The sequence below is a fragment of the Argopecten irradians genome, chromosome 8 (assembly GCF_041381155.1).
Source record: "Argopecten irradians isolate NY chromosome 8, Ai_NY, whole genome shotgun sequence".
Taxonomy (NCBI): Eukaryota; Metazoa; Mollusca; class Bivalvia; order Pectinida; family Pectinidae; genus Argopecten; species Argopecten irradians.
In genome coordinates, this window is record NC_091141.1 from 216842 (window position 1) to 288930 (window position 72089).

At 34.9% G+C, this 72089-nt stretch overlaps 2 protein-coding genes and 1 long non-coding RNA gene across 11 annotated transcripts in view; 2 read left to right on the plus strand and 1 right to left on the minus strand.

The window, feature by feature from the left end:
* LOC138329037 (gamma-aminobutyric acid type B receptor subunit 1-like) overlaps window positions 1-8955 on the minus strand; it is a 13006-nt gene extending 4051 nt beyond the window's left edge. The window contains exons 1-4 of one of the 9 annotated variants that reach the window (XM_069275736.1): window positions 8846-8955; window positions 3789-3921; window positions 3263-3370; window positions 182-309 (exon numbers count right to left, since the gene is read on the minus strand). In XM_069275736.1, the coding sequence (XP_069131837.1) occupies window positions 182-309; window positions 3263-3362 (228 nt within the window). In that variant the 5' untranslated portion in view covers window positions 3363-3370; window positions 3789-3921; window positions 8846-8955. Of the gene's footprint in view, window positions 1-181; window positions 310-3262; window positions 3371-3788; window positions 3922-7777; window positions 8151-8845 lie in introns of those variants that run through there. The other 8 variants (XM_069275735.1, XM_069275737.1, XM_069275742.1 and 5 more) reach the window with 8 other exon arrangements.
* A 3383-nt stretch (window positions 8956-12338) lies between these two features.
* LOC138329038 (uncharacterized) lies at window positions 12339-28138 on the plus strand. Its single transcript, XR_011209396.1, has 5 exons — window positions 12339-12939; window positions 16666-16777; window positions 18893-19021; window positions 23704-23833; window positions 26527-28138. It is a non-coding gene; the product is annotated as an uncharacterized lncRNA (long non-coding RNA).
* A 17343-nt stretch (window positions 28139-45481) lies between these two features.
* Window positions 45482-52159, plus strand: LOC138329039 (uncharacterized). The gene is made up of 7 exons (XM_069275744.1): window positions 45482-45612; window positions 45775-45831; window positions 46369-46465; window positions 47503-47714; window positions 47995-48177; window positions 48370-48468; window positions 48994-52159. Exons 5-7 carry the CDS (start codon window positions 47998-48000, stop codon window positions 49468-49470), a joined length of 756 nt encoding a protein of 251 aa, XP_069131845.1. The 5' UTR covers window positions 45482-45612; window positions 45775-45831; window positions 46369-46465; window positions 47503-47714; window positions 47995-47997; the 3' UTR covers window positions 49471-52159.
* The last annotated feature ends 19930 nt before the right edge of the window (window positions 52160-72089 follow it).

The window sequence follows — 72089 nt, forward strand, 5'->3', positions numbered from 1 at the left end:
CACAATGTAATTACATATGATAGGAGAACTTACCACCACATTATAATCAATGTATTTAGTCAGAGAAGATCAACCACAATATAATTACATATGATAGGAGAATTTACCACCTCATTACAATCAATGTATTTAGTCAGAAAAGATCAACCACAATGTAATTACATATGATAGAAGAACTTACCACCACATTATAAATACTCATTCCTACAAATCTAGAGTCATTCACTTGTTTCAGCTTGACGCTCCTCGTCTCATAGGCCAGGAATATACCAAACAGTAGCAGAATTCCTTTGTAGCCATATATCACACCTGTTAACAAACACATGTACAGGTATCAATTCTCATGTCACAACATTATACAATATCTACAATGATGTCCAGTGTATTAATGGAACATTTGCATTAACTCTGCTGGACACCACAGCTATCGGGGAACAGCCTAGTTGACTTTTGTTGATATTAGAACATTAATTGAAGAAGGGCTTGGACTTGTGGGGGGGGGGGGGGGGGGGGGGGTTAGTTCCATAATTTGTACATAAGGATGCTACCATTGCATTATGAGTGCTCTCCCATGCTTAGAGAAGTCGTTTCTATGGAAAAAGAGAAATAAATTTACCCCTTTGACCCCGCCCCCACAGGCCCCTGATGGGTCTGTCCCATCATTTGCACAATTTTGAATCCCCACCCTATAAGGATGCTACCATTGCAATATGAGCGTAATCCCATGTTTAGTTGCAAACAAGAAGTCGTTTATATTGAAATAGCAAAATTGACCCCTTTTCACCCCACCCCTCAGGCCCCCGGAGGGTCAGCCCCATCATTTGTACAATTTTGAATCCCCACTCTATAAGGAAGCTACCAATGCATTATGAGTGCTAGCTACCATTGCATTATGAGTGCTATCCCATGCTTAGTTTCAGAGAAGAAGTCGTTTATATGGAAATAGCCAAATTAATCCCTTTTGACCCCACCCCTCAGGCCCCCGGAGAGTCAGCCACATCATTTTTACAATTTTGAATCCCCACTCTATAAGGATATAGATATCTTAGCCCAATGAGATATTGTCTCCTCTAAGCCCAATGGGATATTGTCTCCCCTTAGCCCAATGAGATATTGTCTCCCCTTAGCCCAATGAGATATTGTCTCCCCTTAGCCCAATGGGATATTGTCTCCCCTTAGCCCAATGGGATATTGTCTCCCCTTAGCCCAATGGGATATTGTCTCCCCTTAGCCCAATGGGATATTGTCTCCCCTTAGCCCAATGGGATATTGTCTCCCCTTAAGCCCAATGGGATATTGTCTCCCCTTAGCCCAATGGGATATTGTCTCCCCTTAGCCCAATGGGATATTGTCTCCCCTTAGCCCAATGGGATATTGTCTCCCCTTAGCCCAATGAGATTGTTTTTGTACACAGTATTGAAAGTTCAAGAAATTGAACAGGACCTAAAGTAGAGTGGAAATGTCGTACCTACCTAGCCAGATTGAGATATTTTTTGAGGTACAGTGTTCTAACTCTGTTGTAGTTTGATGGTCATCAAGTTTTTTTTCTTCAAATATTTATTCTTGTACAGTGGTCCAGACCTGCCAGTGGCAATATCTTACATCTATGGTCATAAACACTGAGGACAGTAAACAGTTCACACCACCTCACCACCTGTTTACAGAGACAAGAGGCATATAGGGCCTGTAAATACAGCTACATCTATGGTCAGTATAACACTGAGGACAGTAAACAGTTCACACCACCTCACCACCTGTTAACAGAGACAAGAGGCATAAAGGGCCTGTATACAGCTATATCTATGGTCAGTATAACACTGAGGACAGTAAACAGTTTCACACCGCCTCACCACCTGTTAACAGAGACAAGAGGCATAAAGGGCCTGTAATACAGCTATATCTATGGTCAGTATAACACTGAGGACAGTAAACAGTTCACACCACCTCACCATCTGTTAACAGAGACAAGAGGCATAAAGGGCCTGTAATACAGCTACATCTATGGTCAGTATAACACTGAGGACAGTAAACAGTTCACACCACCTCACCACCTGTTAACAGAGACAAGAGGCACAAAGGGCCTGTAATACAGCTATCTATCTATGGTCAGTATAACACTGAGGACAGTAAACAGTTCACACACCACCTCACCACCTGTTAACAGAGACAAGAGGCACAAAGGGCCTGTAATACAGCTATATCTATGGTCAGTATAACACTGAGGACAGTAAACAGTTCACACCACCTCACCACCTGTTAACAGAGACAAGAGGCACAAAGGGCCTGTAATACAGCTATATCTATGGTCAGTATAACACTGAGGACAGTAAACAGTTCACACCGCCTCACCACCTGCACCACCTGTTAACAGAGACAAGAGGCACAAAGGGCCTGTAATACAGCTACATCTATGGTCAGTATAACACTGAGGACAGTAAACAGTTCACACCACCTCACCACCTGTTAACAGAGACAAGAGGCACAAAGGGCCTTTAATACAGCTATATCTATGGTCAGTATAACACTGAGGACAGTAAACAGTTCACACCGCCTCACCACCTGTTAACAGAGACAAGAGGCATAAAGGGCCTGTAATACAGCTACATCTATGGTCAGTATAACACTGAGGACAGTAAACAGTTCACACCGCCTCACCACCTGTTAACAGAGACAAGAGGCATAAAGGGCCTGTAATACAGCTACATCTATGGTCAGTATAACACTGAGGACAGTAAACAGTTCACACCGCCTCACCACCTTTTAACAGAGACAAGAGGCATAAAGGGGTAATACCATGGTAAGACCTGCATTGCTCACCACCTTTAAAGCAAAGGCTCATAAAGTGTAAGATGCATGCTACAATGCAACTCAGAAGTGGATATGAATATGATAATACCTCTTTTTTCTAAATAACTGGTTAATAATTTAAATAGGTCTTGAAACAGTAAATACCATCATACCAATTTTGGTGATTACAAATTGGACTGGCATCTCCACACAAGTGATCCAAGTGACTTTGAAACTAGATTTTATGCATCAATCCAAACATTCCAATTGCTCATATCCCTCATTAACGTGGACAGTTTATGATTTTGATTTTAAGGAAAAGTGTATGGATACACAATGAGCACTTCTCAGATTGAATTTTCATCAGTTCTTTCCCCTTGTAATAAATGGTCATTATTTTAAGTGATTACGTAAGATAACACACATTTTAATTAGCCCATCTCTTGCTTTAACTCCATGGTTACCCCTTAGTTACCTTTCTGTCTTTTTCGTTGGCTGTGGTGAGTCTGTGAACCGTCCAAATCTTGGAAAACATGCCTCCGTATGCAAATGTAAATCCAAAAGACAGCATCCATGCTCTCAACTGTCAAAAGAAATCAAACGTTAGTGTAAAGTTCTAAATATATGGTAAGGTTACAATAAATTGTTGCTTATGATATTCATGCAGTTTACATTTTCTTGCATTTAATTAAATGCAATTTCATTAATTTGTTGCGTTTGCCTGCTCTTCTGTAATCTAAAGAATACAATCTTCAATAGATGTCAACCAAAATAATGGAAAATGATCTCTTTGCTTATCAAATTTTAAAGAACCCTACCGATGCATATCCTTGATCTAATTATTCTGTATGCTAGTGTTTACAACCTATGAACTTCTATGACCCTCTGCTGTTGGAAAAAAAGGTTAGTACTTTTCTCAACAGGACTTTACTCTCACAATCATAAGATGTACAAGTCTACTAATGGGTAGTTTTAGTAAGTTAGTGCTGAATATCTCTGACCTGACAGATGAGGGGGTAGAGTTCTGGGGAAATGAACTGGTTGTCAAGGCCAAACTGTAGGATACACATGAGACAGAGGATACACACAAACACTGTCGAATTGTTTACACTTGGCTGGGAGTATGCAATACACCTGTACAAACATATCAAAGTGAAAGAAAATGATCAAATATGGTGGTTAATTTATAGTCATTATACACAGGCAAAAGTGCCACGCATGTAAATCATGCGTGGCAATTTTCATGTGATTTTCACATGAATCTCATGCGTAAATCATATGATTTTTTGACACGCATGATTTTCGCATGAAAATTTCATGTCATTCTCATATGATTATCATGCGATTTACATGTCATTTATTTCACACATGAGAATCGCATGATTTATATTTACATGTGAAAAAACATGCGTATGATACATATGAATATCACATGAAATATATTACATGTAAGAATCATTACTGAATTTCCATCCGATTTTTCTTTTCCTAAATTTTGATATTTTTACTCTGTTGCAATATCTCATGTCATTTTTCGGTATGTTCTATAGAATCTGTTTTCTCGTTAACTGTGGATTGAGTGTTAGAGACTATATTGTATGGGCGATATTAGCCCGAGATACTCTGGCCCTGACACCAGACTTAGACATTATGACAGATAGACGTCTGGTTTAGGGCCAGAGCGCAGTAGTACTCGAAAACCTGGAATAAGCCGACTCTGTTTGGTATCGGGCAAGGTACTCTCCTGAGATATAGCGGTAACAAACTTTAAGGATGTATTCTTCTGAGGTTTCAGTCCTGTTGAAGTCTCGTTTCAACAAAGATCAAAGAAGTTATGAGATTTTCAAATACAATTAATCAATATCTGTAGCAAGTTGCCAGGTGCAAATTTTGTAAAAAAATTACAGTTCTAACTTTAGCAGATTTTTTTATTCGGGGATTTTAAGAAATGGCCCATTTGGCGGCCATTTTGAAATTGTGTCTTTTTTTCGCTTTGAGTAAAGCCAAAGTTTTACCATTTTTTACTGAAATTGTTTTTACTTAAATCATCACTGCACCAGCATTTTTAGCTGTATCGAGCTAATTTTTGCTGTAAATCTTTACTTGGCTCGTGATAATTAAAATATTGAGCATTAATGTGTGAAATGATTCACTTTTTTCACTTTATTTTTACATTTAATGGTAATTTGAACACCTTTATTTTTTACTCTAAAATACTGAAAAATAACAAATATTTAAGTGGGGCAAACAATTCAGTCTAAGAGAACGTTAAAATTTGTACATGTATCGGAAAAAAACCAGTTCTAATGGTAATTAGATCAGTCGGTTTTACTGTGATATGCCTGAAAAGCCCACGGTGGCGACTTGTGTGTGAAATGTTCAAAGTCGCTCGCTGTCCGCCATTACACACTGTGGTCAAACTTCTTGTATGCCGAACCCTGTCCCTTGCTCGTAGAGTAATGCAACTTTTGTCTAGAACTGCTCAAATTGCTCTGACAGTAGTGTGTTTACCTTATTAGGTGCATTGTCTTGCCTACAAATCATTTTATCACCTTCTCAATGGTTATGTAGTTCATATGTTAAACAGGCGTGACTTTGGCTCGGTAAAGGTACAGCGTTCATATTGTACCTGCTTAATCGTATTGATCAACGATTTGATATTTCAACGATATAAATTAAAATACTTAACAATGTCGAGATATTTATAAATGTTTTACGTTATATGTTTCATAAGAAATGTAGAACAATACATTTATGCTATATTTTGCTTCTTGGTTATGCAAAAGAATTAGCCTGAGTGAATTGTCTCTTTAAGTGGGGCAAAAAAGTCAGCACATGGACCCCCCATTTTTCTGCCTGATTTTGAAAGAACAACCCTTTCCCTATTGATATGCAAAATATAAACAAAAGTTTAATACCAGAACTTTTTCTATTAAGGGTTAGATTTTGCAAAAATGGCTGAAAATGGTGCATTTTGTAGCTCAAAATTAAGGGGTAGGGGTAGCATATGTTGTTATTCTGAGAAAAAATATTAGTCTTATTAATCAAAACTGGTATATTTTAAAAGAAGACTACTGGAAAATAAATTCTACAAACATTAATACATATGAAACACCTCATTAGGAAATTATGGTTTTAATCTCTTGTGTATATGGTCAAAACGGCAAAATTCCCATAAAATCCAATATTTTGTCAACTAGGTATATTTGAGTGACAGTAGCTCAAAAACGAACACACGGACATATGTTTTTTCTTTCATTTTCTTTCATGGTATGAACTCCTCTTTCCAAAAATCTATATGAGAAAAAAAAGTTTAATACAAGAAAATTTCGACATTTTTAACTATCAAAATCCAAGATGGCCGCCGGTCAGCAATCTTGTTGACCGATCAGTCGCAAAATGCAATATGCACAACTATAGTCCTAGGAGAACTTACATATGAAATTTGAGAAAGATTCCTTCAGTACTTCCTGAGAAATAACGGTAACAAACATTGACTATCAAAATCCAAGATGGCCGAAGGTCGGCCATCTTGTTGACCGATCGGTCCCAAAATGCAATATGCACAACTAGGGTCCTAGGGGAACCTACATATGAAATTTGAGAAAGATTTCTTCAGTACTTTCCGCGGAAAAGCGGTAACAATCTTTAACTATCAAAATCCAAGATGGCTGCCTAGCGGCCATCTTGTTAAGTGATTGGTCCCAATATGCAATATGCATAACTAGACCTCTAGGGGAACCTACATATGGAATTTGAGAAAGATTTCTTCAGTAGTTTCCGCAGAAAAGCGGTAACAATCTTGAACTATCAAAATCCAAGATGGCTGCCTAGCGGCCATCTTGTTGACCGAAATGACCAAAATGCAATATGCACAACTAGGGTTCTAGGGGAATCTACAAATGAAATTTGAGAAAGATTCCTTCAGTACTTTCCGCAGAATAGTGGTAACAATCTTTAACTATCAAAATCCCGAATGGCTGCCTGGCGGCCATCTTGTTGACCGATTCACAGGGACCTGGCACGATTTTTTTAAACTAACAGTATACATATATATATATACTATAGTATCAAGGGGGGAAGTTTCTAGTATAGCGGACCCCGGAAGTTTAGAAACATAATAATCAGTGCGCATGTCAGAGGTTGCTACGGATCATGTAAATATGTCGCCATTTTGAATCACCGCTTCGAAGAGCCGACGGGGGTTCGGGGGTGAAACCCCCGAGAAAAGAAAAAAAACCAACTCAATTTTACATCTTGAACTCATCTTAACTGTTTTTGTAGCATTTTAAATATTTAAAAAACAATTCTAGGACGTTTGAAAGGAACTTTGGCCTCAATGTGATCTTCGATAATGTTTGGACCATGGCCAGCACATGTGAACACCGATTCGCTGTCTTTTCCATGCCAAATTTTCCTCTGTTGAGCAATATTTACCTGACAAACTGAATAATGATCCAATTTCAATAAGCCAGTGGATGGATATTGCCACGTTTTCATTATTTCTGTCATATATCCTTCATTCGAATCGTCACCATCGTAAACTACACGTGTACTTGTGTTTACAAATAAAATCAAAGTCCGTAAAATCACTCATTGCGCATGTTCAGCGCGTGCTCGGCTGACAACCAAAACGAAATCCCGAATTTTTTTCTCGTACAGTCTACAATGTTTTCCGCATGATCCTTAGTTAAAAACTTTGTTGAAAACTTCAGTTTTTAACCAAAAAAGGACACGGTAAGCTCAAATTTTAACATTTTTTTGCATAAAAACCCATATTTTTAATTTTTGACCGCCCGCTCACGCGGTCTCTATATATACAGGTCGCCGTCAATAAACTCGTGATATTTCGCGGAAAAAATGGGGTCCGCTATACTAGATGTGTTCCATCAAGGGTATGAACTCGGCAGTAGAGAAAAACGGACCTATTTTTTTAAAACCGTGATTATTTTAATAAATCGGTAATATACAACATTGACTGATATCTTACCTTAAAGAGAAATAATTTATCTTTCCATTGAGGGCTTGATGAACAAAATTGGCCAAGTATTGACGAAGTTATGGCTTGATGAATCGGGAAATTTAAGAAAAATATGCCAGGTAGACATTTTCCTGTCCGGTCTAAATGTCGTCTCGGCTCTATGGGCACCTCAAAAACCAAGCCAAAATCACAAAATTTACGCCTGTGGTGGTAAAAAGTACCCATACACAATCTCCTTTGGAGGTGTCATGACCCGTACTTTGTAGAAACTCCATTTAAACATCGTGTAGCTCACTTACTTTAACCGTCACCGCCATGTTCTTTTTTCTCTCGGGACGCTTCTCGACTTTACATATCGTGACTACATTATGCAAAATTATGTAATGTTGTGCTAATGGGTAAACTCGAGAAGCGTTCCGAAGAACAAATGAACATGGTGGTGACGGTTAAAGTAAGTGTGCTACACGATGTTTAAATGGAGTTTCTACAAAGTACGGGTCATGACACTCCAACTTCCAACGTTAGCATACAGGCGGTCACGTGGGGATATGATGGAAATGTACAAAATACTTTCTGGAAAATACGATAGAGAAGTCGCAGATTTGTTTTCAATCAACCAGGGATCAAGTACCCGCGGACATGATTTGAAAGTGTACAAAGAGCATTCAAGGCTTTGCGTGAGAAAACACTCGTTTACCCAGAGAGTCGTGAATACTTGGAACAGTCTCCCATCAAATGTTGTTCAGTCTAGGACAGTTAAGCAATTTGAATATGAACTTGATTCACATTGGAAAAATCAGCCACTAAAGTATTTATACACTGAAAAAATAAATCCGTGAATTTCTAAGAGCTGACTATTATAGGATTACAAAAAATCCTGTACATGTTAACATGTATGTTGTCAGAATAAATCTATGTATCTATGTATGACACCTCCAAAGGAGATTGTGGATGAACACAGTTATGGGTACTGTTTACCACCACAAGCGTAGATTTTGTGATTTTGACTTGGTTTTTTAGCATGTCAACATTTCAGCTTCATACCGGTAGGAATTAAAGTTTGGTAAAAAAACTAACCTGTATGTTAGTGTTTATCTATATACCATCCATTTGCTCAATACAGCCTTTTGAAATTTCCGATTGAAAAAACTGTGTCTCTCTAGCCGCCATGTTGATATGTGTGTAGGCCTAGTAGCCTACATTTGTTTTCTCGGCGTTGATTGGTCAATTAATTTTCGAGAGCCAATCAACGCCGAGAAAACAAATCTACTGCTCACATACTTACATGGCGGCTAGAGACATAAATTTTTCAATCGGAAATTTCAAAGGGCTACGTCATGCAAATGGATGGTATTTAGACATGGACTTACTAACCGGTAAGTTTTTTTTCTACCAAACTTTCATTCGTATGACGTTGAAGTGTTGACATGCATTGGTTTATCGGAGGACATCAGTGTCCGACCAGTTGAAATCTGGCTGTTTTCCGATGTTTCTGGATACCTAGTGACATTTATACCGCATGATTTGTATTGTATCATATACCAAATTAAAGATAAATTATCTGACTGTCGATTGAGAGTATTCCTATTGTAATATTCTATACGGTTGGTTAATAACCATACTTTTCTTTCTGAAATTGGGTAGTGTTATAGGCCTATATGACCGGCCGAGTTATAGAACTTGACCCAGTATGATACTTATAACACCTGTGGTTGACATACCACTTGCTGGGAATGGAATCATCCAAATGTTTGTTGGTCAGATTAAGTATGAATTTCATGAAGGGGAAGGAAGAGTCATTTTTAGATCAGGTGTTTCTTCAATTTACAAAAGCAGCGATTGACAATGAGGTTTCAATGTTTCAAAAAATCAAGAATCTTATAGTATTTTTCATATTTTGAAGGGAAATGGTGATTTTTTTTTTATCATAGTCTAAAGTATAAAATAGTCCAAACTGTTATTTAACCTTAAGGTAAAAAGATTTATTTACCTTAAGGGCAAAAGATTTATTTACCTTAAGGATAAACAAGTTTTTGACCTTAACGGCAAAATCATTTTTTGACCTTAAGGTCAAAAGAGTTACTTACCTTATGATTAGAAGTTTTTTGACCTTAAGCTTAAAAAAGTTTTTTAACCTTAAGGGCAAAAGATTTATTTACCTTAAGGGCAAAAGATTGATTTACCTTATAAAAAGGTTTTTGAATAAGGTTAAAAAAGTTTTTTGACCTTAAGGGCAAAGGATTTATTTACCTTAAGGGCAAAAGATTGATTTACCTTATAGTTAAAAGGTTTTTGACCATAAGGTTAAAAAAAGTTTTTGACCTTAAGGGCAAAGGATTGATTTACCTTAACAGCAAAAACCGTTTGTTTACCTTAAAGGGACAATTCAGTCTAAGAGAACATTAAAATTTGTACATATATCAGAAAACCCCCAGTTCTAATGGAAATTAGATCAGTCAGTTTTACTGTGATATGCCAGAAAAGTCCATGGTGGTGAAATGCGTGTGAAATGTTTAAACTCGCTCGCTGTCCGCCATTCTAATTGTGGTCAAACATCTTGTATGCCGAACCCTGTCCCTTGCTCGTAAAGTAATGCTACTTTTGTCTAGAACTGCTCAAATCGCTCTGACAGTAGTTGTGTTTACCTTATTAGATGCATTGTCTTGCATAAAAGATCATTTTATCACCTCAACAGTGGCTATGTAGTTCATTTGTTTAACGTGCATGACTTTGGCTCGGATATGGGCACAGCGTACATATTGTACCTGCTTAATCGTATTGATCAATGAATTGTAATTACAATGGTATCAATTAAAATACTAAACATTGACGTGGAATTTGTCAATAATTTATGTCATATGTTTCATAAGAAATGTAGAACAATACATTTATGCCATACTTTGCTTCTTGGTTATGTAAAATGATTAGCCTGAGTGAATTGTCACTTTAAGGGCAAAAGATTTAGTTACCTTAAGGTTAAAAAAGTTTTTTTTACCTTAACGACAAAAAAGTTATTTTGACCTTAAGGGCAAAAGATTTATTTACCTTTAAGGCAAAAGATTTACTTACCATATGGTTGAAAGTTTTTTTACCTTTAGGGCAAAAAAGTTTTTTGACCTTAACAGCTTAAAAGTTTTTTTACCTTAAGGGCAAAAGATTTATTTACCTTAATGGCAAAAGATTTATTTACCTTAACGGCAAAAGATTTATTTACCTTAATGGCAAAAGATTTATTTACCTTAACGGCAAAAGATTGATTTACCTTAACGGCAAAAGATTGATTTACCTTAAGGGCAAAAGATTTATTTCCCTTAACGGCAAAAGATTTATTTACCTTAACGGCAAAAGATTGATTTACCTTAAGGACAAAAGATTTATTTACCTTAAGGTTAAAAAAGTTTTTTGATCTTAAGGTTAAAAAAGCTTTTTGACCTTAAAGATGCTCCACCGCAGACAGAGCATAAATGGGACCTATCATTTGAACAATAATTGGTGTTTAATCGTGTATATATATGTCTAATTAACTCAAGAAATAATATAAAATATTTGATTTTACTTTCGGTGCATGCGCAATCGGTACTGCATTCCATATAGGACATTATAGTGCCACGGATTTTTTTCGGGATGCAATTAATTATTTTTAATATCTTTATCTTGAAGTAAAATAAGAAACTCAGACTTTTCAATGGTGGTAACGGTGTAAAGTAAGTAACTTTTGTAACTGAAGAAAAATACTTAATCGTCTGGTCCTGTTTTTGATAGAGAAAAATTATCATTTGTCATCGTTGGAGCATCTTTAAAGGAAAAAAGAATTATTTACCTTAAGGACAAAAGATTTATTTACCTTAAGGTTAAAAAAGTTTTTGATCTTAAGGTTAAAAAAGCTTTTTGACCTTAAAGGAAAAAAGAATTATTTACCTTAAGGGCAAAAGATTTATTTACCTTAAGGTTAAAAAGTTTTTCGATCTTAAGGTTAAAAAAGCTTTTTGACCTTAAAGGAAAAAAGAATTATTTACCTTAAGGACAAAAGATTTACTTACCATATGGTTTAAAGTTTTCTGAACTTAAGGGCAAAAAATTTATTTACCTTATGGGCAAAAGATTTATTTACCTGAACGGCAAAAGATTTATTTACCTTAAGGGCAAAATATTTATTTACCTTAAGGGCAAAAGATTTAGTTACCTTAAGGGCAAAAGATTTATTTACCTTAAGGGCAAAAGATTTATTTACCTTAAGGGCAAAAACGTTTTTTGATCTCAAGGTGAAAAAAGCTTTTTGACCTTAAAGGAAAAAAGAATTATTTACCTTAAGGACAAAAGATTTACTTACCATATGGTTTAAAGTTTTCTGACCTTAAGGGCAAAATATTTATTTACCTTAAGGGCAAAAGATTTATTTACCTTAAGGGCAAAAGATTGATTTACCTTATGGTTAAAAGGTTTTTTGACCTTAAGGTTAAAAAGTTTTTTAACCTTAAGGACAAAAGATTTATTTACCTTAAAGGCAAAAGATTTATTTACCGTAAGGGCAAAAGATTTACTAAACTTATGGTTAAAAGTTTTTTGACCTTAACTGCAAAAAAGTTTTTTGACCTTAAAGGCGGCCATCTTAGATTTTGATAGTTAAAGTTTGTTACCGCTATTTCTCAAAAAGTACTGAAGGGATCTTTCTCAAATTTCATATGTCGGTTCCCCTAGGACCCTAGTTGTGCATATTGCATTTTGGGACCGACTGGTCAACAAGATGGCGGCCATCTTGGATTTTAATGGTTAAAGTTTGTTACCACTATTTCTCAAAAAGTGCTAAAGGGACTTTAATATATCTTAATCTTAACTTCATCTACATATACTAACAATATCGGAGTCAAATTTAACTTGAAATTTTGTTGATAGTTACGTATAGCACTTGATAGTATGGAGAAAGTGTGCTTAGCCATATATAGATAATTCACGTTGAATTGTATCAACCAATCAGGCGTCGTGTCTTAATACAGTATTCTCGGCCAGGAATTCCCCGCGTGAAACTAAAACAAAGCTTCTTAGTGATAACGATTGACACTGACCGGCGATTTATTTATCATGGCTGCTCTGGAGATGGTCTTAGCAGTAAAACAAAATCGGCTGGTTTGCAGCAACTTTGCACATTTGAACATGAAAACAACTTATAAAAGGTAGGCATAGAGTTTGTTTTATGATCAGGACTAACAGTGTGCATAAGGAGGGGTACTCCTACACGTGTATGTGGTCTTATTCTACCCTGATTACATTGTCACGATTGTGTGGATCATAGCGTATCTCGCCTGTCGTCGTGTTAACTTCTAACATTGTTTTAGTAAAGGAGGGATGCTGCCACGATTCATCAGCGTTTCAGATTAATTTCAAAATCTTTAGAATATTTTTTGGATTTTACGATTTTTATGAGGACATTGTGTATTGGAATGATTATAAGGATTTTCAAAAAAGCCTAAATTTAGCCCCACTCTGAATCACTGATTCATGTTATGCATGAGATATGTGTGTTGGTTGGTTGTGGGAGGAGTAGGGGGGGGGGGGTGTTCTCCAACAACAATGTTAGAGGTATAGCTTGAGGATACACTTGGGAACAGTCAGCAAAATAACATCATTAAAAAAAAAGCTGACCAGTAACCTCTCATGTTATTGTAGTGGAGGTAGGGAATGTTGTTTGCCTGATCTATTGCATCCTCGATACTCCAGGGGTTAGGATTACTTACAATCCACACCCCTGGACTATCTCATTGCAAAATTGGAGGCAGCTCAATGGAAAACAGCTGAACCAATCACAGACCTAGGCCTGCATAGATTTTCTTTGAAGACAACAGAGAGAGCAACACCCAACAGCGAAGCCACTCAGCCAACCAAAATGTACGATTAAATGGCTCTTTTGACGTATACAAACAATCAAATTACCTGTTCTGTTGCCTAAAATTTTACTATGAGATAGTCCAGGGGTGTACTGATGGTAAGTGATCGCAACTCCTGGAGTATCGAGGATGGATCTATCATAGAGCAGGGGTTTTATTATCAGGACGTACCTGGTACTTTTTGCTGGTTAGGGTAAATTGCATTAGATAGCATACAGAGAGTATAGAAAGGTACCCTTTGAAATTGCAATTGTACCGTCTCTCCTGAAAGATAATAAAAACCCTGATATATAGAGGAAGGACAAACTCGTTACAACAGTTTATTACAAATAACAGATATTAACAGATATTTCAATATTTACAAGGTACATCAACAACAGAGAACAACCACATATACAATGTATCTGTTAGCTGACAACCCAGCCCTTAGAATATTCTTTGCCTGTTTCTATGTAACCTACCCTAAAATATTATACAAATATCGACCTGTTTTCAGGTGGATACGGGGATTTATCAACTCGAGGAAGTGATATTATCCGAGGCCGAAGGCCGAGGGTTATATCACTTTCGAGGGTTGATAAATCGATATTTGTTTGTTATTAATGTTACTTACATGATGTTAACCATTTGACTACATGTATATACATACACTCATTTCCTCTTCATGATATTGAGTAGCCCTTCTGCACGATACTCAAGAGTCCTGTTGAATAATTTCGGGGCTGCGGTGGCCGAGTGGTTAAGACGTACCGACATATAACCACATCCTATGTGGGGCTGTTGTCAGGTACTGACCGCTGGTCGGTGGTTTTTCTCCAGGTACTCCTCCACCAACAAATCTGACACGTCCTTAAATGACCCTGGCTGTTAATAGGACGTTAAACTAATCAAACCAAACCAAATGTTGAATAATTTCGAAGAGAAAATGAAGGCTGATAATCAGATCAATAAAATAGAGAAAACATCACATTATAGACTTTACTTAATATTTGAAAAATCTGACAAAAATGCACACACAAATATTGGCAGAGTCACATTGATTCCAGTAAAACTGCTGCTCTCCGTTGACATCACAATATATTTTTGACGTCACGGAAATTCCCTTTACGCTATATTTGGGTACGACCTGGAGCCATTGGAATCTTATATCAACCTGTGAAGTGATTGTGACGTCATTTTACATGGTTCACCATCTGTGTTGATTAATTTCTGTCAAATTATATTCTTAGATATGAAAAAACATTTCGAATCCATCTAGGTGACACAGATGCTTTAAAAACTTCCTTTTGATTGAAATGTTTTTACTTGAATGATGTTTAAGAATAAATTTTATTTGGAATTTCTCTTTCTATAATAAAAAGAGTAGGATGAGGTGTTAAAACGATACAGCGATATACAGCATGTTTGCGTATCGATATACGATATGTTTGCGTATTCGATACGCTTATGAAAACCCATACGTATCGGTATATTGATATATTGATCGAGCCCTAGGTATTACATAGTCAGTTTATAAATGAAAACATCCAGCATAAACAGATCACTAGGTTTCCTCAAACAGAATTTTAAAGTAAAATTATCTCGAGGGATATTGGTGCTTACCAAAGAATGATCTATGTCTTGACAATTTGAAAAGTTATCTTTTCTATGCTTTTCAAACCTAATCTACCAAAATTAAATCCAAGATGGCGGGTCAGTTGGCCGTCTTTTTAACTGATCCTTTCCAAAATATATGCACGACTAGGGCCCTAGGGCAAACTAGATGTGTTTGTTAAAGTTCCCTTCAGTACTTTCTTAGAAATAGTGATAACAAACTTTTACTGTAACTATCAAAATCCAAGATGGCCGCCTGCTCAGTCTCAAAATGCATTATACACAACTAGGACCCTAGGAAAACCTATAGTATATATGAAATTTGACAAAAGACCCCTTCAGCACTTTATGAGTAATAGGGGTAACAAGAATTATCAAAGGATGGATGGAAGTACCACGGACAAAAGGCGATTTGAATAGTCCACCTTCTGATGATGTTCAGCTATAAAAACCTGTGGTTGTTCCACATAATTAAAATAGTTCTGAAGCTACAAATAGTCTTCGATGTACGTAATTATATAAATTGGTTAAAAAAGTCTAATAAATGTATAATGTCAAAAGTACAAGGTAATGTATCGGAAGTGGAGAAGATTAATAATAAATGGCTAGACAAGGATTCTATACGGTTACCGGACCAGGACCTCCATCAATATCCTTATTACATGGCCAGTTTCGCTGCATTACTTTGTCCTTTCTCCAAGCTCCCAGAGACACAGGGATTGGCAATTTGCAAGCTTGCCAATTTTGTTCCACAATAAATTTATATGTAGTTACAGACCAGGGTTCAAACCCAGGACCTTTGAATACTATATCCAGATGCTGTACTAATTTACAAATGACCTCATGAGTCACAAAGATTGACATATAGTCCAGTGCTGCCACCTTCCTCCATCCATTCTCCAAATCTTGGCCCCTTTTTTAACTATGACACACAACTACATGTATGTATAAACACAAATTTACATATACATGTATATGTAAGTATTGGTCGTTTCTAAAACTCTACCAATTGCAAAAGTATTCGCTTTTATCATTTTTACCATATACTGTATATATATATTGCACGAATTTTGATTTGATAATATTATATATATATATATATATATAGGTCACTCAATATAGGTTGAAATTTGAAAAGTTGTCAGATTCTGATACAGTGTTAAAATCCAGTCTGTCTGTGCATTTTTCTTTTCAAAACATCAATATGATATGGCACATTTGATTTATTCTGAGATTAATTTTAAAAATTATACCCGATGTAGTGATATCTTTAAAATTGTGTAACAAGAAGATTATAAGAAAGTTAAGTTCAGAGGATTGTTGATTGGAACTTTTTAAATAAAATTTCAAATTGAAAAATGGTGAATACAATGTATACTTTATGTTAATTGTGTATGGACACCCACTTTTTCTCCTTTTCAGAACTGTGAACAGATACAAAAAGAAAACATGTCAAAGGTATTGGCAATTTCGTATTAAAATGATCATGATTGGTGGTACACTGATCTGGATTGATGCTTTGGAGCCATTGAAGGTAATTATCATACTATTGTGATAAAATATATAGGAGTACAATTAATTAGTCATGTATAGCCATAGTAAAAATTACTATATTTTAGAATATTGAATCATCAAGTTTTTTTTACTACCGGTAGTCCCTTGCTGGTGAAACCAGAGGGGACTATAGTTTTTGTCTCTGTATTTCCATCAGTCTGTCTTTTCGGATTTATTTTCAAGATGATAACTTGGTAACAAATTACCTTTTGTAATAGGAAATTAGTCATATGTTGTCAGAGTTATCCTTATGAGATGAGCATTGAATCCTATTAACAAATTTTTCATGACTGACCCCCGGGGGCCTTAGGGGCAGGGCCAAAACGGGTCAAATAGGCTAAAACTTCAAAAAATGTCTTCTGAAATTCTGGAACTGGTAGAATCAAATACTTTTCATTGAAAGAAAGGTCTTACAGTGTAAGGTCCTTCACAAAAATTGTGAATTATATGACCCTGATGTCTCAAGTTTCCCACGGGGGAAGGGGTCAAATTGACTAAAGATTGTATAGGAAACATTTATTTACATTTTATGAACATTGCTTGCTTAGTTTTCATATGAAGTTAGGTGAACTACGTTATAATTAGTAGCCTGAAATAGCATTTTATCATTATATTCATATTGGTCAAGGGCCAGAGGGACGGGGCCAAAAGGAATCAAATTACAGGCTTAGACACTAACTTTATTTGCTTAGGAGACCTCCGGGCTCCTTTGATGATAAAAGTGGGGGCCCTGATGGAAATCAGGGGGCCCTGGATTTTGATCAAATTAAATATTGATATTTTTAATTCTTCTAGAATAATCATATATTGATGAATGAAGTAATTTCTTCCTTTTCGGAGATGTTTTTCCTTTGAACCAATTTAGATTCAGTAGGTTTAATAAAAGAAAATCACACAAAAATTGATCGTTGATTGTTCATATTTATTTTCAATTTTCCATTAAAAGCTTAAACGCTTTCCTTTGTAACTGCAACAAGTCTTGTTTGCATATATTATCGAATTCATCATCATCATCAGATTCTTCATTTTTTCATATATTTGATTACTTTGTTGTATTTCCTGAGAGGTTTTTGTTTTTTTCGCTGGTGGAGGAGTTAATTCCCAACCATCTACTCAAAAACGACATCTTGGAATGTAATCAAAGTCTTTCCGACGCTTATGATAGGAAGGGATTGGATTGTATTTATAACAAGCGTTTCGGTGATGCCGCTAACATCAAAGATTCACGTACCTTATTCGTTCGTTACACGTTTGCGAGAGTGCGACTGAATTATTAGTGCTCGTAGTTAGATCGGTAGACACTCGACATAATGCAAATTCAGTGGATTACCTGTTCTTAATATTATTTTTCTTGTAAAATAGTCAGGGGCCCGCCGGGCCACAAACGGCAGACAATCAGGGGGCCCGTAGCAAATTTAAGGGGCCTCGGGCCCCCGGTCTTACGTTAGTGTCGATGGCTGAATTGGCTAAAATTTCAAAACTCTTGTCTGAATTTACAGATTTGATGGAACCATGCAGATGCTCTTCATAGATTGAAATGTATATTCAGACCCTTTACAAAAATTGTAAATTTCATGGCCCTGTGGATCTCAGCTTTTCCCCTGCAGTTTGTTAATTGGAATCATTAAACTGTAACTTTATTGATATTGCTATTGGATCTTGAGAACAGTAAAATCTCTGACGACTTCGGAAATTGGATATTTTGAACTGTATCTTACAGAGTAATTGGCCGTTGCAATTACTATTTGACCTTTCGAACATGATAACATGAGAAAATATTCACAGAACATAATGAGACTTTAAAATTAGTTTTATATCAGTGTAATCTCACAGGAGTTTTTGAAATTAGTATTATTTGGCCTTAACATACAGAGTTATTGCCATTTGTAATAATATGGTTTTTAGACAGGTGACGGCCGGCTATCGACTCTATATATATATATAGAAGTTAAAGAAGTTTAAATTTAATTGGTATTTGAAATTTGTAGTACATTTACAGTTTATTCGAAGGGAAAAAAACCTACCCATGTTTATTTATTCATTTTGTTTTTACAAAAATATATGTAACATTGTTTTAATTATTGTATTTTGGTAGAGGATATTGCTGTTGTCTTTTGACAAGTGGATCTCAACTTGACATGTGGTTCATATAACAACAAGCAAGACTCTGTCCTAGGTTTTCGATGGTTCATCAATTTCTGATTGCATTGGCTGCTGTATAAAGGTAAGGACATGAAGAGTGTCTCATCAAACCTTAGTTTGAGATATAACGATACACCAGAGTAGCTACCCTAAGGTGGACAAAAATAAAACTGAAGTCAAATTAAGTGTGATGAACATTTAAGAATTCAACTTCCCATATTTCCCATATGTACTTAATCAACCAGCAACATTTACCATTAATTCACTATTATTTGCCATGATCAGAAATCACCAAGAAATGTGCTACTGTCCAATACAACATTTAATTCCATTTTCTTTTGGAGAATTAATGTACATAGCTATTTTTTTTCAGGGGAAATCAGGAAAAATAAGCATTGCTAATTCATGATAACCTAAGGTATAGGATACCACCCAAATTAAATATAAATGAATAAAAAACAAATGGTATAAATATTTGCCTAAGGGTACCCTCTGAATATGCAAGCAATAAAAAACATATCTTACCTTGCTATTTTGAAAGTTATGATTATTTTGAAAAATTTAAAAACTGAAATTTGAAAAAATTATAAAAATCTCAAAAAAAATTGTTGGATTTCTGAAATATCTATGCAAGTAAATAATTCTTGATGACCAAAGAGCATTTTACAATGGGCGTCTTGTCGTCCGGTGTCCGGCGTCCATCAACAATCCTCTCCATAACTGCTGGTCAGATTTCAACAAAATTTGACTGGTAGCATCCTTATAGGCTACTAACTGAAAATAGTATAAATGATGGGGCTGACCTGGGTGCCTTAGGGGCAGGGTCAAAAGTGGTCAATTTGACTGTTTCCATATAAACAACTTCTTCTCTGCAGCTAAACATGGGATTACGCCATAATGCAATGTTAACATCCATATAGGGTTGGGATTCAAAATTGTGCAAATGATGGGGCTGACCCACCAGGGCCTGAAGGGTGGGGTCAAAAGGGGTCAATTTAGCTATTTCCATTTATACGACTTCTTCTCTGCAACTAAGCATAGAAGAGCACTCATAATACAATGGTAGCATCCTTATTTGGGATTTGAAATTGTACAAATGATAGGGCTGACCCCTCAGGGCTTTAGACGACCAATAGACACGGGTTCAAAAAGGTCAATTAGGCTACTATTTTCATATAAATTACTTCCTCTCTGAACCTATGTATTGGATAGCATATTTGTATGGTATCAATAACATCATGATATGGTCGTGATTCAAAATTAAACTTTTGGAGTCAATTTTGCTAATTTTTCTAATTGTAAGAGTCTTTGTGATAATTACTAAAAAAAAAAAACAGGTGAGCGATACGGGCCCACTGGGCCTCTTGTATTTTTTGAGATATTGGCAGCCATACGTGTATGTACACATAAGATCTGTATGTACGTGTAACACAGTGGTTTATAGCATTCATTTAAAGATGCTCCACCGCCGACAGAGCATAAATGATATTCATCACTCGAACAATAACTTGTGTTTAATCATGTATATATATGCCTAATTAACACAAAAAATAACATAAAATAATCTATTTCGCCTTTGGTGCATGCGCAATCAGTACTTCATTTCATATAGAATATAGTGCCACGGAATTTTTTCGGGATGCAATTAATTCTATTTCATGTTTTTAACTTGAAGTAAAATTAGAAGCTCAAACTTTTCAATGGTGGTAATGGTGTAAGTAAGTAACTTTTGTAACAGAAGAAAAATACTAAATCGTCTGCTCCTGTTTTTGATAGTGAAAAAATAGCATTCGTCAGCGGTGGAGCATCTTTAAAACAAGATATACATTGTAAAGAACAAAATATACATCTAATAAAAGTATTTATTGAGATGTTGGTAATCACGTATCAGTATTATTAATTATCCCCCGCCCAATGAAGTTGGCGGGGGATATACAAATGGGTTCCGTCCGTCTGTCCGTCCGTACGAATGGTTTCCAGAGCATAACTCAGAAACCAGTAGAGAAACTTCATACACACATTGTTCTTATGATCTAGTAGTGCCTTTTGCTATTTTTAGGTTTTCATTTTTTGCATTTTTTCCATAACCATGGAAACATTGCTGAAAATAACATATTTTTGTACCAGGTTCGTTTCCGGAGCTTAACTCTAAAACCAGAAGAGATATTTCCACGAAACTTCATAGACATATTGGTCTTATGGTCTAGTAGTGCCTTTTGCTATTTTAAGGTTTTCACTTTTTGTACTTTTTTCTGTAACCATGGAAACATTGCTGAAAATGGCCGATTGTTGTGTAAGAATTGTTTCCGGAGCACAACTCTAAAACCAGCAGAGATATTTCCATGAAACTTCATAGACACATTGTTCTTATGGTCTAGTAGTGCCTTTTGCTATTTTTAGGTTTTCATTTTTTGTGCTTTTTTCTTTAACCATAGAAACATTGCTGAAAATATCATGGTAAATGGTAAATGTTACTTTGCAAAACTCCACCCATCTTTGTGTATATAGTCTAATATAAATGTCAAGGCTGTATACCTGATTCAACAATTGCTGAGCCCCGCTCTACTTGAATTATACTCCATCTTTCTTTAGCTCAACTTCCTTTTTCCTGTTGTTTTTTTCATACACATAAGTCTCCAAAATCAAACTTACTTCAGCTTTGATATCTCCATTGGCGGGGGATCTGAATGACTATGTTACCCTAACTATGGGCTGTGGCCTGAGGTGATCTACCAGCGAAGCCATGCACGAGCGGCCGTGGTCTGGCCAGGTGGTTCACATTTCGTTATATTTAATAGTGTTGTGAACAGCTTTTTTATGTATAACAGAAACATGACACAATACAATCATCTATTCATAACTTTTTCACTTTATGGATTTCTAGGTGTTAACAAAAAACAGATACGTGTGACGGCCCGGCACCCCTTCGCAAGCTGGCTGCATAATCAACACTAAATCTACACAAATGTATTCAGCAATAATTAAACAATTGTAAAAATAAAATATTAATGTCTATAACCTCTGAAATGTTTAGAAACCATTTTGAAATCAGAATTTGCAAGTATGAAACTGTATTCTTTTGCTCAAATATCGATTGTGTAACAGAGATGTGCGTATCAGTTATTGGTTTAATTAGTCGCCATGCATACTGTGTTTGTACCTTATGTAAAGTTTCTGTGACATCACGCCATCTTTTCTGAAATCTCCTATTCTTTAATTACATAGTTTGTTAAATATTATCATCATTTACCTTAAGATTACAATATACTGAAGGAAGTTGGTTTTTATCCTAGACCTTTAGGATACAGTCAAGTTACTTTTGTGGCTACATGTGCACTCTTTTCAATTAAACTTCATGTATACTGAGAATATGTAGTAGTGGTGGTCCGATTAATCGAGTTCGTCGAGTATCGTTGGTTTGAGGTGTTTCATCATTTAATCAAGTAAGAAATCTGTATTCGAGTTTGTCGGAATTTTCCCACACCATGATAAACCAAAGTATAAAGCTAGCTGATGAGAAAAAAACATACAAAAAATCATAGCCAACTTTTTAAAATCATTCCCTTGTGTGTGGTTGTCACTCACATCATTTCAAATTTAAACGTATAGACGAATAAGAGAGCACATACATAGTAATGTAAACGTTCAGGTGAGCATGATTTGTGAAGAAAATAAGTGACATGAAAACATGACAGCACAGAGAGGCCTTGCGATCGTAATTAAGCCTTTGAAGGGAATTTTTATATGAGACTTGTTTATACTTCAAGGAAAAAAATAATCGATTTTAATCTATCATTGATTGGTTAAATAAAACTGATGATTCCCAGCACTAATATGTAGACACTTACGCATACCTTACATCTTCAGCAAATTATAAAGTATGTTTTCACATTTGCACTTAAGATATTGATATGTTTAGGATGGTTACCATAGCTACTATAGCTGCAATGATACAAAACTAAAATGGTTCATGGCGCTCATATACTTTCACTAGAACCGCCATGTTCATTTTTGCGTTAAAATGCGTTTTGATTTTACTGACAGTGCAACACTACATAATTTTCATAATGCACTCACATGATATGTAAACTCAAGAAGCGTTTCGGAGAGAAAAAAAATGAACATTGTGGTGGTGAGCTAAACAACGTTTAATATATGAAGGATCTTACATGAGTGGCTATGTGATACGGAATTTATCAAACGAGTTCAATAATTTGATATGCCACGAGCCTTTAGGCACATAACTTTTAATAATAGACAAATAAGTAAAACTTCAGATTTCGTCTCTATATAAAACTGAAATATCCGGCTTGGATGTGAGGTCAGTCAATGATGACATCAAAACTACCTGTGACGTCACAATAGTGTTATTACATATGTATCTTACGATATTTATGATATGGCCGTATGACATGGCTGGACTGGCCAGTTATGTGATAAATATATGTATATTGTTGATTAGAAATTTGTGCTAAGTCCTTGTGTTTTAAATGATTTTTTCGCAGAAAACTTTTTTAGCCAAAGGTCAATAAAAATTGCAAATTGTATGGTCCTTAACTGAGCAGGTCCAAAAGTGGTCAAAATGTCTAAAACTTCATAATTTTTCATTTTTTACTCCCTGAAATGGAAGAATCAATTATTTATTCAACACATGGAAATGTTATATTCCCTTAGCAGATCAGTAGAGTAAAAGCAATAGTATTTATTTTGTATAGCTTTGTCTTCCTTTTTAACATGTTGATATGAAGATTTTATGCTTTTTAGGTGCCGTAGACTGCAGTAAAGCTAGAGAGGTTTCAGATAAAGGTTAACAGTCACACAAGTATGGAGGCCTTGAAGCCTACAGAGAAGTGGAGTGATAAGTTGGGGTTTCCAGTGATTGACTTTGGGCGAAGTACGTATCAATACAGGGGTTAGGTCTAAACAACCTTACAGAATTAAATTAATAAGAAAATTGGCTCTGACTGATGTATGACCCTTTGGTGTCTTAGGGGCAGAGGGGTGATAGCGGAGTGGTTACTAAGGTGTTCAAACCTATTGCTACTATCCCAGTGGCAGTTGGATCTTGAAATGCATTTTTAAGGCCTTACAGACTTCAATACATCAGATCTACAAGGATCAAATAATCTAAACCCATATACTTATAAGAATGATCTATAGAGTAAGTCTATATAGATGTTAAATAGATACTGTTCATGTCTCAGGTTTCTTGGCTCGCTACAGTAAAGTAAATGTCAAGTTTCTAATGTTTTGTTCATTTCAGAAGATTGCAGTGTCAAAATATGACGGTGATATTGTAACTCACAGGACAAAGGGATCATACGATTTCAAACCAACATGTTTTTGACATGTACATATTTTTAGGTTACCCGACCATATACAATGTATAGTCTTTTGTCGTGTGTTGTCCCTGGTCTGTTGTCTGTTAATATTTCCTTGTAAACACGATAACTTGAGTAAAAAAGAACCGAGCTGAATGAAACTTTGTATATAAACTAATATTGGAAAGATCTCGCAGGAGTTTGAAAATCAGAATGATTCTACTGTAATTTACAGAGTAATTGCCCTTTGCACTAATAATTATTATTGAACTTTGTGAACGCGATAACATGAGAAAGTATACACCAATCTTAATGAAACTTTGTATGTAGCTATATAGACTAACATTGGAAAGATATTGGACGTGTGTGAAAATCAGCACGATTTGGCAGTAATTTACAGAGTTATTGCCCTTTGCACTGATATTTATTTTTGGATATTGTGAATGCGATAACTTTAGTAAATATAAACTGATTTTAATGAAACATTGTATGTAGACTAACATTGGAAAGATTTCAGACGAGTTTGAAACTGAGCTTGATTCTACAGTAATTTATGGAGTTATTGCCCATTGCACTAATAATTAATATTGGACCTTATGAAGGCGATAACATTTGAAAATGTAAACTGATCTTAATGAAATTTTGTATGTAGACTATCATTGAAAAGATATCGCATGAGTTGGAATAACAGCTTGATTTTTCACGGAGTAATTGCTCTTTGTACTATTAATTATTATTGGACCTTGTGAACGCAATTACTTGAGTAAATATAAACTGAGCTTACTGAAACTTTGTATGTAGACTAACATTGAAAAGTTCTTAGACGAGTTTGACCGCGATAACTCGAGCAAATATAACCCGATCTTCATGAAACTTTGTATTTAGGCTAAAATTGGAATGATCTCGGACAAGTTAGGAAATTAACCTGAATAGATAATAACTTACAGAGTTATTGCCCTTTGCAATTATAATTATTGAATTTTGTGAACATCATTACTTGAGTAAATATGCACCGAGCTTAATGAAACTTGGCCTTTTGTAATAAATATAAACTGTACTACTGTTATGAATATAGGGTTTTGTCACAAAATTTGTCAGTCATTGCTTGTTGACGAAAAAAAATTGTCATTCTACTTTTTTCTGTAGTAAAAGCTTCTACTTTATAATAAAACAAAAAAAAAACAATACCAAGTGAAAATGGTCAGGTTTAAGAATTGGATCAGTATTGTCCGGAAAACTTCTTTAAAGAAGGATCCACATTTACCTTAAATTTCAAATGTAGGTATCCCTAGGGCCCTTGTTGTGCATATTGCAACAAATGGCCGACAGACAACTATCTTGAATTTTGATATTTTAAGTTTGTTACATTATTTTTGGGGAAGTATTCGCAGATCTGTATCAAATTGCATATATAGGTTTCCCTTTGGCCCTAGTTGTGTATATTGCTTTTTAAGAACGATCAACCAATAATATGGCTGACAGGCTGCCATCTTGCATTTTGATAGATGAAGTTTGAAAATCAGAGAAAAGATTCCTCATTCATTTGTCAGACATAGATCATTCTTTGGTAGGTGCCCAGATCCATCAAGGATCTCTTGATTTTTATAGACTTAGTTAATGAATGCCAGATAAGTACCCGAAACATCTCATTTTCTTATATAAATAGTATATGGATGGATTTAAGTCCTGATCTATATGATAGTGTCTATTGATGTATTTCTTGACTGAACTTAGAAATACAAGAGTTCACATTTTCATGCCTATCTTTGTCTATCTGGGTACAGAGAGAATTTGAGTTATAGTCATGAATAACATGTGATTTCCAATTACTTTTGAAAAACAGTACTTATTTATTATAACCAATATATAGATTATTAAGAGCCCTTTCATAGGCAGTTTCTACTTTGTTGGACTAATCATCTACAAATTTGACAATTTACCATGGATAAAATTCCGCAAATTTTATTCATTTGTGGTAAAAGTTCAGAAAGAATAAAAATGATATCGGTATACATGTATAGCTTCAGTACCAATTTACCTATGTTGTGACACTATCTATAGATAACACAACTATTCTCAAAAAATACTTTGATACAAGTCAACTGTTTAGCAGTAGGGTTGTTAATTTACATCATTGTCAATTGGGGTTGCACAGCAGTAATATCAACTTCAGTAAAATATAATGCACCATAGTGTGAGACAATTTTGTTAAATTCTGTTTAAATCTTTTTATGTTCTGTATTTTCTAACATTTTGTTTGTTTCAGGGAATATGAAGTAGAAGATTTCACTGTTCCTACAGCAAGACCTCTCTTAAGTGACATTTTGTAATACAGAAAAAGCGACATGACATGTAGGAGAGAAGTGAAATTCATGATGCCATTCATTGGATATTGCAGTGCCTCATGTTTCAACCAGTGAACACATGCATTTTAATTACGTCAAATTATGTTACTTACATTCTTAGATCATATGATATTTAATATTTCACCAGTGCAAATACTAAATTTGCACAATTTATAATATTTTTCTCTTTATTCAAATTGTCTATATATTTTATTGAAAATTAGTATAAAATCATTATCTAGACCATTTCTGTCATATGTAAGTCATTTTTATTTTTACCTGTAAATAATTATCCATTGTCAAGTATATCCTAGCTAAAGGTGTCAGAGTTAATCCCTTACTTCCTGGGACAAACAGGAAAGGATTAAGCCTTCAATTATCTCAAACCTTTCATTTATTTTTATAGACATGTTAATTGTTTCTCACCTATTTTTGCCTTGAGAAACACATGTCACTCTATTTTGAGAACTTTGAGTAAAAAGGCAATTGCCACCTGTCACTAGATTTTAGAGTAGGGATATGATTCTTATAAAAAGGAGATACAACAGTTAGTTAGTTAGTTAGTTGAAGAGTTCAGTTAGGAGTATAGAGTCAAAGATTCTTATATTTGGATTTTACCTTTACCTACCGGAAATTATATGAAGTTTATTACGGATACATAGCATTAATTGACTAACTCATCATGGTGACTTGACTTTCCCCTACGACTTCAACTGTATATATATATTTGTGTCTATTGTGTATTATCATTGGATTATGTGTAATTTTACCTCTCACTTGCAAATAAACAATCGTATCATATACTATGTGTTAATTGTGCCCCGCTAATTCCCCCATCATGACGAACTACTTCAACATCAATTCTAACGTGACCTGCCCAATCCGACCAGGGCTCCGGTCACAGTGTGGTGGAGTAATCCGTGTTTCGGTTACCATGTAATGAGTTGAATTTCTGATGGATGTCTAAAAATACCAAGTGTTTTCGGAGGATCAGACTACAATCATCAGTATAAAGGAAAGTTCTGGAGAAACGGCCATAAAGACCAAGAAGAGAGAACGATACTTCCAAATACTGCATATTGGGTGAGTACAGCCACTTTATATCACATGTGACACATAATTTTTCATTATTTATATTCACAAATATAAAGATATTGGCTAAACCCTAGATCAACCTATCAAAATGGAGTCTTCGAATCCTCTAAATGCATATGTAGCATCCATAGAAACTGCTCTCAATAATGGCAATAAAATTAAAGTAAATTTAGGAAATTTACATGTTAATGCCTTAGTAGACACAGGTGCAAATGTATCGGTAATTAATTCCCAATTATTACGCAAGGTTATTCACAAACCTGGCCTTTTGCCTTCGCACATTACACATATCATGGGAGTTTGTGGAACATCACATAAGGTCCTAGGTCAAATCGACCTTGACATAGATGTAAATGGATTAAAAATGAACAATACTTTTCACATCCTACAAACATTACCACAACAACTAATTCTTGGACAAGATTTCTTGGAAACACACAGAGCAAATATCAATTACTCTGAAAAAGTTGTATCATTTCAAAACAACATCACACTATCACTTCATTGTATACAAATAGGGACAGTATTGAGAAACATAGCGCACTCGCTCGTACTGAATCTATGATCGAATTAGAACCTCTCAAAGAATGCATCATTCCACTTAGAGTTTCTAAAGTAGGCAAAGGCTCTAATGTTATTCTTGAACCAGTCAGTGCACTTACTAACAAACAGATCTTAGGTGGTAGATGCATTGACAAAATTCACAACAATAGAGTTTTCTACAGAGCTTTAAACCCAACCAATGAGTCTGTCATTATCAAGCCTAACACAGTCATGGCAAAAGTTTTTCACATTGACAAACATTCTATAACATCAATAGAGGACACCAATGACACAGACAAACATGCAAATGATACAGATCCAATCTCTGTCGCTGAAGACCTTGGAGTCAAAGTAGATAACTCTTCATTATCGACAGTTCAGAGACAGCAGTTATTATCACTCATAGGTCATAACAGAGATGTTTTTGCTAAAGACCCATCAGAGTTAGGTAAAACAAATATACATCATCACACAATCCATACCACAACAGACAAGCCTGTCAAAACGTGCAGATATACCCAAACACCACAAATGAGGCTGGAAACAGAAAAGCATCTGAAAACTATGCTGCAACATGACATCATTGAGGAATCAGTTTCACCGTACCAAAGTCCAATCGTGCTTGTTAAGAAATCAAATGGACAATACAGATTTGCTGTGGACTATAGAGCACTAAACCGTGTCACTGAGTTAATGTCATTTCCCATTCCAAAACTTGACGAAGTCTTCGATACTGTGGCAGATTCCAAATCCAGCATCTTCAGTGTATTAGATTTAGCAAGTGGATTCTGGCAAGTTCCCCTTGATGAAGATACCAAGCACAAGACGGCATTCATTACACACCAAGGACTTTTTCAATTCAAGCGGTTACCATTTGGCCTCACCAATGCACCAGCCACATTCCAGATGCTCATGACAAAGGTTTTACGGGAACTCAACTGGAAGATTGCCCTTATCTACATCGATGACATTTTAGTATTTTCAAAGTCATTCAAAGAACACTTACATCATTTGGATTTGGTATTTCAAAAACTTAGACAAGCCAATTTGACATTACAACCCACCAAGTGCCATTTTGCTGCCAAGGCTGTAAAATATCTTGGACACATTATTTCAGAGGATGGAGTTCAAGTTGACCAGAGCAAAACAGCAGCCGTTGCAAATTATTCCAGACCGAAAACCACAAAACAGCTGAGATCTTTCCTAGGGATGTGCAACTACTACAGGAGATTTATAAAAGACTACTCTAAGATTTGCGCACCCTTGACATCATTGCTGAAGAAAGATGAAAAATATACATGGTCTCAGGAACAAGAATCCGCGTTCAAGGAATTAAAACACAGACTGACATCGGCACCCATACTGGCATTTCCAGATTTCAATAGGCCATTCATTCTATCAACAGATGCATCAGACCTTTCCATTGGATATGTCCTGTCTCAACGCAACTCAAACGGATTAGAGAATGTTATCGCCTATGGTGGACGTGCTCTTAGAGATCCAGAGAAGCGCTGGCACATTAATCATAAGGAAGGTTTAGCCCTTATAGAAGCTATCAAAAACTTCAAGGCCTACCTCACCAACTCCGAATTTACAGTTTTCACGGACAACATCACCGTACGGTTTTTGGACTATAACAAAGATGCCAATGGTCGATTAGGACGCTGGGCAATGTTTCTGCAGCAATACAAATTCAGGATTGTACACAAGCCAGGCAAGAATAACCAAGTTGCAGATGCTTTGTCCAGACAGCAGTATCCAGTCACAGAAACTGACACCTTCTCGGAGTCAGAAGATCTTCCTACCATTGGAACCTTACAACCTGACACCAAACAACACACTGCTGTAACATTTGAATACTCATCAGACACTAGGCCCATTCCTCCAGCCATATTAGTTATAGACGGCAACAACAGCAACACAGACAACGATATCATTAACAACCCAACGCTTCGACAACTGCAACAAGTGTGTCCAAACTTTCATTCCATTATCGACTATATAGAAACAGGAAATGTTCCAGAAAACAACAAACTTGCAAGATCACTTGTTGCTCAAGCCTACCATTACGAACTTGTTGATGGATTACTATACCACTTTTACAAAGAACGTGCACGAGGTTTACCTGCAGACCAAAGCCTCATTAAACAACTTTGTGTTCCTGAACCACTGCGACTTGATCTTCTGGTATCATACCACGATTGCATTGCTGGAGGAGGACACCAAGGACAGGAACGCACTTACGCAGCCCTTCGAGCAAAGTACTACTGGCCAAACATGTATGCTGATGTTGAAAAGTATGTTAGGACCTGTGAAACTTGCCAACAGTCCAAACGTTCAACTCACCAAAAGCCAGTTCCATTACGACCACTTCCTATAGAAGATGTATTTTCCAGATGGCATATGGACTTCTTGGAATTACCCATTACACCTGACAAACATAGATACCTACTTCTAGTTGTGGACAGCTACTCCAAGTGGTGTGAGGCATTTCCCTTAAAATCAATGGAAGCAGCAGAAGTAGCCAAGGTACTGTTTGAGGAAATATTTGCCAGATATGGAGCCCCAAGGACATTAGTAAGTGACCGAGGCCAAAACTTCATGTCCAAACTTGTACAAGCACTCTGTAGCTTATTTGAAGTGACAAGACATCATACAAGTTCATACCATCCACAGACTAATGCTGCATGTGAGAGAATGAATTCCTACATCTTACAAACTCTAAGACCATACTGCAAAGAACAAACTGACTGGGTAAAATTCATTCCGGCTGTTATGATGTCCTATCGATCAACACCAGCTACACAATCAACGCAATTCTCACCATATTACCTCCTGTTTGGACAAGAAATGAGACTTCCGATAGATGTTGCCCTGACACCTAAACCAACTTTGCCACCTGAACCCAGACTGCATTTAGCAAGGACAATTGAGCAACTTCAAATATGCAGGGACATTGCAGCAGAGAACATAAGGAAACAGCAACAAAAGTATACATATCAACATGACAAGAAAGCTCAACAACCAGAATTTATGGTCGGATCAAGAGTCTGGCTTTACTGCAGTCATGTTCCAAAAGGAACATCACCAAAACTTCAACAGAAATGGATTGGACCTTACACAATCATCCAAGAAGGACCAAACAACACATACAAGCTTCGGAAAGACCTGGAACGCAAAACAATGAAGTCACTTGTCCATGCCAAAAGACTGAAACCATACCACAGTCCAACAGAAAGACCAAACTACCTGTTGCCAGAATATCAAGACATCCTTCTGAATCCTGAAGAAATAGATGACCAGTCTCAGAATGATGACAAACTCGTTGATGGACAGCAACTAGACAACACACAACCCAGGCAAAATCAACCAAATCATCCGTCTGACAACAGGGATAGGCAAATTCACTCTAGCCAAAACAATAATCATCAAACTCACAACAATCACAATTCAAATTCTAAACATGATAATTCCTTGGATAATGCTGACGATGATTCTATGTACAACATGCCTACACAATACGACAATTCTACACAGGATCAGAACACAAATCAGCACATCAATCCAACACCTGTAGTTGATCAACCTCCTGCCAGACAGTCTCAAAATCCTGCACAGAACAAACCTCAGCAGAAGACAAGGACAGAACAGTTCAAGCCAGAGTCCATTGAGAAACTACTAGAGTATAGTCTGTATCGAGGTACTCCCATATACAAAGTCAAATTCTCAGGAATACCAAAGACTTTATGGGAAGATGGAAGTAAAATTCCAAAAGAATTAAAAGATGACTTTCACAGACTTTTATACAGCCAAAGGACGACGCAAGAAACGGACCAAACAGCAGAAATTTTTTGACACTAAGAAACAACCAGATGTGAACCTTATACAGAGGACACCAAAAACTACAGTATATGTTGCGTCTCTTGACAGGAACAAGAAAACCACTAGGTATCACCTCATGCATCCAAATGGGGAATTATTTTCAAGTATGTCACTTTCTCAAGATATACCAGCAGATGTATTGCTCTCCTATTTACAAACACTCAAAACAGAAGTTCACAAATGTATGAAATCACCACAATGTCCACATGTCAGACAGCAAAACAATCCAGTTTCTGCAGCAAGATTTGACACTATCTCCGGACAATATCTATACAAACATCACATACAATGGCAAAAACCTGTGCATCTGCCTGCATCAGAAGCATCCCTGCAAGGCTTAAATGCATTCCGACTTAAGCTCGTTGAACATTTCAACCAAGTACATGGTTTCAATCCAGACCTAATTCCACTCTAAAGAACTTCAACAACATATATTACAGCTTCATCTTTTGCATACACGTGTATTTTATTTCCAATTTTATCATTTCACCAGTGCAAATACTAAATTTGCACAATTTATCATATTTTTCTCTTTATTCAAATTGTCTATATATTTTATTGAAAATTAGTATAAAATCATTATCTAGACCATTTCTGTCATATGTAAGTCATTTTTATTTTTACCTGTAAATAATTATCCATTGTCAAGTATATCCTAGCTAAAGGTGCCAGAGTTAATCCCTTACTTCCTGGGACAAACAGGAAAGGATTAAGCCTTCAATTATCTAAAACCTTTTCCTTTTTTTTATATGTAGACATGTTAATTGTTTTCTCACCCATTTTTGCCATGAGAAATACATGTCACTCTATTTTGAGAACTTTGAGTAAAAAGGGCAATTGCCACCTGTCACTATAATTTAGAGTAGATTTAGGATTCTTATTTAAGGAGATACATCAGTTAGTTAGTTAGTTAGTTAGTTGGAGAGTTCAGTTAGGAGTATAGAGTCAGAGATTCTTATATTTGGATTTTACCTCTACTTACTGGATTTTATATGAAGTTTATTACGGATACATAGCATTAATTGACTAATTCATCATGGTGACTTGACTTTCCCCTACGACTTCAACTGTATATATATATTTGTGTCTATTGTGTATTATCATTGGATTATGTGTAATTTTACCTCTCACTTGCAAATAAACAATCGTATCATATACTGTGTGTTAATTGTGCCCAGCTAATTTCCCCCCATCATGACGAACTACTACAACATCAATTCTAACGTGACCTGCCCAATCCAACCTGGGCTCCGGTCACAAATATATGAAAATTTGATTATTGCATTAATGATTAGGCAACTATTTATATACACTGATCAAAATGTTCATACAATCTTGATTTAATTTCGGATGCTCAATATTTTTACTACAGTGACATATTTATTTTTGCTTTTGTAAATTTAAAGTAAAACGGGCCAAACATGTACCAAGTACAGTATAAACCCTCTAACTCATAACTGGCATTTCTTGAACACATCCCATTTGTCAAACTGATCGCATGGTCCCAACCATGCCTCTGTTTATTTGTATTTTGTATGTAACAAAAACCTGGTCTGTTTTTTTGTATTTTGTATGTAACAAAAACCTGGATAGCTCAAATCACTCTTCGTCGAATACTTGTTGTTCCTTGAACAGAAATAATTCCCCTTTCCTGCAAATATATAGTACATGTATTTAAACTATTTATTTGTCAAACAGGTGTTTGTGTCTAATATGATATTTTATCTACAAAATTTTATATATTTGCATTTTATTCCATTTCTATCCAACATTATTACTCTATTCATGAAATGTTTTGAGCTGCACTATAACGAATTATCCATGTTGTTAGATGCTTTAGAGTCATAAGTGTGACAGACCTCCTGAGTAATGAGTAATGATTTTTATTGCAATTCATAGAAAAGTTTCTTACACTTACTTCATTAAAAAAAAAAATAATAATAATAATTTTTTTGGTACAGTGTTTAATCTGGAAAAGTTTTACTTGATTAATGCATTTTTATATACCAAGGTTATCCTCTTCATACTTAAATATTATTTGATTTTTGTATTTTTTCTTCTAATGAATAGTAAATAGTTATTAATTAAATGACTGGACAATGAATTTAATGAACTTAAAGTGAATGAAAATGCATAGCTGTATTTAGAGTATTTTTTTTCTTTTTTTGCCTTAAAGGCCCTCTATGTTTCCAAAACAAAATTTAAAAGCTTATCAGTAATACTTATAATATCAGACCATTGATATTCATGACCTAAGATGAAGTTACAGCACCAAATAAATGCAATATTTTCTGTGTAAACCTATGTAAAAATGAGGGTTTATTTTTCTAGTTTGCTGTGTGGAGTAGTGATAGTCAACAACTGTGATGTAATTAGGGACAACGGCGGGAAAATTAAATAAGGTGTTTAATTTTTCATATGCCAGGTTGTCATGTTTTCCGCCGTCTTTCCTAATTATCGCAGACACATTAGTTGAATATCACTGCGCCTGATGTCAAAAAACAGCGAAACTCATTGCTAACATGGATTTTGATATGCAGTTAATTTGAAATGGTTTGGTGTTTTTAACCTATCAGCTTAGTTCTTCATTATTCTTATGTAATTATTGTTTTTAATACTTTATTCTTTTTGTTTCAGAAAGATAGGTTTCCTTTGGTTTCTATAGATAGTTTGGATAGCCTCCACCTGTCTAATCTATGAATTACAGGTAGAAATGTAAATGTATGATTATTGCAAAATATTCTACCGCAAAATTTATTGAGTTGGTTCCATTTTTTTCTTGCTTTTGATAAAGTAATTAATTCAATAAGTATGTAAATGTACTCACACACTATGCCCTATATGTTCTTGCTTTAGTACATTCTTACCAAACATTACCAAAAGTATCCAAGTGAATACAAAGAAGTGTTAGTTATGTTGGGTTCGAACCTGAAATCCAAGGATGACTGCCACAGTGGCCAACAGAAAACAACATGTTTTGTAACTTCCGGCATCAATTTCTACTCTTTATGAATTTTGTCTGTAAACATTCCTGAAACGACCCGTGTATTATTGATCTTTGAAAAAGCTTCGTTAACAATCTCAAGTTGATACCACAATCGAATATGTGTCGACTATGACACCACATTTAAATAATTATTCCTCTACTGACTAGTTGGCCAATGAAGTATCAGATGAACCGTCCATGTCCCTTGGGGGTGCCTCTTTGTTTAATTTTTTTTCCAATAATGGTATCCCGCACTAGAATAATCTGTAGTTTATGCAATAAATTAAGGGTTTATTTTTAAATAGGTTTAAGTGATATAATCCTTAAAATAAAGAATTCTACAGGTAATATCACGATATTTTATAACAACATATATGATTTAGTCATAACAAAATGTTCTAACTAAGTTATTAATATGTCCTAGTAGTATGATAAAATGTTCAAACATAATATCGAAAGATATTTTAAATACCAATATGAGTTATAATTTTACCTAAGAGTTTTATATATCGATATTTTTAACCAGTAAGAAGTAAAAAGCATTTATGTTTAACTGCGCTTTTCTAATCAATGGCGACTTTTCTTCTCATATGCAGATTTTGAATAAAAATGCTTAAAAACAACATTTTGGTGGTTTTTATGTGATGTTATAACAATTGAATGATCTAATTATAAATCATCTATAAATTAAAAATTAAAATCAAATGATTTAATTTCCCCTAATTAAAGTTTGGTTAACTTTTTAATAAAGTAATGGAACATAAGAATTGTGGAAAAAAACTTAAGGACCATGTAAGGCTGTGTTCTACCGCATGCGAAGTATTGCAATGTGGTATGGCCCGATAGTACTGATAATTGGCCATAGCCAGTTTGAATGAAGAGCTACCAAGTTTGTTCAAAATAAATAGATCATGACCTACATTCAAGGGTCAAAAAGTCTAAAATCTATGACTACTTCATGTCAAAAACTCGATGGCCCCCTATAGACCTGATATTGGGACTGCAGCATGCTGAAATGAAACCGCAACCTAGTTTGTTAAAATGAATGACCTTGACCTTCATTCAAGGTAACAGGAGAAAACAAGCTAAACAGAAAACACCTATCAATGATTGAATCGTCACTATGTGAGATCTCTATCAATTGATTTACACACATGGGACACACAATCAGTAAAGGTCTACTCGATTTACACACACATTACATCTGTTCCTATTCCGTCATCTATGTGTTTATATCTATCAATGATTTACACACATTTCACACTAAGAGTACATACCTATTCCGACCTTATTCATGTGATATCTATCAATGATTTACACACATTTCACGGGTAGTACATACCTATTCCGCCATCTATGTGATATCTATCAATGATTTACACACATTTCACGGGGTAAATACACCTATTCCACACATTTTACGGGTGACCTATTCGTCATCTATGGATATCTATCAATGATTTACACACATTTTTCACGGGTAGTACATACCTATTCCGTCATCTATGTGATATCTATCAATGATTTACACACATTTCACGGGTAGTACATACCTAATCTGCCATCTATGTGATATCTATCAATGATTTACACACATTTCACGGGTAGTACATACTCTATTCCGCCATCTATGTGAATATCTAATCATTGATTTACACACATTTCACGGGTAGTACATACCTATTCCGCCATCTATGTGATATCTATCAATGATTTACACACATTTCACGGGTAGTACATACCTATTCCGTCATCTATGTGAGGTCTATCAATGATTTACACACATTTCACGGGTAGTACATACCTATTCCGCCATCTATGTGATATCTATCAATGATTTACACACATTTCACGGGTAGTACATACCTATTCCGTCATCTATGTGAGATCTATCAATGATTTACACACATTTCACGGGTAGTACATACCTATTCCGCCATCTATGTGATATTCCGTCATCTATGTGATATCTATCAATGATTTACACACATTTCACGGGTAGTACATACCTATTCCGCCATCTATGTGATATCTATCAATGATTTACACACATTTCACGGGTAGTACATACCTATTCCGTCATCTATGTGATATCTATCAATGATTTACACACATTTCACGGGTAGTACATACCTATTCCGCCATCTATGTGATATCTATCAATGATTTACACACATTTCACGGGTAGTACATACCTATTCCGTCATCTATGTGATATCTATCAATGATTTACACACATTTCACGGGTAGTACATACCTATTTCACGGATAGTATCCCATCTACATCTATGTGATATCTATCAATGATTTACACACATTTCACGGGTAGTACATACCTATTCCGCCATCTATGTGATATCTATCAATGATTTACACACATTTCACGGGTACATGTAGTACATACCTATTCCGCCATCTATGTGATCTATCTATCAATGATTTACACACATTTCACGGGTAGTACATACCTATTTCATCTATGTGATATCTATCAATGTACGGGTAGTACATACCTATTCCGCCATCTATGTGATCTATCAATATCATTTCACGGGATTTCATCTATGTGATATCTATCAATGATTTACACACATTTCACGGGTAGTACATACCTATTCCGCCATCTCTATGTGATATCTATCAATGATTTACACACATTTCACGGGTAGTACATACCTATTCCCCATCTATGTGATGATATCTATCAATGATTTACACACATTTCACGGGTAGTACATACCTATTCCGTCATCTATGTGATATCTATCAATGATTTACACACATGGGTTTACACACATTTCACTATGTGGGTGAGTACACACATTTCACGGGTAGTACATATACCTATTCCGTCATCTATGTGATATCTATCAATGATTTACACACATTTCACGGGTAGTACATACCTATTCCGTCATCTATGTGATATCTATCAATGATTTACACACATTTCACGGGTAGTACATGTACTATATGATTTACACACATTTCACGGGTAGTACATACCTATTCCGCCATCTATGTGATATCTATCAATGATTTACACACATTTCACGGGTAGTACATACCTATTCCGCCATCTATGTGATATCTATCAATGATTTACACACATTTCACGGGTAGTACATACCTATTCCGCCATCTATGTGATATCTATCAATGATTTACACACATTTCACGGGTAGTACATACCTATTCCGCCATCTATGTGATATCTATCAATGATTTACACACATTTCACGGGTAGTACATACCTATTCCGCCATCTATGTGATATCTATCATCTATGTGATATCTATCAATGATTTACACACATTTCACGGGTAGTACATACCTATTCCGTCATCTATGTGATATCTATCAATGATTTACACACATTTCACGGGTACATGTAGTACATACCTATTCCGTCATCTATGTGATATCTATCAATGATTTACACACATTTCTATCAATGATATTATATCACACATTTTCACGGGTAGTACATACCTATTCCGTCATCTATGTGATATCTATCAATGATTTTTACACACATTTCACGGGTAGTACATACCTATTCCGTCATCTATGTGTGATATCTATCAATGATTTACACACATTTCACGGGTACATACCTATTCCGTATCTATGTGATTCTATCGATTTACACACATTCTATGTATCATCTATGTGATATCTATCAATGATTTACACACATTTCACGGGTAGTACATACTACATCTATGTGATATCTATCAATGATTTACACACATTTCACGGGTAGTACATACCTATTCCGTCATCTATGTGATATCTATCAATGATTTACACACATTTCACGGGTAGTACATACCTATTCCGTCATCTATGTGATATCTATCAATGATTTACACACATTTCACGGGTAGTACATACCTATTCCGTCATCTATGTGATATCTATCAATGATTTACACACATTTCACGGGTAGTACATACCTATTCCGTCATCTATGTGATATCTATCAATGATTTACACACATTTCACGGGTAGTACATACCTATTCCGTCATCTATGTGATCTATCAATGATTTTACACACATTTCACGGGTAGTACATACCTATTCCGCATCATCTATGTGATATCTATCAATGATTTACACACATTTCACGGGTAGTACATACCTATTCCGTCATCTATGTGAGATCTAGATCTATCAATGATTTACACACATTTCACGGGTAGTACATACCTATTCCGTCATCTATGTGAGATCTATCAATGATTTACACACATTTCACGGGTAGTACATACCTATTCCGTCATCTATGTGATATCTATCAATGATTTACACACATTTCACGGGTAGTACATACCTATTCCGTCATCTATGTGATATCTATCAATGATTTACACACATTTCACGGGTAGTACATACCTATTCCGTCATCTATGTGATATCTATCAATGATTTACACACATTTCACGGGTAGTACATACCTATTCCGCCATCTATGTGATATCTATCAATGATTTACACACATTTCACGGGTAGTACATACCTATTCCGTCATCTCTATGTGATTTATCTATCAATGATTTACACACATTTCACGGGTAGTACACACCTATTTCGTCATCTATGTGATATCTATCAATGATTTACACACATTTCACGGGTAGTACATACCTATTCCGCCATCTATGTGATATCTATCAATGATTTACACACATTTCACGGGTAGTACATACCTATTCCGTCATCTATGTGATATCTATCAATGATTTACACACATTTCACGGGTAGTACATACCTATTCCGTCATCTATGTGATATCTATCAATGATTTACACACATTTCACGGGTAGTACATACCTATTCCGTCATCTATGTGATATCTATCAATGATTTACACACATTTCACGGGTAGTACATACCTATTCCGTCATCTATGTGATATCTATCAATGATTTACACACATTTCACGGGTACATGTAGTACATACCTATTCCGTCATCTATGTGATATCTATCAATGATTTACACACATTTCACGGGGTATACTATTCCCATCTGATATCTATCAATGACATTTCACGGGTAGTACATACCTATTCCGCCATCTATGTGATATCTATCAATGATTTACACACATTTCACGGGTAGTACATACATATTCCGCCATCTACATGTATGTGATATCTATCAATGATTTACACACATTTCACGGGTAGTACATACCTATTCCGCCATCTATGTGAGGTCTATCAATGATTTACACACATTTCACGGGTAGTACATACCTATTCCGCCATCTATGTGATATCTATCAATGATTTACACACATTTCACGGGTAGTACATACCTATTCCGTCATCTATGTGATCTATCAATATTTCAACATTTACACACATTTCACGGGTAGTACATACATACCTTCCGTCATCTATGTGATATCTATCAATGATTTACACACATTTCACGGGTAGTACATACCTACATCACATTTACACACACATTTCACGGGTAGTACATACCTATTCCGTCATCTATGTGATATCTATCAATGATTTACACACATTTCACGGGGTAGTACATACCTATTTCCGTCATCTATGTGATATCTATCAATAACAATGATTTACACACATTTTCACGGGTAGTACATACCTATTCCGTTATCTATGTGAGATCTATCAACGATTTACACACATTTCACGGGTAGTACATACCTATTCCGTCATCTATGTGAGATCTATCAATGATTTACACTATTTCCGGGGTAGTACATCATCTATCTATGTGATATCTATCAATGATTTACACACATTTCGGGTAGGTATTCCGTATCTATAGTGATATCTATCTGATTTACACATTTCACGGGTAGTACATCTATTCCGTCATCTATGTGATATCTATCAATGATTTACACACATTTCACGGGTAGTACATACCTATTCCGTCATCTATGTGAGATCTATCAATGATTTACACACATTTCACGGGTAGTACATACCTATTCCGTCATCTATGTGATATCTAGGTCTATCAATGATTTACACACATTTCACGGGGTATACCTATTCCGTCATCTATGTGATATCTATCAATGATTTACACACACATTTCACGGGTACATCTATCCGTCATCTATGTGAGGTCTATCAATGATTTACACACATTTCATAGTTACCTATTCATCTATGTGATATCTATCAATGATTTACACACATTTGTAGTACATACCTACACATCTATGATTATCTATCAATGATTTACACACATTTCACGGGTAGTACATACCTATTCCGTCATCTATGTGAGATCTAACATTTAACACATTTCACGGGTAGTACTTTTCTATGTGATCTATCAATGATTTACACACAAAAATGTGAGGTCTATATAATGGTCTCTTATATTTACAATCAAAAAATATATGTTCTCCCTCTACAATTACTGATTTTTTTATATTGTCAGTGAAACTTTGTTAACTTGTTTTTTTGTCACCAAGTACTTTTGAATAGTCATCTTTGTTATTTAAATTATAATCTGACTAAATGCAATATACAATAACACATTTCACGGGGATTTTATATACAGTATTACAACTACAATAACAGTTAGATATTTTTTTTGCAAATATTATTCTCATAATATTTATATAAACAGTATTTTAATGTGATGTTGTAATCTTCTGTTTGGAGAAAAATAAAGACAATTATTACTTAAGGCATCATAGTACATAGTACATTTTTTATGAGAACCTTTTCCTTAATATTCGAAATAAAAGTCAAAGCAATGATAGTATATTTGGGTAAAATTTAACTGAGTGTTTATTAATGCGAGATATAGATCATTACACACAAGTACAACTTTATTAATATTCGAAAAATAGTTGAAAATAGTTGACCATACTATTTGCCTATGGGACTAACATTTATTAAAGACATACATTCATAATCTAAAATAGCTTTACCACATTTAGAATTCTCAATAATAGTACATGAATACATAATTCATGCAACACATATTCAGCTATAAACATAGTGTTATGCATGTAATCAAGTAGAACCTTTGAATTATAACCATTTAATGATGTTACTTTGCTGAACTAAACCACAATATTTAACATTCCATGTTTATGTGAGATAACATATCTATTCCATGGATGGATACAATAACCCAATCATATAAAAGGCCTATATTCAACAGGAAAATTATAAAAAGGCTACATCAAAAGTAATACTTATATCATGTAGTAATCACTAACAAAAAAGTGAGACATCAATTTACTTTACTTGACCTAAAGCAAACAAAATAAAGATACTATTTGTTATATGATCAATGACAAAAGTAGTAAGGAAACACAATGTTTCATGAAATATATCATTAAAGATGCATACAATGGTACATAAAATTATATTAAAACAAGACCCATATGTTTAATTTAAAGATACTCGATCACCAACAGAGTGTAAATAATGCTTATCATGTTGGACAATAACTGATGTTTTAATTGTGTGTATACATGGCTAATTAACACAAAAATACACATAAAACAATTTGTTTTGCTTTTGTTATAAGTGCAATTGGTACATAATTCAAACATCGGGAATAGTGTCATGGGATTTTTTCGGGATGAAATTACTTATCTTAAATACTTTTGAATTGAAGTAAAAGGAGAGGCTCAAACTTTTTAATCATGGTAACATTGTTAAAGTAAGAAACCATTTAATTTGTAACTGAAGAAAAATACTAAATTCATCTGCTCTTGCGTTTGATATATGATTTACCCATTTGTCTAAACCCGTTTAGCATTTTTAAGTTACAATATATACATAACTATTCAGTGTGCTACAATGGGTACCAAAAATATAACTATAAAATAAAAGATACAGTATTTAACCTTGCATTGAAAATGTAACAAGAGTGGAAGGAAAGTACCAGTTAGACCAAATTTCACATCCAGAACCTCCAGTCAATAACCAGTTGTTCTATGAAGTGAAAGATGGATGTTGGTAGATTTCAAAAAACATCTTTTTCCATTCCATATGAAGAACTATTATAAAAATCAAAACAATGATAACCTATTCATGCAAACAGAGAACTTTTTAACAGCGGCGTAGCTAGGTCTGGATAGGCCTGCAATGTCTGGGGGTGCAGGGGGGCGACAGCCCCCTGCTCAGGGTCCCAGGGGCAAAGCCCCGGCAGGGAGTATGGGGGGGGAAGCCCCCCCAGAAGCTGACGGTAACCATTTCACTTCTTTGGTAACTTTTAACGTATTTACCAATGGTAATAAATGGAGATCACGATATTTAGGTGATAAAACCATTGCAAAACTATATTACATTGTATTGTTACATACTAGACTCCTGTGACAAGTGCTCGAAACGAAAAAACACGGATTTTGGCTGTACAATATATAAATTAGTAAGTAATGGGAGAATTTTGTGTTATTTTAACTGATGAAAAACTTATGGAGAATATTTTAAACAAAATTAAAATTAAGTTTACGTTAGAATGTATGAATGATTAGCTGTAATAATACTTTCAGTGTTACCCGTCCTTATCATTAGAGGAAATATGTTTGATTTATGTGCTTTGAGTGACCTCTGCTGCATCTGATTTTCCCTTCTTTTGTTTCAAAGAGCAGACATTTCACAAATTTTTCTTTTGAAGTTCAAAAATAGTGCTGTATTTGTTTTAATTAATTCTATGTGTAATATCTTTAAACCCTAGCTGTTTAAAGTTGAATATAGAGATTTAGTCTATATTGGAAGTCATGTAATGCTTTTGCTTTTAATGTTATATATGCTTGTTACTGATTTGAATATGCTTTGTTGTGTGTTTGATATGTTAAATGTGGAAGTTTATTTACTTTTTCACTGCAGTCCTCACTTAAAAATGATGAACATGTTTATCAACGGTATACATTTGAAAATCCTTACGTTGATTAATATTGTTGATACTAAATACTGTTAAGCATAAGAATGAATTAGTCTTGCATATTAATATTGTTTTAACTAACATGATACTGCTTTGTGTTTACGTAGAAAAATCCATATTATTGTAATTAGGCCCTAATAGTAATCAGTTTGTCCGTCCATCTGCCTTTTAATTCCAGATAAATATGACCTGTTTGATGTCTTAACTACTTTTCAGGACAAAATGTACCAGCAGTAGAATGTTCACTTTAAAGTCTTTCTTTCTTAAGTTTTGGAAGCATTAATATATTATGTTCTGTTTTTATTTGTTATAACATGTGCATACACATAATGTACATCACAGTCACATACATGTCTGATCTTAATAGTTTACATCTTAAGATATATATATAAGAATTGGATGAAATCTGATCCTACTGTTTATGAAGAGATATAGGAAAAGCATGAAAGACTAATCTTAATATTTTACATCAAGATATAGAAAAAGCATGAAAGTCTTATAGTTAGGAATTGGATGCATCTTATTGATGACTTGCATTGCTTGCAGTTGACCTGTTTCAAGGATCATTTTGGATGAACAATTTGATGCATAATTTTCAATATGTGTATTTTGATATATAGCAGTGAAATTTTATATCACATTTTTGAGAAACTTGTTTTTCACATAAACTTTAATTTTAAGCTCACCAAAACGATCCTCATACTTATTAGTATTTGTTTTATGAATGCCAAAAATGATACAAATTATTACTTGATAAGAATGAATTTACGATTGCAATTGACGCATATCAACTTTATCTGCTGTAAATGGTTCAAGGATTGTTTATGTTAAAGTTATTCATGTTTACAATAATTTTCAGATTTAATCAAACCTTTTCCAAGAGAGTTAAAATAAAAATATTTGATTAAATACATGTACATGTGTACATACAATTTGTATGTACATACATATGTATATCAAAGATACAATTTGTACATACATACATATGTATATCAAAGATACAATTTGTACATACATACATATGTATATCAAAGATAGAAATGTTATGATGTTAACACCTGTTAAATTTGTCAGTTGAATTTGGGTGGGGTTATCATTTTAACAACAGATAAGAATTAAATAGGGCAGTCATAACATTGACGGTACATGCACTCTTGCTTTTTCCACTGTATAATTATGTATTGAGTGTGTTGTCAATATAATGAAGTACTGTAGCTTGTGTGTGCTCATTTGAATGTTATATTGTGATATCTTTTGCTATGTTCTTCATAACCACCTCAATATATCCCTTTGTTGTCTTCTTAATTTTTTTCTGGTTTTGTTTTTATCTATTTTAAATTTTCTTTGTACTAAATCAGTTATATTTATAAGTAGATATATTTAGGTATTTATAAGATATGTATTGCATAATTACATTTCATAATTTTTTTTACTTTTATACACATGTAATTTATAAATATATGTATTGATCCAAAATCAGTGAACTTCCGGTATATTTATAGGGTATGCATTGAGATCACGGAAGACTTGACCATCATCCTAAAAGCAAAGTCAATAAGATCAATTTTTCGAAGGAACGGTGTAAAGGTAAGCTCCATGCTTTTATTTGAATTTCTATAGAAACATAAATAACTTTATTATTTGTTCTCTTGTCTGTCAACGAGAAAATTGTTACAGTAACTTTTAAGTTCTTAACACTTTTGACTCTTTAAAAGCCATTTAAATTTGAATATTGTTTGTCAATTGCAGCAGGGTCAACCAAACAAAAAATGTGTACGTTCAAGTTTTACAAGAAAACGGAAAGAAGTAAGTATGACACCATGCGACCATGCAAGCCAAAAAATATCTTTAAACAACTTCTTCTCAATAACCAAGAGGCCGAAAGAGGTTTTATTGTTATTGGGCCCCTGGCATGTTGGGGTGAAGGGCTACCAAATTTGTTCAAATGAATGACCTTGACCTTCATTCAAGGTTACAGGGGTCAGATTGACAAAAATCTTTAAACAACTTCTTATCAACAACAAACAGACCTAGACACCTGATATTACCTGTTTCATGCATAGAAATTCTTATTGACTCTCTTATGTGTTGAGTATATGCACTATGAATACCAAATAGCAGGTGAGCAATTCAGGCCCATTGGGAACTTGTTTTGCCAATGGTATGTTGTGAAATAACTCTTCAGATATCTGTCAAATTTGGTATGATACTTTTTATAGGTAATAAATTATCAGCACTTTCAAGACATTTTATAAGCGCTCACTTCTGAAAAAAACATTGCAATACAATTGATTTCTGTATTAGAGTAGATGAATTATATTGGTAATTATTTTATTATTATAGGTAATCAACCTTCCAACTGGAGTTCATTGTTGTGGTATTTACCACAACAATGACTTCAAATACCTCGATCACTTCAAGAAACATCACTTGGAAACAGGTATGTATTTCCTAGATTTCCAACTAACATGCTACATAGAATATGTCTATCCAATTGCATTCATACCACATTGAAACACTGTTCAATCTCTATATATTGTAAACCAACTGATTTTTGTGTGCAATTAAGTGTCCTGAATGATCAGAAATGGCAAAAAATAATTGCCTCCAAAATCCTCTGAGCACAGATACATTATTAAATCACTCTGATACATTATTATATAAGTATGTGACTTAAAATCATGAAACTGTGAAAAGGTCATTAATAGACATGGAAGGCTGGGCTTTCTTTAACTTTCTAGTTTGCTTAGCAAAGTTGCAAAAATGTGATTTTTTTTCTTTCTAAATATGAATTTCATTAAGCAAATTGTTCATTTTAATGAAAAACGTTAGATCACTTTGAAGCTAAAATATGTATGTTATGCATCAATTGAAAAGCACAAGCATACAAATATATGTTACATTTAGCTCCCAATCATTCCTTCAAACATACTCCTTCATGCATGATTTTACTTTACATCTCTTCAACATTAAATTATATATGGTAACATAACTGATTAACTTATCAACACTTTTAGACTTGCTTTGAAAGCAATACAAGTGAAAAAAATAGAAAATGCAGCGAAAGCATGAAAGGAAAAGTAGTCGATATTGGACAGGTTGTATAGTTGATTGAGATTAAGTCGTGCATATAAATGTCACCGATGTTGGAGCGTGTGTCAGCGTGATTGGATATCGGGCGAGTGAATCAAACTTTTGCGTTTCATGTTAATTAGGATGATTTAATTAATTTTATTTTAATTTGGTTTACATTAGCCTTCAGATGATTTTTCACAGTTAATTATTTTTAAATAAACATAAATATTATTCATTATAATCAACGGCAATGACCATGCATCCACAGTTGTATACCAAAAAATGGCTCTACTTTTACTGTTGTGTCGCTAACCTGCTTGTGTTTCAATAGAAATAAGTAATTATTGTCTTTTTGTATTATTGTGATAATTTCATATTTATGCTGCAACTTATTTTTTACAGCTACTGATAAGCAAGACATATCACTTCCTATCACCAGGACAACGCTAAGAAGGGGAGTTCAATCGGAGGATAGCGATAAGTGTACGGGTTCCAAAGGGGAGGAGGTAGTGGGGTTTCTACACCAGAACCCTACATTTGTCTTCACACACTTTGACTCAAAAAGGTTGTTGTGTTGTGGAGATGTGGAATCAAATCCTGGTCCAACTCATCAGGTAGTTAATAATTCATCAATTATACATTATTTTATTAATATACATAATCTGTATTCAGATAAAATGAGTAAAGCAAAGACTTCAATACCAAGATTGAAACCTAATGTTTGATATATGAACAGATCTTTTTATGGTAAATGGACTAAAAATTAGACAATGTAAAATAGGTGAAGTAGTAAACTGTGGTGCATTTCAGAGAATGTTTTTATATCAAAATTAATGATGTTAATCAAAACGTTTCATGCTATGTTATATTGACTGAATTCTTTTGAAATTGTAGTGTATGCATGAGATGTGCCGGGGTATTGAATCGATCAGGTTTTCCTCTATTCATGACCTATCTTGTCACATATCAGCATATCATGTATTTGATATAATATGTGGATGGGATGGTTGTGTTTGGGGAGGACCTGATGTGGTTGATCGAGAGATGGAGACACATATACTGAAACATGTATATATGGTAAGTACATGTATAGCAATAACATATTGATTGTTGTAATTAATATATTTATCAATAACTTATTATTAATAATATATGTTTTTAAATTCTATTTTTTCAAACGTATGTGTAAGGATTGTAAGTAACTATGACCCAAAGATGTTCATATCCGTGTTTTTTATCCTATAAGTCTTTATATCTTTGTAATTTTAGTCCACCATATTTGACTCATTTGAGTCATGGTGCCAAGCTCTTCCATCTGGATCTTTTGATGAAAATGACACCGATCTACGCCTTTGCCCCCCTGCCTTGGTTAGTATGGTTTTTGGCTATTTTAGTTTCATTAAAGATTAACTTGAATAGGTTTTTTTTTTTATGTTATGGAAAGAGAGTACACTCAGATGTTGTTATACATCCATAACAAAACATCTATTCAAATCAATCCTTATAATTCAATTAACTAAAGGTAATGTTTGCAATATTCAAAATTCATTTTGGGACTCTTTTGTCTATGAAATCATTACATGGTCATTTCAGCCAATCAGAAGCAAAGTTACAAATGACAATACCATTTTTTCCTTTATTAACTGATAAAGTAAATTTTTAAGCCAATGAAAATGCTCATAACAAACAAAACTGAATTATTGCGATAAAATGTTAAATGTAAGTTATTGTCTGTGTGCAAATATTGACTGCCGTGTCTATAATGTCTATATCAGTGTTAATGCCATTTACATGTACAGGACATATTTTTCTACCAATAGATACAATTATCAATTAGTATATAGCCAGTTATTTTGTACGTATCTTGTGATTATTATTTTTACTTTTACACAGAGAGAAAACTTTGATGAGCTTCTCCTGGATTCCAGTTTCCCCATTAAGAAACGGTACACCTTATTTGACCATAAGATGTACCTCTTTCATTTTCAACAAAAGGAACCAGAAGAATACCGTAAACAAGTTGAAAGTTTTGTTTCAAGGCAGCCAGCGGGCAAATGGGAATTTAAGGGCAATCAGTATACAGTTGTCAATGAACAATATGAGTTGAATACAGGTACCAACAAAGATTTAAATGTACCTCTTTTTACAGATGTTTACTGTGTGAAAATGCCTGACAACACTGATAGACGTAAACCACAAACTTCCAGACCTGAGTTAATAGGAACTAATTTTACACTTCATATACAAGAAAAGGAAAAAACTGTAAAAAAAAAGGAAAATACATCATACCCAACCAGAATCACTAGACTTTCCTTGGAAGGGAAATTTATTGGACAATTTGAAAAAATGCAAAAATGCAATAGTTGCTGAATCAAAGATTCTTGAGTATTTACATGACAGAACTTTTATATCAAGTAATTCAAAATTTTTGTTAGAGGCAGAAGATTGTGGTGTTCGGCTTTCAACATCTCCTGATACTAGTGAAGGTGTATTTATGTGTAATGTTTTTCAAGTTGATATTGAAGGCAAAAATATTTTTTATGCTAGATTTATTGAATCCGGCTGTTACACAGGTTTTATGTCCCAATTTGGAATTGATCGGTTAGTTGAGATGTTCAATATATCACCAGATTCATTGTTTTTGAATCAAGTAATTACAACAAATGATATAGAATCTTTAATCAAAAAGAGGGAAAATATCCGTGCCATGAAAGGAAGAAATGACAAAAATTATAGATATAGCCTAGATAATTTGAAAAAGCAAATAGGGCATTGTATACATCAGGCCTCAATTTGTGATGTCGATTTTGTTTTTAATCTATCACATTGTGTTCGAAAGGGTTTTCATGCCAAGATAGAGTCAGGGTGTACGGATGACTGGTTTTTTCACACAAATCTTCTTAACGATTCAAAAAAACAGTGGCAGGACAAACTACAATCATTTCCTCTGCAAAGGTGTGTACAGCCTGCCATTCTTTCTGAACAGTTTGCTGAAGAAGTATTTCCCTGCTCATTATCATTGTTGCAGCAATCAGTTTTCATAAATTACTTGTCAAATTCGCATTCAATGACCAAAGAAAGAGTAAGATTTGAGGAAAGACTGCCGATATCAAAAACACTTCCAAAGACTTTTCGTAATCAGATTACATGGCTGTATTTAAGAAAAGATATTGTAAAATTAGTTACGGTTTTCAAAGACTGCATAAATATAGACTCTAGTACTGATAAAAATGAAAATCTGTCATTTGCAGCTTTGCATTCAAATTTTAATAACATTAATAGAAGCGATTCAGCTTCTTCAACACAGCACAAAAATGGCATAGCAACGAGAGAAATGCTTTCAGAGGTTCTTGGAAGTACTCCAATTGAAAATTTAGCTGAAACCTGCACTATTTTTGATGGTTTTAAGCGAGATATAGTCCAATCTGGTTCATTACATATTCGTTCCAATACTGAAAATAAAACAGTTGTACTTCTTAATGATTATAATCCTGAAAATGGTAAATTTTCTATATATGACTATGTTCATACCTCTAGAGAAAGAACAGAGGATGGTTTTGTGTTCAAGTGTTCTTGTAGAACTTATAAAACTCTTATTGAATGTGCACGAGGAGAAGATGTTTTTCAAAACAGTTTGATTGATGCTTCAACTTGCGTAAAATGTATGCATTGTCGTTTTCTGAAAGAGTGCATCATGCAGAAGCTTATGAATGCTTCAAGTGGTGAAACAAGTTTGGATGCAAAAATAGCTGAAGGGTTAACATATTGTAATCAGCCATTTGTTACTTTAAGTGGTAGGAATAATACTAAAAAGTTTTCAGTATCTAATTCCCATGGAGATCTTTCATTTGTACATATTACATTTAATGCATCCACCAACAGGTATGTCATTTCGTGTTTAAATGGTTACTGTAAATCTGTTAAAGGTGCGAAGAGAAATATTGATTTATTTGATAATAATGACTCGCTTTGTGAACATTTAAAATCCATTCATGATTCAAATGAGTGGCAAAACTTTAAAGTGGAAAGAAATGATTTTGATCAAGAAACTTTTGACAGTGATTCTCATGAAGACCTTCCAGAGATTGAAATAGAAATTGGTTCAGAACTTCTGGTAGATTCAGAGGATAGTCCAGGATGTTTTGATATTTCATCTGGTTTGTGGCATTTTACATGTAGAAGTCTTCACTATCCCAGAAAAGAATTTTCAAACGAGTTAGCTGCAGCTATTCAGTCAAGAGATTTAATTAGTGATAACAATGGTGCTTGTGTTCCTCGTATTGATGGATGTTTGAAAGGTCCTGTATTTGTTCAAGATATTCCAGATACACCTTGCTCATGTGGAGCAGGTTGGTTTGATTTTCAACATCCACAAGGTAAAACAATATTTAAAAGACACTTCCATCTCTATACAGAGAATGCACCTGTTTTATGTCAAGTTTACACTAGGATATGTCTGAGTTCTTCATGTTTATTACCATGGGACGAAGGGAAAATGTCTTGTATTCATGTATATAGTGCAGATACTGCAGCAGGTGATGAAATTGGTTTCATGTTCATCAATCAAGTTCTAAATTCAAAAACAACCTTTTCTGGTTTTTGTAAATCTATGACGTCAACTTATAGGAGGCGCTGCCCTCAGTCTAGAGGATTTATGGATCCTGCAGTGTTCCTAAATTGGTGGTTCAGTTGGGCTTCCAATATGAAAATTGATTTTAGAAAACCATGTGATGTTTGTAAATTTACACCAAATCAATTAGCTTGCGATGGAACAAAAGTGGGAATAAGTTTCAGAAATGCCAAATTTCAAACAATTGAAAAGCCTTCAGAAGCTACAGTGCATCCAACCTTACACAGAAGGTTGGATAGATGTTTTCTTAAAAATTCAGTAGACATATCTGCTGATAACCTGAAAATCTTAAGAGAACATCTTTTATTCTTAGCAAAGACATCTTTAGGTGAAAAGAATCTAAATTATGATATTCCTGATCATTTAATTGAAGCCAGAACAGCTCTTCTTCTACGTGTATTACCTGAGGAGGTTAAAGAATCATTTGAGCGTTTTTCTTGGGGATGACATGACTGGAGTTGAAAAGTTAGTCTATGCCAAGTTACAGACATTGTTATCAACAACTGCACCAATATCCACTGTTGTTCCCAAATGCATTGTGACATCTTTATATCAATTACTTGATCATATCAGAGGCATTAATGAAAATGAGAATGGTGATAAGTATTTCAATGCTGCAATGCAAAATTTGCGCTTTTATTGTTCAGAGGTTAGAGATCTTATTGCATCTTCTTTGTACTGTCATCCCAATCAAGACATTTTACATCAAGACATCTACAAATTCATAAAATATATTACAGATTGTGTTAATTCTTTGGAGGTTTATCCTCCAGAAGATGCTGTAGAGCAGTTTGGAACCTATAATCCACCCAAATATGGAAGAGCATATTACTTCTCTCCAAGTGGTGCAGTATTGCGAAATATTCGTAAATTTTCTATCGATGAGAAGGGAGCCAAAAATAATGAGTCTGATGATAGTCCTATGTCATTTGAGACATGTCACAAACTGTTCTCCAAGGCACAAATGGCATCAAGAGGATCTACTTCCTTGTTTTTGTGGTTTTGCCCATCACACGGTCATTGCTATGGCTTCCATATGGCATTTGCTGAAGGAAGAAAAGACCCCTATGCTTCATTATACAGTCATTTAGAAACCCCGCCAAAAGACCTATTCTACGATTTTGCCTGTAATTTGCAAGAATATTGCCTAAATAGAGAAAGTGGATACTTTGAAGGTGTACGAGTTTTTCATGATATTTTTCATGGATTTGCCCATAAATGTTCGAAGGGTTATAGGTCATCCAGGCTTCTGGGTTTGGATACAATCAACTCTGAAATTTGCGAACAATTTAACAGCTTTCTTCAATGTATTAAACCATCTGCCCGTCAAATGAATCAGACACATTTTGTGTTCTACTTGCAATTTTTTTTGCATATCTGGAATGAACAAAAACATGAACGCTGTAAGAAGAGAATTGCTGTTGCCCTAGCTGGCTCTTTATGAAATTTATTGGCATGAGTTACATATATAGCAATTAACTACTTTTTATCATTATAAATGTTCGTAGAGGTTCACAGTATTGTAGTCAGAAACATTTCAGTAATTTCAAGCTTCTTGGGCATAGGGTCGAGGAAGCTTGATTGTGTCAATCTTTCTACAGAATAGGTTTAGATAATGATTAAGGAAGCTTGCTGATGAGAAAAAATATTGTTAATTTAAAAAGAGATATATATTTCTGTGATATTTATCTCGACGCTGAAATCATCTTTCACAACATAATGTACAAATCTTTTAAAACCTAATTACAGTTATTGTAATCAATCAATTATTTTGATTACACATGTTTACTGATTTTTTTCAAACTCGGGTAGCTAAGTCTGTGTTGTAAAGCCTTCAATTAACGTCTATCATTCTTAACGATTAAGACCACCACAAGCTCTTCCATAGAATTTTAACAAATATTTTTATCTGCATAATCCAGTTCACATATCAGTGTTGTCATGGTAAAGTAACTATGTGCTTAGTACATGTATATGTTTTAAATATATAATTATCATCCTTTTTGTACAACTAGTGTCCAATAGTTTGTGAAATGACTATTTTTATCTATTAATGTGCATTTAGCAATGCACAAACCGCTATGTACAATTGTTCATTTTGTCTCTGATATGGAATATTTAACATATTTTTTATTATTTTTTTGTATCATGTTTTTATATTATTATGAAGTATAGGTTTTGTATACTGAAACAAGCAAGGTGTGTTTTAATTGTGTTAAAGGTACACTGTTCATATATTGTACTTAATTTTTAGAATTATTTGAAAACATTATGGCCATTACTACGTCCAGTGGCGTAGCGCCCATGCATGCTTGCATGCTCAAGCATGCAAAAAATAATCTGACTTACATTTTTGAACAGTCAGAAAAAAACACAACATTTGAATACATGAAACGCTGCAGAATATAAATTATGTATGAATACATATGATATGCCCAACTGTATGCCTGACATAACTTTGTGCACATTTGAAAGACTTGAAGATTGGCCATTCTGGAAATTTATTAGAATAGTCTATATATTTCCGGTTACCAAGTTGTTAAATATGTTTGAATTTTGTTGAAGACAATACTAGACTTAAACTAAAGAAGAAGACTTCTTCAGCAAAATCCCTCAAGCAATTGTGGATTTTGAATCGGGAAACACTTATGAATACCAAAATAAACAACATCGCATGAAAAGTTTGAAATATTCTAAAAACATATAATCATCTTAAAAATGATAGCAAAACAACTTAATTAAAGCAATTGCAACATGTTCTTGGCCTTAGTAACGAAAAAGTGAATTGATCAATTTTGGTTCACTTCCCGCCCCGTTAAAACGCGTGTTAATCCGTGATTTCCGGTGTCACGAAATAGTTGACTTTTATTTTTGTCGAATATGAACAGATTTTTTATTTAGAAAAGAATTTTTGTTGTTGGAATTGTTAGAAATAGAACAGAATAAGTAGAAAAATAGGTCATTAATACAATATTTATTTTTTTTTATTGAGGTGGTTGAGGACTGGTCCCTTCTTACGCAATTTCCACCATTTTGACAGTGGTCTTTGACTCGTTGTCATAAACAAACCAACACGTAAACTTAACTTCAATTTTGTTTAAAATATTCTCCATAAGTTTTTCATCAGTTAAAATAACACAAAATTCTCCCATTACTTACTAATTTAATATTTACAGCCAAAATCCGTGTTTTTTGTTCGAGCACTTGTCACAGGAGTCTAGTATGTATACAATGTATATAGTTTTGCATGGTTATCACCTAAATATCGTGATCTCCATTTAACCATTGGTAAATACGTTAAAAGTTACCAAAGAAGTGAAATGGTTACCGTCAGCTTCTGGGGGGCTTCCCCCCCCCATACTCCCTGCCGGGGCTTTGCCCCTGGACCCTGAGCAGGGGGCTGTCGCCCCCCTGCACCCCCAGACATGCAGGCCTATCCAGACCTAGCTACGCCGCTGTTAAAAAGTTCTCTGTTTGCATGAATAGGTTATCATTGTTTTGATTTTTATAATAGTTCTTCATATTGCGATGGAAAAAGATGTTTTTGAAATCTACCAACATCCATCTTTCACTTCATAGAACAACTGGTTATTGACTGGAGGTTCTGGATGTGAAATTTGGTCTAACTGGTACTTTCCTTCCACTCTTGTTACATTTTCAATGCAAGGTTAAATACTGTATCTTTTATTTTATAGTTATATTTTTGGTACCCATTGTAGCACACTGAATAGTTATGTATATATTGTAACTTAAAAATGCTAAACGGGCGACAAATGGGTAAATCATATATCAAACGCAAGAGCAGATGAATTAGTATTTTCTTCAGTTACAAATTAAATGGTTCTTACTTTACAATGTTACCATGATTAAAAAGTTTGAGCCTCTCCTTTTACTTCAATTCAAAAGTATTTAAGATAAGTAATTTCATCCCGAAAAAATCCCATGACACTATTCCCGATGTTGAATGAGGTACCAATTGCACTTATAACAAAAGCAAAACAAATTGTTTTATGTGTATTTTTGTGTTAATTAGCCATGTATACACACAATTAAACAACAGTTATTGTCCAAATGATAAGCATTATTTACACTCTGTTGGTGATCGAGTATCTTTAAATTAAACATATGGTCTTGTTTAATATAATTGTTATGTACATGTAGCATCTTTAATGATATATTTCATGAAACATTGTGTTTCCTTACTACTTTTGTCATTGATCATATAACAAATAGTATCTTTATTTTGTTTGCTTTAGGTCAAGTAAAGTAAATTGATGTCTCACTTTTTTGTTAGTGATTACTACATGATATAAGTATTACTTTTTGATGTAGCCTTTTTATAATTTTCCTGTTGAATATAGGCCTTTTATATTGTTTGGTTATTGTATCATCCATTGAATAGATATGTTAAAAACATGAAATGTAAATATTGTGGTTTAGTTCAGCAAAGTACACATTAATTGGTTATAATTCAAAGGTCTACTTGATTACATGCATATCAATATGTTATAGCTGTATATGTGTAGATTATGTATTCAAACAATATTGAGAATCTTAATGTAAGCAATTATGAATGTATTATGTAATAAATATTGGTCAACTATTTTTAATTAAGTATTGTGTAATGTCTTATCTCGCATTAATAAACACTCAGTCCCAATATACTATCATTGCTTTGACTTTTATTTCGAATATTAAGGAAAAGGTTCTCATAAAAAATGTACTATGATTTATGATGCCTTAAGTAATAATTGTCTTTATTTCCTCCAAACAGAAGATTACAACATCACATTAAAATACTGTTTATATAAATATTATGAGAATAATATGTTGCAAAAAATATCTAACTGTTATTGTAGTTGTAAGTACATCTTTGTTATATTGCATTTAGTCAGATTATAATTTCAATAACAAAGATGACTATTCAAGTACTTGGTGACAAAATAACAAAGTTAATAAAGTTTCACTGACAATATGAAAAATCAGTAATTGTAGAGGGAGAACATATTTTTGTAAATATAAGAGACCATTATAAATTTTCTGTAATATAGATTCCAATACGCTTTCAAGCAGATAGACTGTACATAAATGACGGAATAGGTATATAATATCGGTGAAATGTGTGTAAATCATTGATAGATATCACATAGATGACGGAATAGGTATGTACTACCCGTGAAATGTGTGTAAATCATTGATAGACCTCACATAGATGACGGAATAGGTATGTACTACCCGTGAAATGTGTGTAAATCATTGATAGATATCACATAGATATCACATAGATGGCGGAATAGGTATGTACTACCCGTGAAATGTGTGTAAATCATTGATAGACCTCACATAGATGACGGAATAGGTATGTACTACCCGTGAAATGTGTGTAAATCATTGATAGACCTCACATAGATGACGGAATAGGTATGTACTACCCGTGAAATGTGTGTAAATCATTGATAGATATCACATAGATGACGGAATATGTATGTACTACCCGTGAAATGTGTGTAAATCATTGATAGATATCACATAGATGGCGGAATAGGTATGTACTACCCGTGAAATGTGTGTAAATCATTGATAGACCTCACATAGATGACGGAATAGGTATGTACTACCCGTGAAATGTGTGTAAATCATTGATAGACCTCACATAGATGACGGAATAGGTATGTACTACCCGTGAAATGTGTGTAAATCATTGATAGATCTCACATAGATGACGGAATATGTATGTACTACCCGTGAAATGTGTGTAAATCATTGATAGATATCACATAGATGACGGAATAGGTATGTACTACCCGTGAAATGTGTGTAAATCATTGATAGACCTCACATAGATGACGGAATAGGTATGTACTACCCGTGAAATGTGTGTAAATCATTGATAGACCTCACATAGATGACGGAATAGGTATGTACTACCCGTGAAATGTGTGTAAATCATTGATAGATATCACATAGATGGCGGAATAGGTATGTACTACCCGTGAAATGTGTGTAAATCATTGATAGATATCACATAGATGGCGGAATAGGTATGTACTACCCGTGAAATGTGTGTAAATCATTGATAGACCTCACATAGATGGCGGAATAGGTATGTACTACCCGTGAAATGTGTGTAAATCATTGATAGACCTCACATAGATGACGGAATAGGTATGTACTACCCGTGAAATGTGTGTAAATCATTGATAGATATCACATAGATGACGGAATAGGTATGTACTACCCGTGAAATGTGTGTAAATCATTGATAGATATCACATACATGTAGATGGCGGAATAGGTATGTACTACCCGTGAAATGTGTGTAAATCATTGATAGATATCACATAGATGGCGGAATAGGTATGTACTACCCGTGAAATGTGTGTAAATCATTGATAGACCTCACATAGATGGCGGAATAGGTATGTACTACCCGTGAAATGTGTGTAAATCATTGATAGATATCACATAGATGGCGGAATAGGTATGTACTACCCGTGAAATGTGTGTAAATCATTGATAGATATCACATAGATGACGGAATAGGTATGTACTACCCGTGAAATGTGTGTAAATCATTGATAGACCTCACATAGATGACGGAATAGGTATGTACTACCCGTGAAATGTGTGTAAATCATTGATAGATATCACATAGATGGCGGAATAGGTATGTACTACCCGTGAAATGTGTGTAAATCATTGATAGATATCACATAGATGGCGGAATATGTATGTACTACCCGTGAAATGTGTGTAAATCATTGATAGACCTCACATAGATGACGGAATAGGTATGTACTACCCGTGAAATGTGTGTAAATCATTGATAGATATCACATAGATGACGGAATAGGTATGTACTACCCGTGAAATGTGTGTAAATCATTGATAGATATCACATAGATGGCGGAATAGGTATGTACTACCCGTGAAATGTGTGTAAATCATTGATAGACCTCACATAGATGACGGAATAGGTATGTACTACCCGTGAAATGTGTGTAAATCATTGATAGATATCACATAGATGACGGAATAGGTATGTACTACCCGTGAAATGTGTGTAAATCATTGATAGACCTTACATAGATGGCGGAATAGGTATGTACTACATGTACCCGTGAAATGTGTGTAAATCATTGATAGATATCACATAGATGACGGAATAGGTATGTACTACCCGTGAAATGTGTGTAAATCATTGATAGACCTCACATAGATGGCGGAATAGGTATGTACTACCCGTGAAATGTGTGTAAATCATTGATAGACCTCACATAGATGACGGAATAGGTATGTACTACCCGTGAAATGTGTGTAAATCATTGATAGATATCACATAGATGACGGAATAGGTATGTACTACCCGTGAAATGTGTGTAAATCATTGATAGATATCACATAGATGGCGGAATAGGTATGTACTACCCGTGAAATGTGTGTAAATCATTGATAGATATCACATAGATGGCGGAATAGGTATGTACTACCCGTGAAATGTGTGTAAATCATTGATAGACCTCACATAGATGGCGGAATAGGTATGTACTACCCGTGAAATGTGTGTAAATCATTGATAGATATCACATAGATGGCGGAATATGTATGTACTACCCGTGAAATGTGTGTAAATCATTGATAGATATCACATAGATGGCGGAATAGGTATGTACTACCCGTGAAATGTGTGTAAATCATTGATAGATATCACATAGATGGCGGAATAGGTATGTACTACCCTGAAATGTGTGTAAATCATTGATAGACCTCACATAGATGACGGAATATGTATGTACTACCCGTGAAATGTGTGTAAATCATTGATAGATCTCACATAGATGACGGAATAGGTATGTACTACCCGTGAAATGTGTGTAAATCATTGATAGATCTAGATCTCACATAGATGACGGAATAGGTATGTACTACCCGTGAAATGTGTGTAAATCATTGATAGATATCACATAGATGGCGGAATAGGTATGTACTACCCGTGAAATGTGTGTAAATCATTGATAGATATCACATAGATGGCGGAATAGGTATGTACTACCCGTGAAATGTGTGTAAATCATTGATAGACCTCACATAGATGGCGGAATAGGTATGTACTACCCGTGAAATGTGTGTAAATCATTGATAGATCTCACTTAGATGTCGGAATAGGTATGTACTACCCGTGAAATGTGTGTAAATCATTGATAGATATCACATAGATGACGGAATAGGTATGTACTACCCGTGAAATGTGTGTAAATCATTGATAGATATCACATAGATGGCGGAATAGGTATGTACTACCCGTGAAATGTGTGTAAATCATTGATAGATATCACATAGATGGCGGAATAGGTATGTACTACCCGTGAAATGTGTGTAAATAATTGATAGATATCACATAGATGGCGGAATAGGTATGTACTACCCGTGAAATGTGTGTAAATCATTGATAGATATCACATAGATGACGGAATAGGTATGTACTACCCGTGAAATGTGTGTAAATCATTGATAGATATCACATAGATGGCGGAATAGGTATGTACTACCCGTGAAATGTGTGTAAATCATTGATAGATATCACATAGATGGCGGAATAGGTATGTACTACCCGTGAAATGTGTGTAAATCATTGATAGACCTCACATAGATGACGGAATAGGTATGTACTACCCGTGAAATGTGTGTAAATCATTGATAGACCTCACATAGATGACGGAATAGGTATGTACTACCCGTGAAATGTGTGTAAATCATTGATAGATATCACATAGATGGCGGAATAGGTATGTACTACCCGTGAAATGTGTGTAAATCATTGATAGATATCACATAGATGGCGGAATAGGTATGTACTACCCGTGAAATGTGTGTAAATCATTGATAGATATCACATAGATGGCGGAATAGGTATGTACTACCCGTGAAATGTGTGTAAATCATTGATAGATATCACATAGATGACGGAATAGGTATGTACTACCCGTGAAATGTGTGTAAATCATTGATAGATATCACATAGATGGCGGAATAGGTATGTACTACCCGTGAAATGTGTGTAAATCATTGATAGACCTCACATAGATGGCGGAATAGGTATGTACTACCCGTGAAATGTGTGTAAATCATTGATAGATATCACATAGATGGCGGAATAGGTATGTACTACCCGTGAAATGTGTGTAAATCATTGATAGATATCACATAGATGGCGAAATAGGTATGTACTACCCGTGAAATGTGTGTAAATCATTGATAGATATCACATAGATGGCGGAATAGGTATGTACTACCCGTGAAATGTGTGTAAATCATTGATAGATATCACATAGATGGCGGAATAGGTATGTACTACCCGTGAAATGTGTGTAAATCATTGATAGATATCACATAGATGGCGGAATAGGTATGTACTACCCGTGAAATGTGTGTGTAAATCATTGATAGATATCACATAGATGGCGGAATAGGTATGTACTACCCGTGAAATGTGTGTAAATCATTGATAGATATCACATAGATGGCGGAATAGGTATGTTCTACCCGTGAAATGTGTGTAAATCATTGATAGATATCACATAGATGGCGGAATAGGTATGTACTACCCGTGAAATGTGTGTAAATCATTGATAGATATCACATAGATGGCGGAATAGGTATGTACTACATGTACCCGTGAAATGTGTGTAAATCATTGATAGATATCACATAGATGACGGAATAGGTATGTACTACCCGTGAAATGTGTGTAAATCATTGATAGATATCACATAGATGACGGAATAGGTATGTACTACCCGTGAAATGTGTGTAAATCATTGATAGATATCACATAGATGGCGGAATAGGTATGTACTACCCGTGAAATGTGTGTAAATCATTGATAGATATCACATAGATGGCGGAATAGGTATGTACTACCCGTGAAATGTGTGTAAATCATTGATAGATATCACATAGATGGCGGAATAGGTATGTACTACCCGTGAAATGTGTGTAAATCATTGATAGATATCACATAGATGGCGGAATAGGTATGTACTACCCGTGTGAAATGTGTGTAAATCATTGATAGATATATCACATAGATGGCGGAATAGGTATGTACTACCCGTGAAATGTGTGTAAATCATTGATAGATATCACATAGATGGCGGAATAGGTATGTACTACCCGTGAAATGTGTGTAAATCATTGATAGATATCACATAGATGGCGGAATAGGTATGTACTACCCGTGAAATGTGTGTAAATCATTGATAGATATCACATAGATGACGGAATAGGTATGTACTACCCGTGAAATGTGTGTAAATCATTGATAGATATCACATAGATGGCGGAATAGGTGTGTAGGTATGTACTACCCGTGAAATGTGTGTAAATCATTGATAGATATCACATAGATGGCGGAATAGGTATGTACTACCCGTGAAATGTGTGTAAATCATTGATAGATATCACATAGATGACGGAATAGGTATGTACTACCCGTGAAATGTGTGTAAATCATTGATAGATATCACATAGATGGCGGAATAGGTATGTACTACCCGTGAAATGTGTGTAAATCATTGATAGATATCACATAGATGGCGGAATAGGTATGTTCTACATGTACCCGTGAAATGTGTGTAAATCATTGATAGATATCACATAGATGACGGAATAGGTATGTACTACCCGTGAAATGTGTGTAAATCATTGATAGATATCACATAGATGGCGGAATAGGTATGTACTACCCGTGAAATGTGTGTAAATCATTGATAGATATCACATAGATGACGAAATAGGTATGTACTACCCGTGAAATGTGTGTAAATCATTGATAGACCTTACATAGATGACGGAATAGGTATGTACTACATGTACCCGTGAAATGTGTGTAAATCATTGATAGATATCACATAGATGACGGAATAGGTATGTACTACCCGTGAAATGTGTGTAAATCATTGATAGATATCACATAGATGGCGGAATAGGTATGTACTACCCGTGAAATGTGTGTAAATCATTGATAGATATCACATAGATGGCGGAATAGGTATGTACTACCCGTGAAATGTGTGTAAATCATTGATAGATATCACATAGATGACGGAATAGGTATGTACTACCCGTGAAATGTGTGTAAATCATTGATAGATATCACATAGATGGCGGAATAGGTATGTACTACCCGTGAAATGTGTGTAAATCATTGATAGATATCACATAGATGGCGGAATAGGTATGTACTACCCGTGAAATGTGTGTAAATCATTGATAGATATCACATAGATGGCGGAATAGGTATGTACTACCCGTGAAATGTGTGTAAATCATTGATAGATATCACATAGATGACGGAATAGGTATGTACTACCCGTGAAATGTGTGTAAATCATTGATAGATATCACATAGATGGCGGAATAGGTATGTACTACCCGTGAAATGTGTGTAAATCATTGATAGACCTCACATAGATGGCGGAATAGGTATGTACTACCCGTGAAATGTGTGTAAATCATTGATAGATATCACATAGATGACGGAATAGGTATGTACTACCCGTGAAATGTGTGTAAATCATTGATAGATATCACATAGATGGCGGAATAGGTATGTACTACATGTACCCGTGAAATGTGTGTAAATCATTGATAGATATCACATAGATGGCGGAATAGGTATGTACTACCCGTGAAATGTGTGTAAATCATTGATAGATATCACATAGATGGCGGAATAGGTATGTACTACCCGTGAAATGTGTGTAAATCATTGATAGATATCACATAGATGGCGGAATAGGTATGTACTACCCGTGAAATGTGTGTAAATCATTGATAGATATCACATAGATGACGGAATAGGTATGTACTACCCGTGAAATGTGTGTAAATCATTGATAGATATCACATAGATGCGGAATAGGTATGTACGTATAGTGTGATGATAATATGTACCCGTGAAATGTGTGTAAATCATTGATAGATATCACATAGATGACGGAATAGGTATGTACTACCCGTGAAATGTGTGTAAATCATTGATAGATATCACATAGATGGCGGAATAGGTATGTACTACCCGTGAAATGTGTGTAAATCATTGATAGATATCACATAGATGGCGGAATATATGTATGTACTACCCGTGAAATGTGTGTAAATCATTGATAGATATCACATAGATGGCGGAATAGGTATGTACTACCCGTGAAATGTGTGTAAATCATTGATAGATATCACATAGATGGCGGAATAGGTATGTACTACCCGTGAAATGTGTGTAAATCATTGATAGATATCACATAGATGGCGGAATAGGTATGTACTACCCGTGAAATGTGTGTAAATCATTGATAGATATCACATAGATGGCGGAATAGGTATGTACTACCCGTGAAATGTGTGTAAATCATTGATAGATATCACATAGATGGCGGAATAGGTATGTACTACCCGTGAAATGTGTGTGTAAATCATTGATAGATATCACATAGATGCGGAATAGGTATGTACTACCCGTGAAATGTGTGTAAATCATTGATAGATATCACATAGATGGCGGAATAGGTATGTACTACCCGTGAAATGTGTGTAAATCATTGATAGATATCACATAGATGGCGGAATAGGTATGTACTACCCGTGAAATGTGTGTAAATCATTGATAGATATCACATAGATGGCGGAATAGGTATGTACTACCCGTGAAATGTGTGTAAATCATTGATAGATATCACATAGATGGCGGATAGGTATGTACTACCCGTGAAATGTGTGTAAATCATTGATAGATATCACATAGATGGCGGAATAGGTATGTACTACCCGTGAAATGTGTGTAAATCATTGATAGATATCACATAGATGGCGGAATAGGTATGTACTACCCGTGAAATGTGTGTAAATCATTGATAGACCTCACATAGATGACGGAATATGTATGTACTACCCGTGAAATGTGTGTAAATCATTGATAGATATCACATAGATGACGGAATAGGTATGTACTACCCGTGAAATGTGTGTAAATCATTGATAGATATCACATAGATGGCGGAATAGGTATGTACTACCCGTGAAATGTGTGTAAATCATTGATAGATATCACATAGATGGCGGAATAGGTATGTACTACCCGTGAAATGTGTGTAAATCATTGATAGATATCACATACATGTAGATGGCGGAATAGGTATGTACTACCCGTGAAATGTGTGTAAATCATTGATAGATATCACATAGATGGCGGAATAGGTATGTACTACCCGTGAAATGTGTGTAAATCATTGATAGATATCACATAGATGACGGAATAGGTATGTACTACCCGTGAAATGTGTGTAAATCATTGATAGATATCACATAGATGGCGGAATAGGTATGTACTACCCGTGAAATGTGTGTAAATCATTGATAGACCTCACATAGATGACGGAATAGGTATGTACTACCCGTGAAATGTGTGTAAATCATTGATAGATATCACATAGATGACGGAATAGGTATGTACTACCCGTGAAATGTGTGTAAATCATTGATAGATATCACATAGATGGCGGAATAGGTATGTACTACCCGTGAAATGTGTGTAAATCATTGATAGATATCACATAGATGGCGGAATAGGTATGTACTACATGTACCCGTGAAATGTGTGTAAATCATTGATAGATATCACATAGATGACGGAATAGGTATGTACTACCCGTGAAATGTGTGTAAATCATTGATAGATATCACATAGATGGCGGAATAGGTATGTACTACATGTACCCGTGAAATGTGTGTAAATCATTGATAGATATCACATAGATGACGGAATAGGTATGTACTACCCGTGAAATGTGTGTAAATCATTGATAGATATCACATAGATGACGGAATAGGTATGTACTACATGTACCCGTGAAATGTGTGTAAATCATTGATAGATATCACATAGATGACGGAATAGGTATGTACTACCCGTGAAATGTGTGTAAATCATTGATAGATATCACATAGATGGCGGAATAGGTATGTACTACATGTACCCGTGAAATGTGTGTAAATCATTGATAGATATCACATACATGTAGATGGCGGAATATGTATGTACTACCCGTGAAATGTGTGTAAATCATTGATAGATATCACATAGATGGCGGAATAGGTATGTACTACCCGTGAAATGTGTGTAAATCATTGATAGATATCACATAGATGGCGGAATAGGTATGTACTACCCGTGAAATGTGTGTAAATCATTGATAGATATCACATAGATGGCGGAATAGGTATGTACTACCCGTGAAATGTGTGTAAATCATTGATAGATATCACATAGATGGCGGAATAGGTATGTACTACCCGTGAAATGTGTGTAAATCATTGATAGATATCACATAGATGACGGAATATGTATGTACTACCCGTGAAATGTGTGTAAATCATTGATAGATATCACATAGATGACGGAATAGGTATGTACTACCCGTGAAATGTGTGTGTAAATCATTGATAGATATCACATAGATGGCGGAATAGGTATGTACTACCCGTGAAATGTGTGTAAATCATTGATAGATATCACATAGATGGCGGAATAGGTATGTACTACATGTACCCGTGAAATGTGTGTAAATCATTGATAGATATCACATAGATGACGGAATAGTATGTATGTACTACCCGTGAAATGTGTGTAAATCATTGATAGATATCACATAGATATGTCTACCGGTAAATATTGGAACACATAATGCGAATAGGTACTACTACCGTGAAATGTGTGTAAATCATTGATAGATATCACATAGATGGCGGAATAGGTATGTACTACCCGTGAAATGTGTGTAAATCATTGATAGATATCACATAGATGGCGGAATAGGTATGTACTACCCGTGAAATGTGTGTAAATCATTGATAGATATCACATAGATGGCGGAAATAGGTATGTACTACCCGTGAAATGTGTGTAAATCATTGATAGATATCACATAGATGGCGGAATAGGTATGTACTACCCGTGAAATGTGTGTAAATCATTGATAGATATCACATAGATGGCGGAATAGGTATGTTCTACCCGTGAAATGTGTGTAAATCATTGATAGATATCACATAGATGGCGGAATAGGTATGTACTACCCGTGAAATGTGTGTAAATCATTGATAGATATCACATAGATGGCGGAATAGGTATGTACTACCCGTGAAATGTGTGTAAATCATTGATAGATATCACATAGATGGCGGAATAGGTATGTACTACCCGTGAAATGTGTGTAAATCATTGATAGATATCACATAGATGGCGGAATAGGTATGTACTACCCGTGAAATGTGTGTAAATCATTGATAGATATCACATAGATGACGGAATAGGTATGTACTACCCGTGAAATGTGTGTAAATCATTGATAGATATCACATAGATGACGGAATAGGTATGTACTACCCGTGAAATGTGTGTAAATCATTGATAGATATCACATAGATGGCGGAATAGGTATGTACTACCCGTGAAATGTGTGTAAATCATTGATAGATATCACATAGATGGCGGAATAGGTATGTACTACCCGTGAAATGTGTGTAAATCATTGATAGATATCACATAGATGACGGAATAGGTATGTACTACCCGTGAAATGTGTGTAAATCATTGATAGATATCACATAGATGGCGGAATAGGTATGTACTACCCGTGAAATATGTGTAAATCATTGATAGATATCACATAGATGGCGGAATAGGTATGTACTACCCGTGAAATGTGTGTAAATCATTGATAGATATCACATAGATGGCGGAATAGGTATGTACTACCCGTGAAATGTGTGTAAATCATTGATAGACCTCACATAGATGACGGAATAGGTATGTACTACCCGTGAAATGTGTGTAAATCATTGATAGATATCACATAGATGGCGGAATAGGTATGTACTACCCGTGAAATGTGTGTAAATCATTGATAGATATCACATAGATGGCGGAATAGGTATGTACTACCCGTGAAATGTGTGTAAATCATTGATAGATATCACATAGATGGCGGAATAGGTATGTACTACCCGTGAAATGTGTGTAAATCATTGATAGATATCACATAGATGGCGGAATAGGTATGTACTACCCGTAACATGGAAATGTGTGTAAATCATTGATAGATATCACATAGATGTCGGAATAGGTATGTACTACCCGTGAAATGTGTGTAAATCATTGATAGATATCACATAGATGGCGGAATAGGTATGTACTACCCGTGAAATGTGTGTAAATCATTGATAGATATCACATAGATGGCGGAATAGGTATGTACTACCCGTGAAATGTGTGTAAATCATTGATAGATATCACATAGATGGCGGAATAGGTATGTACTACCGTGAAATGTGTGTAAATCATTGATAGATATCACATAGATGGCGGAAAGGTATGTACTACCCGTGAAATGTGTGTAAATCATTGATAGATATCACATAGATGACGGAATAGGTATGTACTACCCGTGAAATGTGTGTAAATCATTGATAGATATCACATAGATGACGGAATAGGTATGTACTACCCGTGAAATGTGTGTAAATCATTGATAGATATCACATAGATGGCGGAATAGGTATGTACTACCCGTGAAATGTGTGTAAATCATTGATAGATATCACATAGATGGACGGAATAGGTATGTACTACCCGTGAAAATGTGTGTAAATCATTGATAGATATCACATAGATGACGGAATAGGTATGTACTACCCGTGAAATGTGTGTAAATCATTGATAGATATCACATAGATGGCGGAATAGGTATGTACTACCCGTGAAATGTGTGTAAATCATTGATAGATATCACATAGATGGCGGAATAGGTATGTACTACCCGTGAAATGTGTGTAAATCATTGATAGATATCACATAGATGGCGGAATAGGTATGTACTACCCGTGAAATGTGTGTAAATCATTGATAGATATCACATAGATGGCGGAATAGGTATGTACTACCCGTGAAATGTGTGTAAATCATTGATAGATATCACATAGATGGCGGAATAGGTATGTACTACCCGTGAAATGTGTGTAAATCATTGATAGATATCACATATAGATGACGGAATAGGTATGTACTACCCGTGAAATGTGTGTAAATCATTGATAGATATCACATAGATGGCGGAATAGGTATGTACTACCCGTGAAATGTGTGTAAATCATTGATAGATATCACATAGATGGCGGAATAGGTATGTACTACCCGTGAAATGTGTGTAAATCATTGATAGACCTCACATAGATGACGGAAATAGGTATGTACTACCCGTGAAATGTGTGTAAATCATTGATAGATATCACATAGATGACGGAATATGTATGTACTACCCGTGAAATGTGTGTAAATCATTGATAGATATCACATAGATGGCGGAATAGGTATGTACTACCCGTGAAATGTGTGTAAATCATTGATAGATATCACATAGATGGCGGAATAGGTATGTACTACCCGTGAAATGTGTGTAAATCATTGATAGATATCACATAGATGGCGGAATAGGTATGTACTACATGTACCCGTGAAATGTGTGTAAATCATTGATAGATATCACATAGATGACGGAATAGGTATGTACTACCCGTGAAATGTGTGTAAATCATTGATAGATATCACATAGATGGCGGAATAGGTATGTACTACCCGTGAAATGTGTGTAAATCATTGATAGATATCACATAGATGGCGGAATAGGTATGTACTACCCGTGAAATGTGTGTAAATCATTGATAGACCTCACATAGATGACGGAATAGGTATGTACTACCCGTGAAATGTGTGTAAATCATTGATAGATATCACATAGATGGCGGAATAGGTATGTACTACCCGTGAAATGTGTGTAAATCATTGATAGATATCACATAGATGGCGGAATAGGTATGTACTACCCGTGAAATGTGTGTAAATCATTGATAGATATCACATAGATGGCGGAATAGGTATGTACTACATGTACCCGTGAAATGTGTGTAAATCATTGATAGATATCACATAGATGACGGAATAGGTATGTACTACCCGTGAAATGTGTGTAAATCATTGATAGATATCACATAGATGGCGGAATAGGTATGTACTACCCGTGAAATGTGTGTAAATCATTGATAGATATCACATAGATGGCGGAATAGGTATGTACTACCCGTGAAATGTGTGTAAATCATTGATAGATATCACATAGATGGCGGAATAGGTATGTACATGTACCCGTGAAATGTGTGTAAATCATTGATAGATATCACATAGATGGCGGAATAGGTATGTACTACCCGTGAAATGTGTGTAAATCATTGATAGATATCACATAGATGGCGGAATAGGTATGTACTACCCGTGAAATGTGTGTAAATCATTGATAGATATCACATAGATGACGGAATAGGTATGTACTACCCGTGAAATGTGTGTAAATCATTGATAGACCTCACATAGATGACGGAATATGTATGTACTACCCGTGAAATGTGTGTAAATCATTGATAGATATCACATAGATGACGGAATAGGTATGTACTACCCGTGAAATGTGTGTAAATCATTGATAGATATCACATAGATGGCGGAATAGGTATGTACTACCCGTGAAATGTGTGTAAATCATTGATAGATATCACATAGATGGCGGAATAGGTATGTACTACCCGTGAAATGTGTGTAAATCATTGATAGATATCACATAGATGGCGGAATAGGTATGTACTACCCGTGAAATGTGTGTAAATCATTGATAGATATCACATAGATGACGGAATAGGTATGTACTACCCGTGAAATGTGTGTAAATCATTGATAGATATCACATAGATGACGGAATAGGTATGTACTACCCGTGAAATGTGTGTAAATCATTGATAGATATCACATAGATGGCGGAATAGGTATGTACTACCCGTGAAATGTGTGTAAATCATTGATAGATATCACATAGATGGCGGAATAGGTATGTACTACCCGTGAAATGTGTGTAAATCATTGATAGATATCACATAGATGGCGGAATAGGTATGTACTACCCGTGAAATGTGTGTAAATCATTGATAGATATCACATAGATGACGAAATAGGTATGTACTACCCGTGAAATGTGTGTAAATCATTGATAGATATCACATAGATGGCGGAATAGGTATGTACTACCCGTGAAATGTGTGTAAATCATTGATAGACCTCACATAGATGGCGGAATAGGTATGTACTACCCGTGAAATGTGTGTAAATCATTGATAGATATCACATAGATGGCGGAATATGTATGTACTACCCGTGAAATGTGTGTAAATCATTGATAGATATCACATAGATGACGGAATAGGTATGTACTACATGTACCCGTGAAATGTGTGTAAATCATTGATAGATATCACATAGATGACGGAATAGGTATGTACTACCCGTGAAATGTGTGTAAATCATTGATAGATATCACATAGATGGCGGAATAGGTATGTACTACCCGTGAAATGTGTGTAAATCATTGATAGATATCACATAGATGGCGGAATAGGTATGTACTACCCGTGAAATGTGTGTAAATCATTGATAGATATCACATAGATGGCGGAATAGGTATGTACTACCCGTGAAATGTGTGTAAATCATTGATAGATATCACATAGATGGCGGAATAGGTATGTACTACCCGTGAAATGTGTGTAAATCATTGATAGATATCACATAGATGGCGGAATAGGTACATGTACTACCCGTGAAATGTGTGTAAATCATTGATAGATATCACATAGATGGCGGAATAGGTATGTACTACCCGTGAAATGTGTGTAAATCATTGATAGATATCACATAGATGGCGGAATAGGTATGTACTACCCGTGAAATGTGTGTAAATCATTGATAGATATCACATAGATGGCGGAATAGGTATGTACTACCCGTGAAATGTGTGTAAATCATTGATATATATCACATAGATGGCGGAATAGGTATGTACTACCCGTGAAATGTGTGTAAATCATTGATAGATATCACATAGATGGCGGAATAGGTATGTACTACCCGTGAAATGTGTGTAAATCATTGATAGATATCACATAGATGACGGAATAGGTATGTACTACCCGTGAAATGTGTGTAAATCATTGATAGATATCACATAGATGGCGGAATAGGTATGTACTACCCGTGAAATGTGTGTAAATCATTGATAGATATCACATAGATGGCGGAATAGGTATGTACTACCCGTGAAATGTGTGTAAATCATTGATAGATATCACATAGATGACGGAATAGGTATGTACTACCCGTGAAATGTGTGTAAATCATTGATAGATATCACATAGATGGCGGAAT

Bases quoted from the DNA above. Each gene is read 5' to 3' on its own strand.
- LOC138329039 (XM_069275744.1), top strand. From the start codon at position 47,998: ATGCATGAGATGTGCCGGGGTATTGAATCGATCAGGTTTTCCTCTATT. The intron at 48,178-48,369 runs GTAAGTACATGT...TTGTAATTTTAG, and splicing joins TACTGAAACATGTATATATG to TCCACCATATTTGACTCATT. The intron at 48,469-48,993 runs GTTAGTATGGTT...ACTTTTACACAG, and splicing joins GCCTTTGCCCCCCTGCCTTG to AGAGAAAACTTTGATGAGCT.